Source organism: Lutra lutra, chromosome 14, assembly GCF_902655055.1.
Source record: "Lutra lutra chromosome 14, mLutLut1.2, whole genome shotgun sequence".
Classification (NCBI taxonomy): Eukaryota; Metazoa; Chordata; class Mammalia; order Carnivora; family Mustelidae; genus Lutra; species Lutra lutra.
This window is the reverse complement of record NC_062291.1, coordinates 12,757,101-12,829,189: the sequence shown is the minus strand read 5'-3', so window position 1 is coordinate 12,829,189 and position 72,089 is coordinate 12,757,101. Positions and strand designations below refer to the sequence as shown.

At 42.8% G+C, this 72,089-nt stretch overlaps 1 pseudogene; it reads left to right on the top strand.

Annotated features, from left to right (window-relative positions):
* The first annotated feature begins 12,891 nt into the window (after positions 1-12,891).
* Positions 12,892-31,360, top strand: LOC125085063 (splicing factor 3B subunit 4-like; annotated as a pseudogene).
* Positions 31,361-72,089: the final 40,729 nt, after the last annotated feature.

Below are 72,089 nucleotides of genomic sequence, written 5' to 3'. Positions count from 1 at the left end.
ATCTGAAAAAAAATATGTTGATTACATTTTAAATATTCACTTTGGTCTGTTTCTAATTGGTTAAAGGGCTATGAGATCCGGCCAAGACTTTTTCCTTAGCATCAAGGCCTCGTTCTCTGAGCAAGATCAAACCCACTACCTTGGCAGTCCCACAGTCTGGAAGGTTCACTGAGACAGCATGTGCACACTTTATTTTTAAAACAGCTTTTATTGACATATACCTTCAAAAAAGTATGTATGTCCTAAGGGAACAGCTTAAATTTAGTGGTTAAATAAGTTTTACAAACAGGTCACACCCATGTAGCCAGCACCCAAATTAAAAAGCAGAAAGACAGGGGCACCTGGGTGCCTCAGTGGGTTTAGCCTCTGGCTTCGGCTCAGGTCATGATCCCAGGGTCCTGGGATCGAGCCCCCATCGGGCTCTCTGCTCAGCAGGGAGCCTGCTTCCCCCTCTCTTTCTGCCTGCCTCTCTGCCTACTTATGATCTCTATCTCTGTCAAATAAATAAATAAATCTTTAAAAAAAAAAAAAAAAACAGAAAGACAACCGCATCTCAGAAACCCCCTGGTGCCCTCTCCCCAGCCCCGCCCATCCAAGAGTACCCCAAGAGCACAGACAAGATGTGTCCATTTTTACATGTTATACGATATCACCCATCCAGTAGGTGCTCTTTTGTGGTCTGGCTCCTTTGGCTCAACGTTATGTTTGTGAGACTGATCTATATTTTTTGCAGATACCTGCAGATCGATGCAGTAGTTCATTCTGTGGATACATCACCCTTGTTTACCTACTGTGTTGATGGATGTTTGTGTATGGGCGGGGGGGGGGTGGGAGGTTCCTTCTAGGTTTGGGGCTTTTCCAGATAAAGCTGCAATGGGCATTCTAGCGCTGGTTTTGGGGTGAGCATATGTATACCACTCTCTTGGTTATTTACCTAGAAGTGATATTTAAATATTTAAAAATAAGCATAGCTTTAGTAGATAATGCCTAAAAGCCATTCAAAGTGGTGACTTGGTATTGTCTGTCTTTTCCATATTCGTCATTCTTCTGAGTATGTATGTTGTTACGTGGAGATTCCATGTGTATTTGCAAATAAATTTATTTATCATTTAAAAAATGATATATCATCATGGCCTTGAAGAAATATAATCAGGAAAGTAATCTTGAGGCTCAAGAACAAAGCTGCCACAGAGACGAGATGCCTACATACTCTGCAAAGTTCAGGCACATCTGATCACGGCACAGCTATGAGCTACTGGTCTTAGCTAGAGTTTTTGAGACCAAGGCTCAGATGTCTTGAAGACACAATGAGCTGGTTAGCTTTCCACAAAGTAATACTCTTCCACTCCAAAAGTGGCACACCTAATATTTGCTAGTAACCTGGTAAATGGAAGTTGTCCAGGGGCTGTGGGATTGAGTGGGCAGATGGCTCATGAGGAAGACCAGAAAACTCAAATTTATGGACTTTTCCAATGGTGCCTCCATAAAATTCATCATTACATATTTGACATAATTCTTTTTCCTGTCTTAATAAAGGCTAGAGTCTGGAACCAGGCTGGCAGGATCTCCTTACTAGCTGTGTGACCTTGTTCAGGTTCCTTAACCTCTCTGTGTCTCGTAAGTAAGATGTAGATAATCACAGTACCTGCTAAAAGGTTTGTTACGAAGATTAAATGAGTTATATGAAGTGCTTAGAACAGTGCCTAGCACAAGGGATGTATTATGTAAGTATTTGCCACTATTTCATAGTATGATGGCCCAAGAGTATGCTCCATTACCTAAAATATCCCTCTAGTAGTTCTTAAATTCTGGCATCCTACATAAACAGATTCTCCTTCTAGAAAAGTTTGTGGGCAAAGAAAGAGAAGTTACCAGCCTTAGACCGGGACCAACTGAGGAGTCATGAATTACCAAGTCAGTGACGCTGTTGGGATGTGTTCTGGGACCTCTTGCATCTGTGAGATTCTCTAACTATGAGATGGGGCCAAGAAGTGGGTATTGAAATAAGAGATGTGACTTAATATCTGGGCTTGCTAACTTTTTAACCTTGGAACTTCTTGCCTATTTCAAGGATGAAGTAGACCCCTGAGCAGATAGAGAAGACTTACCCTAGGGGATCTTACCCAGAAGTCAATTAAGAAACAAATGTTGGTCTAGCTAAGCAGTCATAGATGTTAGGGTGCTTTGTTGAGAATAGTTTTGATCAAGAATTCAGATACTTGGGGGGAATTTCTATCTCTTACTCTGTAACACAATAAATGCCAGGTGGGTTAAAGAATTCAATGTATTTTATATTTTAATAAAATGTCGGTGGCTATATAAGAGAGGAGAAGAGATAGAATAGCTTATAGCCAACATTCCTGCTGAGGACAAACAGAAAAGAGATCAAATGGTCAAAACCATTTACTTGAAGGTCCTAGTGATGGTCAAGCAACCAGAACCTAAGAAGACAAAACTGCAAAGCGGCAACACGGAGTAAGATGTGAGCCACCATGCGGCATCCATTTTTCCCTCGGGGTGTTTGCAACAAAGAGAGGTGGGGGAGGCATTCAGAAGGCTCAGGCCACCCACAGGAGGCAGAGAGAACAGCAAAGCTTTTGGCTTGACTCCTCAGGTTGGACTGACAAGAATTAGAGACCTTGGAGGCCAAGGGACCCTCTGAGAGGGAAAGGCTGGAGAACTGAGTCCAGGGCTCTGCTGGCTTCCTCCTCAAGACATTGGCCAATCTTCAAGACAATCTAGACATTGTCTCAAGACAATCTGGACATGGGAAGGTTAGGAAGTAAAAGAAAAAGCCTCTGAAAAGCAGAGAAGTGTTGGGGCCATTCCCAAGTTTTGATGAAATATCTGGAATGCGGGATCCAACAGTGGGCTCTGGCCCCAGAGCCTTCCCATTAGAATGCTAGAAGACCACAGTATGGGAGCAGTGTCCCTGAGTCCTGAACGATGAGCCCGCCTGGCACTTTGATTCAGGAGCTAAGAGATTATCATAGTGTCCTGATTATTTAGGGTCTTAGTCCTAGTGACCAGTCCTAGGTCTGAGGCCTAGTCCCAGTGGCCTTAGACCACTGGCCAGTGGTCAGTCCTAGCGGCCAGTTGTGATGGTTAATTTTATTTGTCAACTTGGATAGGTTATGGTACCCGATTGTTTGGCCAAACACTTGTATAGCTGTTGCTGTGAAGGTATTTCATAGATGTGACTAATATTTATAATCAGTTGACTAAGTAAAGGGCAGCACCATCAGTAAGGGTGATGGGCCTTATCCAGTGGGTTGAAGACTCAAAGCCAAAGTCTGAGGTCTCTTGGAGAAGGGAATTCTGCCTCAAGACTGAGTTTCAATCTGAGTTTCCAGCCTGCTGCTCTAACAGAGTCAAAACTACCACCTCAACTCTTGTCTGAGTTTCCATCCGCCAGCCCTAAAAATTTCCCGAATTGCCAGTCCTCCCAGTTGCATAAGCCAATAATGAACCAATTTCTTAAAATCTCACACTCTCTCTCTCTCTCTCTCTAAACACACACCACCCACCCACCCACCTATACACACACGGTTCTGTTTCTCTGAAGAATCTTGACTGACACACCTGGTCATCCATCCTAACAGGACCCAAATATGTCTAAATTCTGAGGCTGTGCAGATAATAGGACATCACTGTGGGAAGCCCAATATGTCCTCTGCAATTTGTAAGCTCACTGGAGGTACGCTTGCCAAATGTGTTGGAAAATGCCACCATTTCAGCATGAGGCCATTCTCCACTGTGGTTAAGTAGATAAACTTTGTAAGTCTAAAATTGAGTTATTTAACCAATCCGTTTCTTCCAGCAATCAAAAGACCAGCTGTGGACTCCAGCTAACACAGTTGCTTAACAGCTGAAAGACCACAATGGTTATTTTCCGACCAGATTGCTTATGTTTTAGTATCATTTATAAACCATTTTTTAATATCCCAGTCTGTTCTAAGGGGGATGTTTGTTTTTTGGTAGTGCTGTAGCCCACAGAACATATTGCAGGAATAGACTGAAATCATGTTTAAAAAAAGTCTTTAATTACTGCATGAGCAATGCCCATAGTTGAGTGTAGAAATTAAGCTTGAATTTTAAGCCAAATTTCCATGATGATCATGAATACTATAAAAGCTGCAAATGTGTCAATATTTCTTTATTGAGCCAATATGTAAGATTTGTTTGGAAGGCTTCCATGATTTGTTTTAAGCATCCTTTCCTCCGTTTTTACAGGTGCTATGCAAGAATGTAATTCACCACAAGGCCCCCTTGGACCACTGCTCCTTCCGTCATTTCTCTCCTTTCCCATATTTTTCTCCCACCGCCTCCCCCACCAGCCTCTCATAGCCTCATATGTGGGATGGGTCCTTCTTAATAGTACTTTCCGAGACATTAAAATGAAAGCTATCCATATTTCAAACAAGATACTACATTATGAGCTGAAAGACTATGTGCAAGGAATGGACCATTAGCTAAAATATGTTCTAACTAATATTCTACTTTTCATGGTTAGGATGAGAGCTAGGGCTCTGGCTAGAATGGAAGCTCCCATAAGAAAAATGAGTTATTTCTTACTATTTAATGTATATTTGAATTTCCCCCGTCATTCATATACAACATTATCGTGAGCTGTAGTGACTGGAGAGCAAATATCTTTACATTTATCAACATTAACATGTCCTTCTAGAACATTCTATGTATTAGTCAATGCACATTCCATTCATAATATTACAATTATAATCCCTTTATGAATGAAGGAACAAAGCTACATTCATAATATTATAGTTACAGAATCCCTTTATGAATGAAGGGAAAAGCCAAATGTAAGGTTGAGCGACCTGGCACATACAGAAAGGAAACAGGGCTTGGGAAAATGGTGTGGTCTTTTAAATTGGGTAAATATTTGCAAATTCATGAAAGAGAATACAGAGCAGCCTTGAAGGGCTAATGCAAATGTGAACTATTTGAACTCATCAGAGAAGAACATAATGTGGCCGCAAGCAGTAGGCAGCTCCAAACCTGGACCGGTAAGACAAGTTTTGAGGTTGGAGGTTGAGTTTAAAGAACCAGTAGTAGAAAAGCAAAGAAGAGGAAATGAAGGAGAGAGAAGCCCAGTCTCCTGGATAGCTCTCTCTGAAAGCCTTCCTGCCCATGGCTGGCTTAACCTCAACCTCCTGATGTCAGCATGTCACCTGACAATCCAAGGGACCTCTCTCCCTTCACCCGCACCGAGCTTGTCCTGCCATGCTGTTTATGTGAGCCACAGGCTTACCACAATGTGAAATTATTATTTCCACGTCTTTTGCTTGAGTACCATCTCTGGGCTGGGAGCTTTTTGAGGGCAGCAATCTTGTTAACCTTGTTCACCCTCAGCGCAGTGCCCAGTACATTACTGTTGGACTGGTAAATGATCGATGAACGTTGGCATGATGATTCCGTGAAGGATGGGCTAATGAGTTGATTGCCCAAATGAAAAACCAAAAGTAAGAACTCATTTGCTTCATGGGCAAGGCAATAGAGACCAGTGGATGCATGTGGCGGACAGGAAGATTTGTATCCAAATTTGGGCTCCGCCACACATTCCTGTGTATGGTCAAGTGACTTAATTTCTCTGATTCTCCATTGCTTCACTCATAAATTGGGTAACATGTCCTACACTTTTCAGTGGCCACAACAATAAAGAAGATCTCTCACATGAAGTGACTAGCATGGCACCTGTATTAGTTATCTATTGCTGTGTAACAAATCACCCCTGAACGTAACAGCTGGTCACAAGGAGTATTCATTACCTCACCAGTCCTGTGGGTCAGGAGTCTGGGAGCAGCTAGGGTGGGTCTCTCACCCTCCTGCAACCAAGGCATCCACTGAGCTGCTGTCATCTCCAGGTGCCTTCCCAGGATCCGCACCCATGCACTCACAGCGGCCTCTCTGGGGCAGCCAGCTTCCGCCAGAGTGAGCAATCCAAGAGGCAGCTAAACAGAATGTTCCAAACAAGTCACAGTCTTTTTCCAGCATAATCTCAGAAGTGACCTCTATCGCTCTAACCATATTCTGTCTGTTGGAAGTGCTTATGCTCTAGAAGATGGGATTGTAGAGGAGGAGGGGCTCAGTGGGGTCATCTGCTACCACAGAATCTGAGTGTGGTAACAGTTAACAGCTAACACTGAACGCGGTTTCCTGTCTGCCAGGAAGAGTATTCCAGGTACTTTAGGGATCCAGGTCTCACACAGTACTGTGAGGGAGGTCGAATAGTCAGCCTCACTTCATGGATGAGGATGCTGAGGAGGGAGAGGTTAGGTTAGCGTGTGGAATCCTCAGCCTTCAAAACATGACCATTGGAACCCATGGTCTTAAACTCCATGCTCAACTTCCTCTGAGAGAAGAACTTCATAAGTGGTGCCTGTTGTCGTGAAATTTAGGGACAGCAAGTGGTAGAGAAGATTTGGAGGTTTGGTGGAAGAACCCAGAGGATGGGCAGCTTGATTCAAGAAACTGAGACAGGAGCTGAAGGTTCACATCCAGAAAAAAAAGCACAGCGACTTCCTGCAGGTGGAGTCCAGGGCTCAGAGCCACCAAGGGAGCATCTTGGAGGTTAAAAGGCATGAGTAAGACTCAGAAAAAGAAGACTCTTGCTAAAGCATCTGAGCCTTACAACAGAGGCTACCAGTCACAACACGGATGCCGGCGCAAGACGCGTAGAACTCTACACACATGCCCCCATCCAAAACATATGCTTTTTTTCCCCCCCTTAACATAGAGGTTTTCAAGGTAAAAGTTTTGGCCTAGAACTCCCAGACTGAGTTACTGTTTTTGGCTAGAGTGGGGAAAAAAGAGCATTTACTGAAATGATATGCAGCCTTTCATCTGTTTTCCTACATTTAAAAATATTGTTTAAAAAGAGGTCCATGACTCAAGAGGCAAGCTTGCCTCACATCCCTGGAAATGAGGTTATGCTCTGCAGGTGACACCTGGCAAGCTGTCCTACCACTCAGGGCCTTGTCATTTGTTATGACCCTAACAAAAACAAGTTGTTAAAAAATGAGGGAGAAGTCTCTCTCTCGAATAAACCAAACATACGGTCAGAACATTCAGTTAGAGGACAGGAAACAGCAGATAGAGGTAATTTCATCTGGACTCATGCTCGCTGGCTATATCCAAATAGAGAGTTAGAAAAGAAACCACAGCTGGTGTTCAGATAATCAGCCGATAGTACTGACAGAGCTATAAGTGGGTCGTTGAATTAAAGAGGGCAAAACACACACACACACACACACACACACACACACACACACAGAAACCCGATTCCTTGACCACCCTCGAACTCTGGGCCAGAACATGGAGCGTAGAAGTATGAATAACATGGAACAAGCTCTTTTACTTGCAAAGTGTGACTCACTTTAAGACATGGAGTGTGAATTTTTTAAACTGGAGAATGAATTCTTTGAAGGGTGACTATATGGTTTTTATAAGTGTTGTTCAGTTTAGGAAAGGGCTCTTGTTATGATGTCAGAGTTCCTATTCCTCAGATGTTTGCTAGGAATCACGGCCTTGTAAGGTCTGGGAGGCCAGAGTAGATCTGGGAAGGCCCTACTGGGGAACAGAACCAGGAAAAGAGATCCCCTTGCTGCTAGTGAATAAGTTTTACTTGAACATACTTCTGGTTGGTGAGAAATAAGGTGGGGACCAGGATTGGGCTGGGAGGAAAATAGAATTTCCTTCTTTCCCTAATTCATGGTTGTGGTTTGGAAGAGAGAGGAACAAGAAAATCCTATTTCGGGAGTCCTTACGGTGTATTTATTGCATTTCCCTCATTCCAGAGAAATCTGAATGAAGCTCTTTATACTTGAAGAGAATCTCAGTCAAAGCTCTTGTAAGGGGGTAGGATCTCTGAGGTGTGGGATTCTACGATTTTCTTTGAAGTCACAAGTTCACACTTCACCACCTCAGTCTGTATAACACAGCCACATACAGGTTCTTTGAGAGTCCAGTCTCCACCCTCCTCACTCTACCCAAAGGGCTCCCTGAGTTGCCATGAACATTGACCAGGAATTCCCAGCATGTCAGCAAGGAGAGCTTAGATCAGCAGGCCCGCAGCCTGGTACCTACACCCTTTACTTCCCACAACTGAGTAGATCGGACTCCAAAACAGGAGTCAGAAGTATCTACCCAAGGAAGGTGTTTTTGAAGTCCTACCTGATTCATGGAAGCATATATCCATTAATATGGAGCTCGGTCATATTACACAGTGTCCTAGGAGCCAAGGATCAAAAGAGAAACAAGACACAATACTTTCCCCACAAGAGCATTTTCTACACTGAAATCATGATTCATTTGATAAAATTTCTTGTTTGCATTTCACTTGGAGAAACACGTGTGTTGCCTACGGCAATGTACATCTAGAGCCAAACAAGCAAGCAAACCAAAAAACATTCAAAGTGTATCACTTACCTAGAGAGAGCCTGTCTCATCTTCACAAATGAAGCATAATACATATCAGTAAACAGCCATGGCACAGCCAAAGCAGTAAATATAGACACTTCTCAACAAAGGCTCTCTGACCGAAGACCAGGGTTCTAGATGGATCTTCTCACTTGCCAGGCCCATCATCTTGTGAGGATAAACAATATCTGCATACCAAGTCTCTGGCCATTACAGAGCTCTGTGCAATGCTAATCCTTAGCAACACTTCCAGTACCGTACACTGTACAAAATTAAACTGATCACCGACAAGACCACATTTCAAAGGGGCTTTGTGCTGTGGTCTTGTACATAAACTCTTGATCCTTATTAAAATGGCAGCTTCTAAGACTGCGTAGAAATGAAAGACCCGTTGCTGTTTCCCATTCCATTCCTTGGACATAGTGGTTTAAACCCTTTATGACTACTTTCGTATTGTGAACCTAGTCATGTGGGTTTCCCCAAATGGCAAGAAGCTGACATTTTGGTCACTGTTATAGCTTGTTTATGTGGGTTGTTATTTGTTTAATAAAATCACTTGGATTGTTTATGGTTGTTTGGAGTAGAATGAAGAATTAAGGAGAAAAAAAATTACCTTGCTCGTCGTGAGCTCAAAATGAGAGAAGAGGCTAACCTTGCTGTAAAGCATGGGGGGGATACCTGGAGAGCCTAGGGGTTCGAGTGAATGTGAGACTTACTGAAAAGACAAGGGTGCAAAGCAAGCAGGCCCCTTCATGAGGGTATGCAGCCTGGCTATGGGGAGGAGGCGCTGCTCCAGCCATAGGTTGAGGAATAGTCCCCTGAGCGTTCAACTAAGACAGACCAAGAGGACAAGAAGGAATTGTGAGGAAAGATCATGTAGGAAACAATCCTGTTTCATTTGGACTTCTGGTTTTTGCCCTGGGGTTAATGGTCAATTATACTATTAACTCTTTAAGCATAATGAAAAGGTTTTGATAATGCTGTCAAAATGGAGAAGGTGGAAATACTAACCTATTGAAATTAATTAGTTGCTCCTTTCTCTGTTCTTGTCTTCCTTCTTCTCTTCCTACTCCCCTCCCTCCCCTGCCCTTCTTCCCTTGCTTTTCCCCTCTCTCTTCTTCCTCCTGCCTCCTTCCTCTGAAGGAAGGAAAGGCTATTTAGTTGACTCCCACAGGGCTTACTATAACTACACACACAGTACCCGGTGTTCTCCAGAAATTAAAATTCACCAGTAACTTACATGCATCTTCCACCAAATGCCTCTGAACAGGTAACTGCAATATTTGGAAAGACTACCCCGTTCGCCAGCTCTCCCGATGCCCCACTTGACAGCCCAAACCCCAACACACACATGAAGACAACGTTCAAGTTCAAGGTTAAGCTAAGAAGTAATCCACGACTTGCGGATTATTAGGATATAACAGACCATCAGTGGTCTCAGCCCCATCGCCCCATTTTCTAACTTAATACCTATCATGAAGGAAGCAGCCAGAGGGGAAAAAAAGTCTTGGGTGAATGACGGTACATTCATAAATCCAACCTAAAAATAGAGAGTCTGCATTTAGACTTCCTACAATGTCATACTTCCAGGGAGGAGCATCAGTTTCCTGGGCAGTTTTACAACAAAAGCTAATTGGCTTTATCAAGTTTTATTTCTCACCCCGTGACCACTTTCACAACAGATCATCTATTAACAGACAAGAGTTACACATAACGATGACCAATAAGCAAAAAAGTCTGATTCATTCATTTTTTCCCTCGGCCAACATGAAGCCCGTCAAACACTGTGTTGGATGTGAACAAGATAGAATCAGCCCGTGCCTTTGACGAGCGAATTTTCTGTTGGATACTTAAGCTGTTCAGATTGTGGAATGTGCCAGACTCTAGTTTATTATTCAAAACGTTTATTACTACGTATGTGTCACAAACAGTCCCTGTCTCTGGCTGAAAACTGTAGAGGTCAAGGTCATGAATGCTGAAGTTCTACTGCATGTACGTGTCAGGTAGCACAGAAGATGGCCTGCTCTTCTTCCTAGAATCAGTGTCACTTCCTTATATTGGAGAGACGCTTTTATATGCATCGTAACTTTCTGGCCCATAAAAGAATAACTGAGAACTTATAATTTCCTCCAGTTTTCCTTACAACAACAATGAAAGAGAACCCTGAAGCTCAAATCACTGGCCTATATTCAGGAGAGTGCAAGCTATCACTTAATTTTCCCCCAAATGGATATAATCTCGTGTTGTTTGTACCCATGGGCATAGGCCCAGTTTTCTCTGGAAATAATAGCTAACATGCAAAAGTCAGATCATGGGTACAGTTCGTGGCCTTCAACGTGCTCAGGCAGCTGCCCACACAGGGCTGGAAAAGGATTGTGGTCTGGACCCACTGGGCAGTCTGCGGCTAGGCCCACCACAGGGCCTTCCCCTTGCCCAGGGAACTGCCCATGGACACAGCACACAAGGAGTGGCTTCAGGCCAGCCCTAAACAAGCAACCAAAAATCATTATTGATAGACTTGTTCATGACACTAAAAGACTTGTTCATGAAAACCAGAAGAGGATATCTGAGATCAAGAAGATGGGGGCATTGAGACCAAGAAGGAAAAATGAAGGGTTGGGGAGGGGGAGGGGATGGCTGAAAGTGGACAATCCCAAATCAGAGCTAATCCCCAATCCTGCCACAAAAAGGGAGGCTGGATGCAGAGCCAGAAGGACAAACATCCAAGAACACATTTGCGAATCCCAAGCATATTTTTAAATTCTTGTGCTCTGACACAAAATGGCAGACATTGGCAGTATATAGGAAGCATGGAAAGAGGTAGAAAACCATTTAGCTTATCTGCATGGATGACATGACTTGCACTGGGAAAATCTCTGCATTCTGTTTCCTATTCTCAGCTGATGAACCTCCAAGCTCTATCTTCTCCCCTCACTAAGGCATATGAGACCCACTGTAATCATTAAGAGAAGGCTCTTACCTGTGGCCCTTTATCTTCTTCAGTTCCTGAGTATAATCTGAAATACAGGCATACCTCAGAGATGCTGTGAGCTCGGTTCCAGACCACTTCCATCAAGGGAGTCAAAGGAATCTTCTGGTTTCCTAGTGCATATAAAACTTATGGTTACACTCTCCTGTGGTCCATGTAGTATGCAAAAATAGCATCATTGCCAAGAAAATAGTGAGATTACTTAGTGCATTTTCTGGTTTTCTGTGTAGAATCATGTAAGCATTTGAACACATTTGGTTGCAAATCTGTCAGTCGGTTGTATGGCTGCCCCAATGATTGAGTCTCTGTTCTACTTGTGGATATTTGGCTGTTTCCAGTATATTGTTATTGTAAAAGAATGCAGATATGCTCATAAATTCTTGTATGCATCTCTGGTGGGTTCCCTAATAAAGTCTTAGGAGTGAATTTCTGCCACGTTGTTTTTTTTTTACCATTCCATGGAGAGGCTATGCTTTGGGTCACTCCTTTTGATAAATGATCACCAACTCAGGTTTGCATAAAATCACATCCCAGCCAGAGCTCATGGTCCCATCGGGCCTATTTGTCTGAGAAGGGAGAAGAGATTCTTAGCAGATGCTCCTTTAGATTGCATTCATGTGTAAGTCCTTTTGTGGTCATAGGGTTGCCTATCTATTTATAAGAGCAAATTCATATCGAGAAACATTGAGAAAAAATCCTCTCTAAAACTCCTCGCCTAGTATCTAGCAAGGGGTGAACATTGCCCACTGGAGCTTTAGTGATTGCGTTCCTGATTTAAAAAAAAAAAAAAGAAGAAGAAAACATAACTAAGCATCAGGCAGTTGTGATCATTTGAAACATCTGGCATCCACAGTTTTTGTTGTTGTTTTTTTTTTTTATCTAGGTACAACTGTCAACACTCCTTTTTTTTTTTTTTTAAGATTTTGTTTATTTGACAGAGAAAGAGAGAAAGTACAAGCAGGGGGAGCAGCAGCCAGAGGGAGAGGGAAAAGCAGACCGCCGCTGAGCAGGGAGCCCATTGCAGGGCTTGATCCCGGGACCCTGGGATCATGACCTGAGCCAAAGGCAGGCGCTTTAACCAACTGAGCCACCCAGGCACCCCAACTGTCAACACTTCCTAATTCCTTGTCTATCCATAGTCAAAATCTGGGCTAAGCACTATCAGGAAATTAAGGAAACAGTAGACATGCCTTCTGACTCTTGCGCTGGGTATGATATGCATACAGGACAATGCACCTCAGATTTTCCCATTCATGGTCAGAACTGGGGTCTAGAAACAACCTACCAGGTCCAGTGAATAGGCAGGGCTCTTTCCCCACTCACGTCAGCTATCTCTTGCATCACACCTATGGCTCTGCTAGGTGCTCTGCTAGTTACGGAAAACTCGGGAATCTGACCTCTATATAGAACAGAGCAATAATTCTCATTTATGGAGCCCTTCCTTGTTTCAGAAGCTGCACTCCATGCATGCCATCACCTTCAATCCTCTCAACATCCCCAGACACCTGCGAGGTGAGTATTGTTTCCGTCGTGGTTCAAGCCAGGTACGTAGGTTAGTAGAAGGCTCTAACTGAAAACTCTACTAAGACTTGCCGTAGAGATTAAAATAGAGCTGCTGGCCGCAGATGACGGCGGGTATCACGGAAGCATAAGAAAATGAACACAATGGAAGTTCGGAGAATTAAAACAGAACTTTGGGAAACCTTTAAATGACAGGAGGAGAAAGGCAAGACCACATTCGTGCCTGCAAAGGAATGGTTAGAGGAAAATCTGAAGACAATGACAAAGGAGAAGTGATTTTTCAAAAAAAATATCCGATTCCAGAGTAATACTATAATGCCTAATATACATAGGCATTATATATGGCTCTAATACATGGCCTAATATATGGCTCAAATACAAAGGACTGTTAAGTGGTGGTGAATATTCAGCTCAGATCAGATATAAGGAATTATAGTCATGTCAGTTTGCATAGCGTGTGCGTGCACGAGTGCAAGCATGGGCATGCTTCCACAATAGGTTGTAGGAGTAGAGATGCAGGCAGTTGGATGGTGTGGAGTTTTGACCCTGGCAGGTGCTCAGGTGGAGAAAGAACACGGCGGGGTGGAAAGATTCTAACATGGGGGTCCAGGGGTAACCTGACGGGGTGCGTGGACAGCCTGCAGGCACAGAGAAGTCAAGCCGGGAGAGGGGGGAGCACATGGAGAGAAAAGGCAGTGGAAGTGGTGTCTTGAGAGCCATAGAGCTGAAGGAAGAGGAGACTGTGGTCATAGTGGCACACAAGTTTCTGCCCTGGACCTGCCTCAGTGAAATGCTGCCTCACCCATAAGCCACTCGTGTGACGCAATCTGTAGAAAGTGGAGTGGGGGCTGAGTTATGAGTGAGGAAAGCTAGTGATGCAAGCCAGGGATGCAGGGGGAGCAGCTGGCAGGGACAGCGAGGACATAGCCATGAGTCACGGGAGCTCGGCATAACAGGCCAGCAAGAGCCTGCCCTCAGCCATGGCTGGCGGAAGTTCTAAAAATGTCCAAGGAGACAGTCTACACACTGCCTTCTCTCTCCTTAAGTATTTCTGCAAATATGGGAACAAACATCTTCTCTGGATTCCAGAGGAACATTCTAAGGCTAAACTGCTTTCAAGCGGGGGGAGAAGCTGATGTCAGAGGTCCTTACACGCTCCGTTTACCGTCATTTATCCAAATCTGTGCTAGCAAATCTTCCTAAGCTTTTCCAGCTTCCTCAAGCGTAGGAGATCAAATCTCTCCCGGTCTCCACCCAGCTGCCTCAGGCAACCTCAGGGGCAGAGGGCCTGGGCTCTGTTCGGGAACCTCATGAACTGGTAATCCTGTTCTCTTAAAATCAAGCTATGGGCAGCAGTGAGCATGCAGGGGAGGGACGGCTCCCACGGTTCCATGCGATGCACAGGATGGGAACATCAGACCCAGATCTGAATTTGAATCCTGGCTCCGATTTTATTACCTTAGGAAATGAAACTCTTTGAGCCTCCGTTTCATCATCTGGCAAGTGGAAACAATCTTACTTACTTTACAGAGTTGCTAGAGAGAGATGAATCATGAGAACACGCAGAGAACATCAGGGCGTGTGCGCATAGTGATAGCAGGTGACTGTTACTGCTAATAGGGAATGCACCCACGTGTCCCCCTCCCATCACTTTTTTTTTTTTTTTTTTTTTTTTTTTTTGCTTCTATTAGTACCATGTCCTGGGGTTTCTGTCACAATATAGAACATAATGTTTCACCTTATATCCTACTATTAAATTCCTAGGAGTACCAGCAATCCACAATTTTTGTCCCATGAGCTGATTTTTCTATTCTTTCGACTGTTACCTTTTCCTAGGTGGGCTTCACCCTCCTTGCACTTTCTGGGCTTCGGTTCCTGTTGTTAGATGGTGTTTCCCACTGGCAGATAAACTCTTTGGAGTCCTAGCCTCTGGAACACTCGTAAGAATGTCAGGCCACAGTCAAGTTCACACAGTGCACACCGCAGGCTTTTAAATCATTCACTCCTTTGGAATTACCCTTCACAACATTTATAATTAACTCAATACGAACACAGATAGCTGTAAGACTGGTTCCTTAGAGCGTCTGGGTGGCTCAGTGGGTTAAGCCTCTGCCTTCAGCTCAGGTTATAATCTCAGGTTCCTGGGATCGAGCCCCGCATCGGGCTCCCTGCTTAGCAGGGAGCCTGTTTCTCCCTCTCTCTCTGCCTGCCTGTCTGCCTACTTGTGATCTCTCTCTCTCTCTCTGTCAAATAAATAAATAAAATGTTAAAAAAAAAAAAGACTGGTTCCTTAAAGTACGTACATAAACTTGTTCTTTTAGAAACCCAAGCACTGTATTTACTTTATAGTATATGTTACAAAGATCATTACTTAATGTGAGCAGTCATCCTCCAGACACTCATCAGCTGCACTGAACAGGTTCTGGAAGGGTAGTTCTCAAATTTGGCCACACTTTGGAATCACTTGGGAATCCTTAGAAAATGCAGGTTTTTCTTCATCACGCCCACACATAGTGCCTTCCCTGACACAGGGTTTCACGTGGGCATCCCCAGGTGATCCTGAGGTACAGCAAAGTTTGGGACCTGTGGTTTGAAACTAGCATCTACCCATGAACCATCATAGATAAGATAGTGACATCGGTCTATGTGTGTTTATAAGAATGTTACTCCATCTGAGTTCACGGATTCATTCAACAGATATCTGTAGAGGCAAACGTCTTTTTATTGTTCTTTGCTTTCTTGCCCTGCATGGATACTGCCTTTTCTACAAATGGAAGTTTTGCTGTAAACCTTGCGTCAAAGCGAGTCTATCCCCACCGTTTTCCCAAGACCATGTGCTCACGCCCCATCTCTGCATCACATTTTGGTAATTCACACGCTATTTCAAAGGTTTTCACTGCATTCGGTCTGTTATGGTGATCTGTGGATCAGCAGTCTTTGATGTTATTGTTGTCATTTGGGGAGACACCACAAACCACCCCTGTGTAAGATGGCAAGCTTAATCAAGGTGCGTGTTCTTTTTTGTTTTTTAATTAGGTTATGTTAGTCCCCATACAGTACATCATTAGTTTTTGACGTAGTTCCATGATTCGTTGTTTGCGTATAACACCCAGCGCTCCGTGCAATCCGTGCCCTCCTTAATACCCATCACCAAGCTCACCCATCCCCCCCACCCTCTCCCCCTAAAACCCTCAGTTTTTTCCCGGAGTCCACATCTCCCCATCTTGTTCCCCCCGACTTCATTCTTCCCTTCCTTCTCCCAATGTCAAGGTGTGTGTCCTGACAGCTTTACCGACCAGCCATTCCTATCTGCTTCCTTCTCGGGCCTCCTTACTCCCTGAGACACAACAAAATTGAAATTCACCCAATTCATACCCTTACAATGGCCCTTAAGTGTTCAAGCAAAAGGAAGGGTTATGCACCCGTCACTTTAAGTCCAAAGCTAGAAATGATTCAGCTTCATGAGAAAGGCATGCTGAAAGCTGAGATAGGCCAAAATCTAGGTCTCTTGTGCCAAACAGCCACACTGTGAATGCAAAAGATAAACTCTTGAAGGAAATTAGAAGTGCTATTCCATGAACACAGAGATGATAAAAAAGCATAACCGCCCTATTGCCAATATGGGAAAAGTGTCAGTGGTCTGCGTAGAAGGTCAAACCGGCCACCGCATTCCCTTCAGCCAAAGCCTAACCCAGAGCCAGGCCCTGACTCTCTTCGATTCTGTGGAGGCTGAGGGAGGTGAGGAGGCTGCAGGAGAAAAGCTGAAAGCCCGCAGAGGTCAGTGCAGGAGGTGTAAGGAGAGAGGCCACCTCCCTCACCTCAGAGGGCCCGGTGAGGCGGCAGGTGCTGATGGAGCAGCGGCAGCAAGTTCTCTGGGAGGTGGAGCCGAGATCATTCAGGAAGGCGCCTACACAGACCAACAGATTATCAGTGTAGACAAAGCAGCCCTCTACTGGAAGAAGATGCTATCAAGGACTTTCCCATGAACGAGTGAAATGAGAAAAGAAGTAACAGTGACCCATGCCGGGGTCTCACTCCCATAGACTCTGACTTGGCAGGTTCGGGTGGAGTCCAGATTTAGGGCATTTGTGTTTTACCTTTTTTATTGGCTGTCGTGAGCCCTTCAGATGCTCTAATGTGGAACGTGAGGTAAGTGTTGGAAGGAAAATGTAACACACTGTCAGGCAGAGATGGCTCAAGGCAGGTAAAATTTTGGCAAATAGACATGAAGGCAAGATGAATGTCGCGACTCATAGGAAGCTTTGCTTCTGTGCAGTGGAATCGAGTCAGATCAACTATCCCGGAGTTAGTGTTTGCTGTGCACCTTGGCTGCTTGGCTTTTGTTAATCCCTCCATTATGGCTGTCCGTTCAGTCTGCTGCTCAGCCCACAGCTGAGAGTTCTTGACGCCAACGGCCTCCATCTTTCTTTGCTCCTTCAGGGTCTGGCCAATCGAGTCCCACCCACAGCTGGGGCTCCCTGACTGCTCGTAGACGGAAGGCTGAAGTGAGCAAGCAAATGAAAGGCTGAGTACCAAGGCGCTTGCAGAAAGAGATGCAGCCTGGTTCCTGCTTTCATGGGCTTTGTCATCTAGCGTGAGAGTCGTGTGATATTATGTCCCAAGACAATTAGAACACGATATGGGGAACCTTCCCATGGACAACTGGAGGGGCTCAAGCACTTGCTAAAGCAACTGAGAGGAGCTACCTTGGAAAGGTTGAGAAGGGTAAGGACCAACACTGGACTACAGAGTGCAGGAAGAAGGCTTTGTGCAGGAAGTGCAACCAAAACTGGGTCTGGACTGTGGCGGAGTTTGAGGGGTGAGACATGGAGTGGCTGCTGTTATGCGAGAAATGAATGTGTGGAGAGGAAACAGATGGGTGCGATGTGGAAGCATCCTGAAGGAGGAGAGGGTTGTCCACGTGGCGGGAAGACTCACAGAGCTTTCAGGAAATCACAAGGCAATCAACTCTGCATGAGTGGGACTTGCTCACCACCCCACTCCCAGTTTCTAGAAGAGGTGGGCCTTATGTGAGGGTTTTTTTTTTTTTAAAGATTTTATTTATTTGACAAAGAGAGAGACAGTGAGAGGGAACACAATCACGGGGAGTGGGAGAGGGAGAGGGAGAGGGAGAAGCAGGCTTCCCGCTGAGCAAGGCGCCCAATGTGGGACTCGATCCCAGGACTCTGGGATCATGACCTGAGTTGAAGGCAGACGCTTAACACCTGAGCCACCCAGGTGCCCCTACAGGGGGTTATTAATGAAGATTCATGGACTATGGGACTAAATGACAAAATAGGAAGAAATTTAAAATAAAATAATCCTCGTGTCCATTGACAGATGAACGGATAACAAAGCTAGGGTACACACACACACAATGGAATATTACTCAGCCATAAGAAAACATGAAATCTTGCCATTTGCAACAACATGGATGGAGCTAGAGGGTTTATGCTAAGTGGGATGAATCAGACAGAGAAAGACAAATACCATGTAATTTCACTCAAACACGAGTTTAAGAGACAAAACAAAAGAAACAAAAGAACAGAAAAGTAAAAACAGACAAATAAGACCCCCCCAGACTCTTAAATACAGAAAACAACGGTGGCTGGAGGGCAGGTGGATGGGGGTGTGAGTAACAGACAAAGGGGATTAAGGGTCCACTTGCCGTGATGAGCGCTGAGAAAAGTACAGAATTGTTGAATTGTTAAACTGTACATCTGAAACCAATCTAACTCTGTATGTTAGTTAGTTATACTTCAATTTAAAAAATGCGTGAGATTAAAAAAAAAAAGGAAGAAAAAAGCTTCTCAAAGAGAGAGACCACCACCGGGTGGGCAGCCATGATTCCGTTTCTAAAAGTCGAACATTCCATTCAGTACCTCAATTTGGATTCATGTATTGGTACAGTTAGTTTGATATTCCGTTTCCTGGTTACAGGTCCTCCAATTCTCCAGTTCCAGGGAAAAAATGGACTAGAAAAAGTGGAACAAAACACTTTCTTAGTACTGACTTCCTCTGTACTGAGAATTTTTGATGTTGTTGTTTAATGAGAAAAATGTGAACTTTCACCTTAATTCTCAAGAATGGAACAAATGATTTTGCAACTAAATATAGATCATCAGGAGATACTTCTCAAAATTGAGGCAAGATACAAATGCAGGGACCCAAAGGGGCACCTGTACCCCAATGTTTATAGAGACAATGTCTACAATTACCAAACCATGGAAAGACCCCCAATGTCCATCAAAAGATGAAGGGATAAAGAAGATGTGAGATATATATATATATATATATATATATATATATATATATATATATATATATACTATGCAGCCATCAAAATTGAAATCTTACTGGGGCACCTGGGTGGCTCAGTGGGTTAAAGCCTCTGCCTTTGGCTCAGGTCATGATCTCAGGGTCCTGGGATCGAGCCCCGCATCGGGCTCTCTGCTCAGCGGGGAGCCTGCTTCCTCCTCTCTCTCTGCCTGCCTCTCTGCCTGCTTGTGATCTCTGTCTGTCAAATAAATAAATAAAATTTTTAAAAAAATTGAAATCTTACCATTTGCAATAACATGGATGGAACTAGAGGGTATTACACTGAGTGAAATAAGTCAGAGAAAGATGATTATCATATGATCTCACTCATCTGTGGAGTTTAAGAAATAAAACAGAGGATCATAGGGGAAGAGAGGAAAAACTAAAACAAGATGAAATGAGAGAGGGAGATAAGCCATTAGAGACTCAGTCATAGGACACAAACGGAGGGTTGCTGGAGGAGTGGGGGGTGAGGGGGTGGGATGATGGACATTAAGGAGGGCATGTGATGTAATGAGCACTGCATGTTACATAAGACTGATGAATCCCTGACCTCTACCTCTGAAACCAATACTACATCCTATGTTAATTAATTGAATTTAAATTTTTAAAGAATGAAAAAAATAAAATTAAATAAAATTTTTTAAAAATTTAATTTTAAACTTAATTAAAATTAAATTTTAATTTAATTTTATTTTATTTCTTAAAAGTAATCAAATAAAAAAGTAATTTTTATCTGATTAAAAGTCATCAAATAAAAGGAACTGGGGCCATTTATAGAAGCAGTTGCCCACACCTGGAGGCACCTTTCATCACCCACACAAAGGTGTAGACCAATCTCTACCTTTTCCCATCTGGAAAGAAGACATGGAAAATAGTACCAGCAGTACTCAACTGGTTTTTTTTATATGGATGCTTCTGATTCCCATTTGCATGTGAAACCTCTGGAGATGAATTATGGGATGATCCAAGGGGAAGGAACCAGGTTGACAGAAAATTGCCATTCAGCTTGAGAGTCCACTAATCTCATCTTCTTGCCCAGTTTAGGTATTCTAGCTTCACAGGCTTGGTGATGCCTCTATCATGACGTAGCCCAGGAAGAAAAATAACGGACCGTAAATCTAGGGCATCCTCAAGACCTAAGCTTCTGGTCTACCCATCTCTGAGAACAATTATGAATTTAAAGCTGAGAAGTACTATGGGGCTTCTGTGCCTGCAGAGACTCTGGAGGGGTTTCTTACCCAGCCTGGTATCTTGGATACATGGACAGTATCTCTTCTGCTTCCTAGACTGGACCACCACTGTTCTAACCCAGCCACAAGAGGGGCAGGTGACCCCAGCGCCCTCTAGTAGGGGCGGCGGGGGTGAGGACTGTATGTGTGGAGGACGGACATCAATTAAGGCAGAATCCATTCCCAAGTGCTGTAAAGGTAGGTTGAATTTCTTCCATCACATTTCCTCAAAGCCAAAGTCCTGCCCTGGGTCGCTGATCTTCCCATCTGAGAAGAAGCACCATTCACTGGGGGTCCTCCCACTTTAGCTCCCCTTAAGGGGCCGCACAGTCTGTCACTCCAGCCTCTGTAGCCTCTCATGATCATCTTTTTGTGGGGGACAACAAGATGGCTTCCTCCACAGGTACAACCTGCCTCAAAAACGAATCCCTTCAACAGCCAGAAGAGATGGGTTGTTTCTACCTCACAGTGTACTTTGTCACTTGTCCTTTTAAACAAAAAACAAAAAACAAAACTGTGCCCTATGTCCCCACCAAAGATGGATACACAACTCTTCCTCCCATCTCTCTGGGAGGACAAATTAAATTACATTTGGAAGCAAATTAAAAGACGTAAGGTCCAACTTACCTGAGAAAGTCCGTGACCAAAAGTATGGTGTCCATCCTGCATCTCTAGGACTATAGAGTAGGTGGGGTACTCTAGAGTTGGTGGGGTACTCTAACTCAACGAGCTGAGTCACACCCATGTGAGCTTCATATCTCGGCCTAGATTGCCATCTCCAAAACTGACTTCCCTCTTTGATGTTGTTCTCTGACATGTTTCATCTTTCGTCCCTTCTTCCTCTTGAATTATTTTTAGCCACAGTAAAATTAGTGGAAACATGGAGGGCCAAATACTCATTTGATCCTTCCAAGCCCCATGTGGGTCTGATGTCCCAAACCGCACTCCTAAGCACTTCGTAGAAGGCTTGAGAATTGTATAAAAGTCCTTCCCCTTCCCCTGGATGTGTGGCCAGCCCCTGACATACGAGTCCCAGAAACCATAAGTGCCATCCACAACCTCTGAGAAGCTACCAGATTTTCTCAAAAAGGCACAGTGTTTTTTACACCTTTACGATGATTTATAATTCTTAAAGACCCAATTCGATAAGGCGCAGGGTAATTGCCTTTGTTTTTCCATCTTTAAGGCCAGGTTCCCTAGAGTAGGTGCTATTTGGACCTGGCTCATGGCAAATGACACCTGCGGACAGTGTCCATTCAGGGCGATGGTTTCCTGCAACGTTCCACCTGGGAGCCTCCGTTCCCCTTCTATTCAGTCTGTGCTTAAGAAAGGCAGCAAGAACCGGGGAGTAAGGGCTCAGGAATGATCCTCCACTCCTGAGGAAGAAAAGAATTCTTGCCCCTCTTTGGACAATTCTGATGTGTGTTCTCTGCAGTTTCTCAAAGGCTCCCCACTGGGGATTGATCTCCAGGTCACTCCAGCAATCACTTGCTTTTAAGTTAACCTTAGATTGGCTTTTCCACCTTCCCCATCTCACTTCCCATTCTGTTGGCGTGCATCTCAGCCCAGACGCCTCCTCAGGGGGTCCCAGCTGAGGCACTGACCTCCTTGGCCCGGGGTCTTGACCAAGGCACTTTTTCCACTCTTACTCAGTACTTTCTCATTCCTGTCCCTTCCTCATTTTCCTACCTCTGAGTCCTAAAGAGGCAGGAACCCTTAGTCTGGGATCCATCAGCACCAAGATGGCTTTTCCCATCTGCAGTGCATGCTATGTCATCTGATCTCCCCACAAGGCTGTTCAATGGGAAAACATGGAAAGTGAGAGAGGGAGCTGGTGCTTCTCTTGGAGGACTCTTGCTTGTGCTGTCACAGTAGGTGATGAAAGGCTTGATCGCAACTTTCAGTTCGGCTCATTGTCTGAATTGGCCACTGTGACACCTGGAAGCTCCACACCATTCTGCCAACTGCCAACCATCATGGCAGAGTTACGCCCAACAGTTTCCCTGTCTCCATGGACGTGTCCACCTGACGGAGTTCCCAGGGATGAACTGCTGTCCTAAGAGGGAGGGCAAGCAAGAGGCTCTGTATAATATCAGTTGTGATTTCAAAAGATAATCCAGATTCCCATGTGAGACTTCTCTAGCTTTGGGTGGTCTTTGTAAAAACTTGACTCCAATCCCCAATGTCTTCATCCACGTTAACCCAGCACCCTTCTAACGTGGTCTATAAATTTTTAATCGAATTTCCTCATCACCCTTTGTCTCTGTGTTGACAAGAGGCCCAGGCACTTTTGATCTGGACACAAATTTGTCATTTTGCCATTTTCTACAGGAAATCTAATCTCACCAAGTGTATTATGATTTTTTAGTCTCACTAACGTCTGTGAAGGTCCGTGAAGGTCACATTTCCCTTGGGGAGCTTTCTGCTCTGTGTAGCCCTGGGATGTTTGCAGTCTCCTGCTCCAGAACTTTCTTTCCTGGGGAGGAGCAGTGCCTAGCCTGTTTTCTCTGGTTCCTGTAGGAAAAAAAAAAAGTGGATAAAAGTGACTCTTCCAAATCCCCTGAGGTTGACTCTCACTTCCTCCCACATCCAGTTCCCCCTCACACCACAGATCCTCCTGTTTCCCTTTCTCTAAACTCTTAGAACAACTCTTAGAACAATTTCTTCCAAATCCAAACAAGCATATGCATCTGCCCACTTCCTTGATCTGAGGGGAAGGAACAGGAAGAGACAAAACCCGTTAGTGGGTAAGTTTGAGGAGGGTGTGGTAATATTTTGGAACACTTGTAAGTTAATAATTTTTGTGCTCTCACAACTAAATGGTAACCAAATGCTGAGCAAATAAAGGATCAACTCAAAGAATAACGTTGCGGTCAGGACCACAATGTGGGTTCTTCGTATTAGCTCCATAACTTTCAATTTTGATGTGGGAAATTACTCCCTCCATCTTGGGTAAATGCGATAATGAGACTCACTTTCGTGTACTTTATGGAGAAGGTGAGTGGAATATTCATCATTTATACATGGCCTCTAATGGTCACTTAATAATGTATAACCATCATTATCTCTGGAAAAAGTTTAACTTTTAGCTGGAAATTCATTTCATGTTCTTGGCTCATGTCCATGTGACTCATATAAACACTATCTTCCCCAAGCTTACTAACAGTTCCACTCAGGCTGCCCTCCTATTCTGCTTCATTCCGTAGAACACAAGGACGCCTTGGGAATTAGGCAGGCTGACTTCCCTGGCCATGGGCCTTGGAGCTCATGGTCACCTCCATGCCAGGCCTGGAGCAACTCACCTGGTCTTTTGGTCCACAGACTTTGCTTATATGGAATCCCTCCTGCTCTCTGAAGAGATACCTTTCTTCCCAGAGCTTCTGGTCTCTTCCTTATCTCAGTATCAGGACACTGGGTTCTGTTATCTTGGCCTGGTGTTCTTATCTTGCCTGTAACACAAGAGCAGAGGGAACAGTGGGCACTGTATGATCAGAAATCTCTCTGGGCTGTTCTTGAAGCCAGCCTTCATCCCCCACCCCACAACAATACCTCAGATGATGCCACTGGATTTAGAATTAGTTTCCACCTGTCTCCCCCTGACCTCAGAGGGTCAACTCAAGAAGTTTTACCTTATTTCTTTTACTCAATGGGAAACTCAGAATAGGTGAGGTTATGGCTTGAGGACATGGGTCATCTCACATATTCCCATAATGCCAGTGTGCTGCCTGGGGCATGGTGGGGGCTCAGAAACAGTGTGGAGAAATACCAATCCAGGTAATGAGAACATTTGCTGAGGGAATGCTGAAATGGCAGGAGAAAATGTCTGGAAAGAAGAGACCAGGAATTCACCTTCTCTACCTCTTGGCTAAAGCTGGTTTTTTAAGTTCAAACTCACTTGCCAGATGCCTCTGTTCCCTTTCTGGTAACATATTTTCACAAGCAAACTGCCCTGTTTCCTAGGCACCATTCCTCCATTCTCTCTAGGAACTGGGTCTGCAAACATTGGCGTAAGCAGAAGGTAAATTCTAAGTGTCTTGGGAGCCAGAAGGAAAGAGCTCAGTCTCCAGGGCATTAGAAAGGCAAAAGGCAAGGAGTCAGAAGTGTGGGTGACAGAGTGACTGCGTCCCTCTGGGGGGTGCTTGAACCTTCGCAAAGACTAAGGAGGATCAATTTCCAGATCCTTGTGTGTTTTCACCAACTTCTAATTTTTTAAAAATTAAAAAATTAAAAATTAAAAAATTTAAAAATGCAATAATAAACTCCCATATGCATTTTACCTAGATTCAACGAATGTTTCCTGCCTTCCTAATTCCTCCCTCTCTACACATACCCAGGCACACACATGTGCGTGCATACACATTCTCACTACCTCACCTAAGTTAGTTTCATATCATCTACAACTGCATTTTTTCAAAAAGATTTTATTTATTTGAGACACAGAGAAGACAGAGAGAGAGAGAGAATGTGCACACAAGTGGGAGGGGGCTGGGGCAGAGGGAGAACCAGACTCCCCGCTGAGCAGGGAACCCCACCATGAGGGACTTGATCCCAGAACCTTGAGATCATGACCTGAGCCAGAGGCAGATGCTTAACCAGCTGCACCACCGAAGCGCCCCTCTAATATTCCCCGTTTCTTGGCCCAGAATTGCTTCCCCCCAAATTTATAACTATTGCTTTGTATTTTAAATTTAAGATTCAATCAGTGTTCATACTTCGGATTTATTATGTCTCTTCAAACTACACAGTTGCTCTAAAGCTATTCTTTTTGTGACATGGATTTTTGTTACTGTCTTTAAGATTCACATGAACTTCCTTACAGAATGTCTCCCATTCTGAATTTCTCTGGCTCTTCCTCACGATTACACTTGAGCTAGACTTTTCTGGCGGAAATATTACATATTTCCGAAGGCATGTTATGACAGATGGTTTCGCCTTTTGGAATGCCAAATTTGAACCTTCCACTTAAGGGGGGTTCCCCAGAGCTCTCCATCATAAAGGTACATTTTAAGTTTTGTAGTCAATAAATAATATTTTGGATCGTTCTTTATGATCATGGGAGCATCTGCTTCCCATCAACCTACAGAAATCCCATTTTATGAATGCTAGGTTCTCCCAGCAACCGCTAGCTTGTAATAAAATTTCTTTTCATCACCAGATGGTCACCAGCGTGTCATTGAATGACTTCAAGCCTACAGGCCTCAACTTAAATGGGAGATAATAGAAGGTGTTATCATGCAGGGATTTCATTTAGGGACAAGTAGTAACTTTAAGCAAAAGTAGGAGTGGTGTTTGGTTCTATTCTTTGAGAGGACCGGTGTGCTATTTGAGTTGGTGTAGCCTAGCACTCGAAGGCCTCAGTGTTCTGGAAAGATCCACAACTACACCCAGTTAGTCCCATAAAAGGGAGCTCCGTGTTCTTTGCTCTGGGTCTAGACCGTTCGTTCTATCGTGCTGAAGGCTGAAGAACCTACAGACAGAATCACTGTCCCTCCTTGGACCAAAGGAGACTCAACACTCCCAGGGCTCAAAACCCTTCCTTTCCCTCCACAGCGTATCTGGTATTTGGCTACAGGACAATAAATCTTGTTTTAGTTTAATAATGCCTGGTAAGTCCATATTTTTTGTGTAATGCCTACTCAGGGGAAATGAATCTGCATTGAGTTTTGATTCTGAAACTAGATGAAACTTTAATTAAGCCATGTGATTCCACCCTTCGTAAAGAATGGAGTGTGCTATAGACCAGACTGCATGGTGGACAGTCCGCTCTCGGGAATGAAAACTTACTTCCAAGCCATTACCATTCTAAGGACACCACAGGAGGTGAATGATGGGTTTTATCTAATCTGGACAGCCTGGCTGGCTTCAGGGGGAGTTTTTCATTTTCTTCACAGTCTGGAACGTCATCCCAATTTCTACCTTCGCTGTAAAATCTCTTCTTGCTTACTTCATATTTTAAGATGAATTACTGGGGGCATCCGGGTGGCTCAGTCAGTTGAGCATCAGACTCTTGGTTTTGGCTCAAGTCATGATCTCCGGGTGGTGGGATTGAGCCCCTCGTCGGGCACCTCACTGAGCATGGAGTCTGCTCCCTTCCCCCTGCTTGCATGCACTTGCTTCTCTCTTTCTTTTTTTCTCTCTCTTTCAAAAAAAAAAAGATGAATTATTGTTGGCTCAGGTCAGAACTTTACAAAAGAACAGAAAGGCAAATAGCAGCAAAATCATGACATAAATGAAAGCCAAGAACTTGGAGGCACTGGAGACAGATCGAAAAAGTCAAATGGATTCAGAAACTTCAAGTAAGAATGGAATTTCCCCCCTGGACACAGTAATGAAAGCTAAGTGTATTATTTAGGGTAGAGCTAAGCAACTTTAATGAAAGACCCAATAATAGTTCCAAGAAGGTGGACTTTATCTCTCTCACATGGAAAAACCTGGCTCAGCCCCAAAGACCAGGTTCCTACCATCTCCTAGACAGACATTACCACCATGTTCATGGTCAAGGTGCAGTTGTAATGGGTTCCTGTCAGTGGAAAGTGGAAAAGAGTGTTGAGGAGATAAAGGATAGCCTCTTAATTCCATTCCCAGTCTTTTGGCATGAATTTAATGACATGGTTACATGCATAAGCAAAGGTTAGGAAACTTATTGTTACAGGGAAGGGCTGTGTTCAGCGTCAGTCCTACACCTGGGGAAGGGGGGGAAGAATGATTACGGTGAGCAACTTTATGCTCTGTCACACTAATAGAAATCTGCTTATTGTTCTTCTTCTTTGGGTCTGGAAAATCAAAGAGAAAGCTAAGGGATCTATCCTTATATCTCACCAGCCACCACAAGGACTCCCCTTCAATAGGCTCCGTGTTTATATGGTCAGCCAGTCCCTCTGCATGGTTCCTGAGCTCAGCCAGAGCAGCAAGATAAGGATGGAGGTCGACTGTGGGGGCAGGACCGTGGTGATAATGGCGTTGAAATGTATTTATGGATCCCTCTCAACACGTGGCAGCTGGATCCAAAAATCACGAAAGTAGGTTACAGAAGTATAACCCTTATATCCTAGGCTCGGCTTGCTTATTTAAATAAATGAGAATACATTTAGATTGTCAGCCCAAATTAATATGCGCCATCCATTCCTGGTAGAGTTTGTAGGCAATCCATACCTTCACGGTCATCTTATCCCTCAATATTCAGGGTGCTTTTAAAACTGCTTATATATAAAAATATATTATATGTTTATAAAAAATAAAAAAAATTTTAAAAAAAACTGCTTATATATGTTGAACTGTCTCCAAGGTTAGTGTTCGCTGCTCTCATGATAAGCTCAGATGTACTGCTTGGTGCTTGAGGATGGAGATCTTGGGAGCCAAGAGAGCCAATAAAGTGTACGCCGTGGTAGGCTCTGCCACACGGAACGGTCATGGCTTTGTCCCATGACTATCGATGTAGTCAGACTACCCATCTCTGCCAACAGTTCTCAGCTTAGGTGCCAAGATAAAGAGAGAGGCACACAGATGGGATCAAGCTTCATGTGGATGCTGACATCACTGTAGAGCTCTGCCAGTGCCTCTAGGCAACCATGGCCTCCAGATGGCTTTTCCGTCCCCACCCCTCCCCACCTCCACCACAGTTCTCATTCCGGTGGAATCCTACAGCTATGCAGCCTGGACCCAAAGGGCTTCAGAGCTTGGCAGGAGAGATCTTTCGGTTCACATTTACACACATCCATTTTCTCCAAGACACCCTCGTGTTTCTGGGCTGGGTCCAGTCTTGGCTGTATGCGGTAGACAGACTCTAAAACCTCCTCAGTCCTTGGCCTTGACCAGCCCAGACTCTTGATTTTTTTCATGACTATTTCATATAGAAATTAGAGAGTATAAATAAAAGAGAAGAGGTGAGGGGTGAAAGGGTCACACCAACATCCCACATGCCCACGGATGTGTAGGGAGAAGGATGATGTACATCTTTTCTTATTGGCTTAAGCTCAGACCCCAAGGACCAGTTGATCTAAAAGTGTACACAAAGCCATCATCTGTGGACTTGCCAATCGTTCCTCCTTACTGTGGAAGTTAGCATTTGTCAGATTTTAACCTCCACCTAGAAATATATAACATCAGTGCATTAAAATATCAAAACAGGGGTCCTCCCGGGCCAAGTCTGGTGTCTTTTCTGCCACACCATTCTCTCTTCTCACAAGACTTAACTGGAAATTTTGTTTTGACCTTTCCCTAAGGAAGGGGACTGCTTGTGTCTAAAACAAATCATTCAATTTATGAATGTCCATAAGTTAGTAACATAAGAGCCGGGGAAAAGGAGGAAAACATGAGAGAGAACTCTGTAACAAGTACTTTAGTAAATGACTCAAAGGGCAAGACACAATGTGGTCACTAAATTCATTTTACATGCCTCCTTAAATAAGCATGCTGACCCCAATGTTTGGAGATACTTCCTTCATGTGTGACTCAAGGCACTCACAAGGCTACTTTCATTTTGAGAGAACGGAGTCAATGTTATCCGAGAATTCAATCCCATCCATACAGTTGTACCAGAGTGAAAAAAAATTACAAACATCCTCAAAGACTGAGTTTACCACTTCCATACACTTGCTAAAAGAACAACGAATGGATATATTTTGGGAAGATGGATTTGAACTCAAAATGTGGTGTATATCATATTATTTCCTGTTTATGGTTCAATGTTTCAAAGTTAAAAATGAGAAATTAAAAAATACAGTCTTATTGAAACTGAAAACAAAGCTAAAAGAAAGGCGGCCAGAATGTACAGTTATAGAATAAATAAATCTTGGGGATGGTGCATACAGCATGGCCACTATAGTTAATTACACAGTACTATATATGTGAAAGTTACTAGGACAGCTCATCCCAAGAGAAAACACTGTATCCCTGTGTAGCCTCAGGTATTAACTAGCTGTACTCTGGTGATCATTTCACAATGTAGGCGAGTATCCAGTCATTACGCTCTACACCTGAAACTGATGTAAGGTTATGTGTCAATTATGTCTGAAGTTTTAAAAACCTAAATTTAACTCTCCTCAAACAATTTAAGTATATATGCAGTCTGAGGCAACAAGAGATTGATTCTAGTATAGGTCTGCAAAAGCCTTCCATGGTAGCTGGAATCAGGAAGGAGAGTAAATTAAATTTGTAGGAGTGGGATGTGATGGACAGTCTGAGCTTAATAATCACGGTATTCCCTTCTCTGGGACCCATTTACTTATTCTCTCTCTCTCTTTTTAAGATTTTTTTAAAAAAGATTTTATTTATTTGTTTGATAGAAAGAGAGATCACAAGCAGGCAGAGAGGCAGGCAGAGAGAGAGGAAGAAGCAGGCTTCCTGCTGAGCAGAGAGCCCGATGTGGGGCTTGATCCCAGGACCCTGAGATCATGACCTGAGCTAAAGGCAGATGATTAACTGACTGACCACCCAGGTGTCCCTTTAAGATTTTATTTTTAAGTGGGGCGCCTGGGTGGCTCAGTGGGTTAAGCCGCTGCCTTCGGCTCAGGTCATGATCTCGGAGTCCTGGGATCGAGTCCCGCATCGGGCTCTCTGCTCAGCAGGGAGCCTGCTTCCTCCTGTCTCTCTGCCTGCCTCTCTGCCTGCTTGTGATCTCTCTCTGTCAAATAAATAAATAAAATCTTTAAAAAAAAAAAAAGATTTTGTTTTTAAGTAATCTCTACACCCAACATGGGGCTCAAATTCACAGTCTCAGAGATCAGGAGTCGTGTGCTCCACCATTGGAGCCAGCTAGGTTCCCCTCCTATTCTTTAAAATAGAGCCTAAAACATGTATTCACAGAACTGTTGAGAAGATGTTTATCGAGCAATTAATATAGTTTTGCTAACACTTATCTCATGAGGAAGAATGCTAATTGGAAGGAGTCACCAAAATCTTACTTTAACCTTAATCTCTTACACCTGAATCTCTAGTCCTTCTTTATTGACGGTGTTCACTTCAGTTAAAGGATCATTTCTTTCTTTCTTTTTTAAGATTTATTTATTTGAGTGTGAATGAGTGGGGGAGGGGCAAAAGGAGGATGGAGAGAGCACCTCAAGCAGAGTCCACGATGAGTGCGGAGCCCGATGCGGAGCTCTGTCTCTTGACCCTGACATCATAACCTGAGTCAAAATCCTAAGTCAGATGCTTTGTCAACTGAGCCACCTAGGCGCCCCTGTCCAAGGATCGTTTTTGGAGGCCTTCCCCAATAGGATACAAGTGCCCAGTGCCGCCTCCTGGAGCCCTTCCACCTGGGATACCCCCAGCCATGCCACCACCACCTATGCCTCCTGGGGCTGGAGGGCATGGCCCACCATCAGCAGGAACCCCAGGGGCTGGACATGCTGGACATGGACACTCATATCCTCACCCATTCCCACCGAGTGGGATGCCCCATCCAGGGATGTCTCAGATGCAGCTGGTCCACCATGGCCCTCATGGCTTAGGACACCCCCATGCTGGGCCTCCAGGCTCTGGGGGGCAGCCACCACTGTGACCACCACCTGGAATGCCTCATCCTGGACCTCCTCCAATGGGCATGCCCCCTCGAGGGCCTCCTTTTGGATCTCCCATGGGTCACCCAGGTCCTATGCCTCCACATGGGATGCGTGGACCACCTCCGCTGATGCCTCCTCATGGATACACTGGGCCTCCACGACCCCCACCCTACGGCTACCAGCGGGGGCCCCTCCCTCCACCCCGGCCCACCCCCCGTCCTTCAGTTCCCCCTCGTGGTCCACTTCGAGGCCCTCTTCGCAATAATTTTTCATTGTCTTGCCTCCTGTTCTATCTTCCCAATATCTTCTCAATTCCTTGGACCAATCAGAGTTGCTGTAGCTCCCTAGGGCTAAGGCACTAATCCCTCTCAGGACTTTTTTTTTCCTTAGGTGTAATTTTTTTTTTTTTTTAAACAGGAGGTTTTATTTTTTTTTTCTATGTTGGCCCTAAGTGTTTTGCAAATGCACAGAGAAAATAAACTCCTTGTTTATGAAAAAAAAAAAAAAAATGGACACCACACCTTTTCTGACATTGGGGAACTTGGAGTCCTTTCCCCAGAAGATTTCCCTGTCGTCATGGAGCAGTTTGCGTATATGTCTAGGATATAAATCTTTATTTGTATCTTATGAAAACAATTATCCCACTAAACTTGGGGGAAAAGTGACCCTCACACCCCCAGATTGCAAGCTTTCGTGGAGCAATGTCTATGTCTGATTCAACTTTGGGTCGTCAACCTTACACAGTGTCTGCTAAAATCATGTTTTTGTTGGTGCATCTTTTAGTTTTTCTGAATTGAAAATCATTCGTAAAATGTCCATGGCAAAGTTACTGAATGGAAGTCACTGTGGTTTTCCCAAAAGAAAAGTTTTACTTCCAATGCATACAAGCGCATTCACACAATGGACCGTGTAGGCTAGTTACTGTCGTCGAAGTATCCCAGGCAATGCCTTGCATTTGGCACGCTGAGACAGCAGGCTGTTTATCAGATGAGCACAGCACAGTCCTATTTCCCTTCTGCCTTTCCACACCTAACTGCTTGGAACAATGAGCAGCCTCACAACTACCCTTTCTTTCCTGTAAGAAAGAGTCATGCTTTGTTTTTGTCGGTTCCTTTTCTCACCATGAGCTCATCTCTATAAGGGTAGGCCATCTGCTGGTCCTGCACAAAGTGTGTCCAGTTTTTAAGCCCCCCAAGGTTTTGTAAGCCTCTGAAACTGTTAAGAAAAAATATTTCTAAGCAGAAGTGAATGAGTATCATACACAGGACAGGGAAACTGAAATTCAAAATGGAAACCGGCTCTGAGTCATGTGCCTCTGTCCAAGGAGAGAATTCTCTTTCATGTATCACATACAGTTCTAGAAAGTGAAAGAAATCTGTTGACTTCAGTGCCAATGTATTCCAATTTAAATTTAATTTTTTAATTTAATATAAGAATTCTCAAGCAGGAAGTAAGTGGAGAATACTAAAACAAGGCAGTCTTTAATGAAAGAGAGCACTTTTGCCCCCCCAAAACGTTATTTCAATGGCATAGAATGTTTACATTCCCAAAGAGGATGGCTTTTATGAAAACCTGTAGGACAAGAAAAAGGAAACTCAGATGAAGGTTTCTATAGATAGCTTGGTGCAGAGGCTGGAACATGACAGACATTCCATAAACTTCCATTCTTAACCCTTTGCCCTACCTAAAATTGACCAAGATAATGGCCAATAATAATTGCCTTTGCACACAGCACTCTTTACATAAACTATCTCATTAAATCTTCACCAAAACTCCATGAAGTTGGTACCAGATTATTTCTGCTTTACAGATGCGAGAATCGGAAGCATGGAGAAATTTGTAGTCTACCCTTGGTCACACAGCTAGTAAGGGATAGAGGAGAATTTGAACCTGAATCTGTCTAGGTCCAGAATGTGCACTTGTCATCTAGATACAGCGTCTCCCTTTCCCCAAGCTATCTTTCTAGCTTGCAGTAGCTAGGTAAGAGCTAGCTTCATGGGAGAGGAAGAGTGTGAATGTTAGAAAACTCAACCAGTAAAGCCTATTGGAAGACATTTAGCTAGCCATCAGACACTCGGGCTTTGGTTAGACCCCCCGGCCTTAGGGAAATGTCTCCATCTCCAAAATGGTGTAAAGAACTTTGGTTCATGGATCTCCAATGGACACTGACAGAGGTCCTACCTGAGAAACTAAAATAGACGTTTCAAGGGTTGAAGCGCCCTCTGCAACATGTATTATTATCTTCATAAGACGAAAAGGATGAGGATAAACTGAAACCCTCCTCCAATTCAGCCCTGCTTGTCATCTGGAAGCAGAGTGATAGGACGCAGCGCCCCAGGGCGTAGCTGGGCAATAGAACTCAGAGCTAGATATTATTTATTCAGCAAATATCTGGTCATCGCTATGCTAGACCATAACTGCATTTGGGCCGACACAGGATACAAAATAAAATTAAGTAGGGCCGTGTGTTCACCAGGAGCTTACAATCCTGAGTTTATAATAAAATGAGTGTGCCGATGACAGGAATGGACAGTATGTTAGATTCGTTGATATATGGTAAATTATCACAAAGGTGGTACAGAGAGCCTGGGAGTTCAAAGAGGGGAGAGAGAGCACCCATAATTGGGGTGATTCAGGAAGAACCAAGGTGCGCTTGAGCTGAGCACGAAGAAATAGATGATACGGGGAGAGGGGCTGTGAGAATAAAAATCCACCTGTTTTAAGGGCTAATGCAAACAAAGGCATTCTGGGAAATAAGCACTGGGACTTAACTGAACCCTAACGTGCCCATAATAAGATTTCATAGGGGCCCCTGGGTGGCTCAGTCGGTTAAGTGTCGACTCTTGGTTTCTGCTCAAGTCATGATCTCAGGGTCGTGGAATCAAGCCCTGCATTAGGCTCTGCTCGAGATTCTCTCTCTCTCCCTCCCCCACTACCCCTGACCCTGCTTGCATACACACACACACACTCTCTCTCTCAAATAAATAAATCTTTTTTTTAAATAGTCTTTATTTTTTTTTAAAGATTTTATTTATTTATTTGACAGACAGAGATCACAAGTAGTAGGCAGAGAGGCAGGCAGAGAGAGGAGGAAGCAGGCTCCCTGTGGAGCAGAGAGCCCGATGTGGGGCTTGATCCCAGGACTCTGGGATCATGACCTGAGCCAAACGCAGAGGCTTTAACCCACTGAGCCACCCAGGCGCCCCAAATAAATAAATCTTTAATAAATAAATATTTTTAAAAGATTTCATCACTTTTTTCACTAAATGTATTTCACCCGGTTTTTAGAAATCTAACAAGTAGATCTGTGCTGACTGTGTCTGAATATTTATGAAAGTTCTTCATTCAATTAACTCTTCCTCCTCTGTGTCAGGAAGTGTGCCGGAGCCCTAGAGATCAGAGGATGAAAGCCCATCTGTGAGCTCAAGGTCATTGGTTTGCTTAATGGGAAAGACAGATAAGTAAACGTATTGCTAACCCCACACAGAAGAGCATAATTGCAGAATTTAAAAGTTTCTGGACTTGGGAATAAAAGTCATGTCAAGACTAAAAGGAAATAATTTTAATGACCCCCCCCCAAAGAATGGAGAACAATGGGGGTAAAGGGCAAAGGAACGTAGATATCTGGAGTTGTGGGAAAAGGAAAATGAGTCAGAAAAAAGTATTAAGAGTCTGGGATGTATTTTGGTTTGAGAAGAGTAGCACTCAGGAATGAGAGAGAATTCCTGGGATCCAGACAAAGGCTATATCCTAAGAAAAGATTAGTGTTCAGAAAGCCGGAAACAGCCACATCAAACACAATAATTAGCAAGACTATGGGTTCCAGGCGCTGGCACGCATCATCTTATAACATGATTTCGGGGATGGAAAATTAAGCCTAAACCTACGGACTCAATATGACTGTGATCAGATATTTCTGATGAAACGGATGCATGCATGCTATGATTTGCATCCTAGAAATACATTTTCTGGCTACAGAAAAGAAATTATGCAGATTGAAAACAGAGAGACAAGCTGGGAAGCTGAGGATAAACCAGGGAAGAAGGATGGAACGGACAGAAGAAGCTGTGGGTGAGATTGAAATCGCCCAGATAGAAAATGCAGACAGATTAAAAAAAAAAAAAAATCTAGCAGAAAGCTCTGAAAAAGTAAAACTTCATAAAAGGGCAGTTAATGGTAGAAGACCTTTCTAAAAACACTTTTTTTTAAATCACAAAATGTTTTAGTCACAGAAAAGTTCAGAGATTCTCTGAAGTAGAGAGGAATAGTAAAATGAACTTTTATGTACTCATCAGCAAGATCTAAAATGTATTAACTTCCTAATGCTTTATTTTATCTAATCCTTCATCTAACTTTTTTCTTTTGCTAGAATATTTCAAATCAAACCCACTAAAAACTGTAGGATATTGATGAAAGAAAATGAAGAAGATAAAAAAAAAATGAAAAGATATTCTGTGCTCATAGATTAGAAGAATTGATATTATTAAAATGCCCATACTACCTAAAGGAATCTACAGATTCAGAGCAATTCTTATTAAAATTCCAAAGGCATTTTTAACAGAAATGGAACAATCCTAAAATTTTTAAGGAACCACAAACGACCCCTATTAGCCAAAGGCATCTTAAGAAAGAAGAACAAAAGAGCCCCTGGGAGACTCAGTGGGTTAAGCATCTGCCTTCGTCTCAGGTCATGATCTCTAGGTCCTGGGATAGAGCCCTGCGTCAGGCTCCCGGCTCAGTGGGGAGTCTGCTTCTCCCCCCACCCACTTGTGCATGGTGTCTCTTAAAAAAATAAATAAAAACTTAAAAAAGAAGAACAAAGCTGGAGGCATCACGCTTCCTGATTTCAAATTGCAAAACAAAGCTGTAGTAATCAAAACAGTATGGTGTTGGTACTAAAAACAGATGCATAGATCGATGAAACAGAATAGAGAGCCAAGAAAAAAATCACAAGCATATATGGTCAATTAATTTATGACAAAAGAGCCAAGAATATACAATGGGGAAAGGACAGTCTCTTTAATAAATGGTGTTGGGAAAACTAGACAGCCACATGCAGAAGAAAGAAACTGGACCCCTATCTTACACCATATGCAAAAATTAACTCAAAATGGAATAGAATCTTGAACATAGAACTGAACCCATAAAACTTCTGTAATAAATCATAGGCAGTTACCTCCTTGACATTAGTCTTAGTGATGATTTTTTGGATTTGAGACCAAAAGCAAAGGCAACAGAAGCAAAAATAAACACAAGGGACTTCACCAAAGTAAAAAAACTCCAGCACAGCAAAGAAAACCATCAACAAAATAAAAAGGCAACCAAAGGGGGAACATATTTGCAAATGATATTTCTGATAAGAGGTTAATATCCAAAACATATAAAGAACTCCATCACTCAACACACACACACACACACACACACACACACACACAGAGCAATCTGATTTAAAAATGGGCAGAAGATCTAAATAGACATTTTTCCAAAGAAAACATATGGATAGCCAACAGGAAAGTGAAAGGTGCTCAACATTACTAATCATCAAAACCACAGTGAGATATCACCTTACACCTATTAGAATGGCCACTGTCAAAATGGCAAGAAAAAATAAGTGTTGGCAGATGTGGAGAAAAGGGAACATTCATGTACCGTTGGTGGGAATGCAAACTGGTGAAGCCACTGTTGAAAACAGCATGGAGATTCCTCAAAAAATTAAAAATAGAGCTACTACATGATCTGGTAATTGGGCTTTTAGGTATTTATCCAAAGGAAACAAAACAAACAAACAAAAACTCAATGATATATACACTCCCACATTCACTACAACATTATTTATAATGTTATAATAATATATACATATATATATCTACACACATATATATGTATCTACAGAGTCCACTGAAGGATATTTATGTATACAAACACACACAATATATATAGTGGGTGTGTATATATATACACACAGACACACACGATGGAATATTATTCAGCAATAAAAAGGAAAAGAAATCTTGCCATTTGTGACAATGTGGATGGACGTGGAGAGCATTATGCTAAGTGAAAACAGACAGAGAAAGACAAATATCACATGATTTTACTTATATGTGGGATCTGAAAAGCAAGCAAGCAAACAGACAAAATGAACTCCTAGAGAGAAGAACGGAGCCGTGGTTGCCAGAGGTGGGGAGTGGGGGATGGGCGAAATGGGGGAAGGTGGCCAAAAGTTTCAAAATTGCAGTTATGAAATATAGAAATCGGGAAGCTGTGATGCACAGCGTCGTAACTGTAGTGAATGATGCGGCTGTCTGTGTTTGAAAGTTGCTGAGAGAGTAAATCTTAAAAGCTCATCACAGGAAAAAAAGTGCGTTAACAGTTTGTGGTGATGGATGTTCACCAGACTGATCATGGAGATCGTTCTGCAATATATACCAACATCTCGTCATTATGTCATACATCTGACACCAATGGACAGTTATGGGTCGATTTTATCTCAATTTATTTATTTTTTTTTTCTTTCTAATTTTATCTCAATTTAAAAACAACATAAAAACCAAAGACTATCCACAGTGAGTGGTCCTGTTTGGTGGTCGCTTTCTTCCAAGCAGTAAAGATTCAGGGACTCAGACTCCTTCCATTCTGTGTCCCTACCCTCTTCTATTCATGGTCTCCGAGGTTGGCTCTGGGAGGTTTTGATGGATCTATAAGCAACGCGTATTTTCACATATTTCACACTCCATGGGCTAAAACTGAGTCACATGGACACACCCAACTGTACGCAGAAACTGCCATGAGGATTGTATCTAGCAAGAAGAGAACACAGATTTGGGAAGGACTGACCCAGACACGCCCATGGAGCCCCTGAACCTCTGTTCCTTCTCAGCCTCCCACCTCCCAAGGCCCAGATGGGGTTGCCCTTAATGGACCTCAGCTAGGATCCCGGACGGCTCTGCTTGGAGAGTGATCATAAAGGAAATAAGCTTATTTCACTCCCTGCAAAGTGACTGGTTCAGATATGGACACACGACCCACGCTCGTTCAGTGAGACTCAATCTTAGAACATCACTGGAACTTTTGATAAGGAGCTGCTCTTTTCCCACAAGGGGTCCGGAACTGTGAGGCTAGGAAGCGGGGCAAGCATTTTTCCGTGAGCAACCACTTTGTCAGGATGATGAGAGAACCCACTTGAGAATGAAGCCAACGAATAAGAAAGCAGGCCTGAGAGCGAGAGATAGATACCCGTCGGCGACATCCTTTGAGTACCTCCATTCGGCACGTCTGATCAGTCTCAGCCTTCATTTTTTTTCAACTAGGACACCCAATATATCTTTCAAAAATTGTTTTCCTTGAACCCAGTTTGAAATGAGCTTCTGTCACTTCTGAGCAAGAGGCTTAATAAAAGTTCCTTGTAAGACTGTGGAATGCCCACTTTTGCCCCTTTCTTCCACCCTCAAACCTAATGACAAGGACACATTTGCTCTGCTGTCCCTGAGAGCAGGCTCCCTGCCGGTGAGTGAAGGAGATCATCTGAGTCATCCCTTCTCATCTTGTCTCCCCCTTCCCCCCACCCCCGCTTAAAAAAACAAAAACAAACAAACAAAAAACAAAAAAACCCCACTGGAATTGTTTTTAAATGAATGGCAACATCTGGAGCTTTCTAATTTTAATTAATTAAAATCTGGCTTCCCTTGTATATGCTTTGAGAAGAGGAGTGATCTAATCAAGCCAGAGCTGGAGTGTTTTGTCCCATCCTAAGAGGCAAACTTCTGCAGTCATTTCCGCTTTAAGAGGCAAAAGGATCCCAAATGGTATGAGCTGAAGTTGAGCAAAATGGCTCTGTAAATCACAGGCCGGAAGTGGTCACTGTAATAATTTCAGGGGAATCAGCAGGGAGAGTGTTGCTATTAGACTCCACTTCATTTATTTTCACTCCGTTGAAAAACAAATGCGAACATAAGACTTCAGCGCAGAGGTCAGTGCCAACTTTCTGCAAATGTTGGATTTCAAAGGACTTACTGGATTTCAAAGGACATAAACAGAGAACACAAAACACTAACACTGACTTTCATGGAAGACAGACAGGGAGAGAGAGAGAGCCCAGTTGTGCAAGTCTATTCAGAACGCCATTCCCAAAAAAGAAAGTGCTACTTACAGAAACAAAACTAGTTGCTATTTTGCAACACTCAACCAGACAAGGATCACCAGTCAGTTTGGGGGAGAGAACAGGCTGATGCAATCAATTCAGGCAGAACAGAGAACAAATATTTTTGGTAGCTCAGTCTGTAACAGAATTGGGGCAGGACTTTGGACTTCCATGTTCTCAAGCAACACCATGGCCATGTTGGGTTTTAGGTCTGTCATTAGCCAGAAACTCCCAGCTTGAGTGAACACTCACTCAGAATAAGAGGCAAAAATCTAAGTTCTCTAGAAACCATTCACTGAGTCTCATGGCCGGTACATTTAGAAAGTACAGGACTTTGTTTTCTAATGCTGGAAATTGTAACAGTGTAGTGAGATCCCAGGTTCAATAAGGAGCTCCTTACCAAAGCCTGACAGCTCAGTACTTAAGGCAACAAGTGCTTTTTGGGTTTAATTATTTTTCTAGCTCTTTAGCAAAGGAGTTGCAAGAGGAAAATAAGACATGTGTCTTATGACTCTCATATACATTTTGTTATCAAATATCAAAGGACTGTAAGGCTGGAAGGTCTAGCAGAATTTGATTATGTGGATATGTGGACAGAAGGAAATGAACTGTTCTGGAATGGTGTGTGTGTGTGTTCACATATTGAGTTCTGGGGGTTTTAGAGGGACAGAAGTGGCACCAATTTGACTAGAAGAAATCAACAGTGCTCAGGTCCTTACAGAGATGGAAGTTCCGATGACAAGGTCCCTGGAAACAAGACAGAGGGGTAAGGACTTGACAGGTCAGGCCACTCAGATAAAATTATAATTATAAGTCATTATTATTCACTGGGGAGGACAAAGTTGTGGTATTTTACTTTCCTGAGGCAGCTGTAACAAATGACCACCAACCTGGTGACTTAAAAACCCAAATATTTATTATCTTATAGCTCTAGAAATGTGTAATTCCAAATGAGTCATAGTGAGCTAACATCAAAGTTTGGGCAGGGCCATGTCCTTTCTGAATGTTGTAGGAAGGAGTCTATCTCTTTGCCTTTTCCAGCTTGTTGGAGCTACCTACACTCCTTGGCCTCTGCCCTTTCTTCTGTCTTTAAAACCAGCAATCACATCACTCCAACCTCTACTTCCATCCTTTCATCTTCTTCTCTGAACCTCCCATTTCTCTGTTCTCTCATTTAAAGATGTCCGTGATTACACCTGGATAATCCAGAATTCTCTCCCTATGTTAAGATCCTTTCTTAACTTTATCACAACTGGGAGTCCCTCTCTCCATGAAAGGTAACCTACTTATAGGTTCTGGGAATAGGATGTAGGCACTTTTTGGAGGACAATTATTCTCCCCACGCCCTGTGGTACTATGATGTAATCCTCGCCCCTGAAACAGTAAATCACTGTTGTTGTTTTTTTTAAACTGATGGAGTGTATAACAGGCCTCATTCCTGATAAAGACTGCTCTTGGTATGTTTCTTGTGTTTCTTTTTCTTTCTTTCTTTCTTTTTTTTTTTTTTTTAAAGATTTTATTTATTTATTTGACAGAGAGAAATCACAAGTAAGCAGAGAGGCAGGCAGAGAGAGAGGAGGAAGCAGGCTCCCTGCTGAGCAGAAAGCCTGATGTGGGGCTCGAACCCAGGACCTGGGATCATGACCTGAGCTGAAAGCAGCGGCTTAACCCACTGAGCCACCCAGGCGCCCCTCTTTTTTTTTTTTTTTAAGACTTTATTTGAGAGAGAGAGCATGAGCAGGGGGAGAGGGAGAAGACTTCCCACTGAGTGTGGTGCTTGATTGGGATTCAAACCCAGGACCCTGAGATCAGGACCTAACCTAAGTCAGACACTTAACCAACTGATCCACCCAGATGCCCCACATATCTTCAGTTTCTGTTGCACAGATCCACTACAAGGACGAGCAGAGAAAAGAAGACTGTGGCTCCACCACATAGACCTTCTCCTCCACCCCTCACCACAAGGCGATTCATAGTGGTCTAGTGGTTGGGAATTCTGCAGGCTTGGAAAGGACAGGATCTCCAGTGAATGGAAAATGGAAACACACTGAGACTTTAGAAAGTGGTAGAGACATTTCTAAAGTGAATGACCACAGGAAGGCATTGGGTCATGCTACCAAATCCACTGAGTGCTTAATTTCACTTCTCTTTTCACATTCCTTTTTTTTTTTTCCTTTAATTTCCTTCTGAAGTTATCAATGTAAGTTGTTACTTTGGTCACATGGATGGAGAAAATGTCCAGTGATTTATTCCATGGCAGTGAGAAGTAATGATGCTTCTAAATGCTCTCATAGTAGTAACTGTTGCTGACTCAATCCTTCTTTTAACAAATATATAACATAAGCCACCTTAGTGCCAGGCACGAAGGACAGCAAAATAACATTTAGTCCATAACATCAAGGATTCCATGGGCTCTCAAGATGCCCATGGCATTTTCAGAGGCAGTGAGACAATGAGTTTAGAAGGAAACAACGTTATGCAAATACAGAATGTACCCTAAAGGAGCCTAACCCCAAGCGCGTTAATTCCTTCCTTCTCTATGTTCTCACAACACTTTCCCCCATACCACTATTGTGGCATTTATCAACTCTGCATCATAATTATTAGTTTGTGATATCCTGTTGACTATTAAATCTGTGGCATGGGCTCAGAGTAAGAGAGCAAGAAATTACGGATGGATGGGAGGGAGGGAGGGAGGGAGGAAGGAAGGAAGAAAGGGGAACCTCTTGCATCCATTGTGAACTCTACCATAAGGTTTGTGTCTTACTCATCCCTGTAGCTCCAGCTCTGAGCTAACACATATAGGTTTTCATAAATATTCATAAAAATGATGTATTCAGTCAAACTCCTGCTCATTCTTCAAGGGTCCCCATCCTACGATTCCATCTTCTTCCTTTAGAAGTCTTTCCTCAACACTGGCATTTAAATGTGGAACACACCCATGACACCAGGCACCTCTCCTCTCTGCACAAGAGTGTGCCTGAGCCCATCATACCAGATCCCCAGGGCCCATTATAAAATGTTCAGGAATTTTTCAGTCAGCTGTTATACTTAGTAAAGCAAATTATGTAAACTTAAATTTAATACATTATTTTGAAAATAAAATAATAAATACTTAAGACCCATCACTTCCTGATTATTTTGCCATATTTTACTATTATCCATGCCCTTGAGATTCTTTATGTTAATTTCAACAGTCTAGTATCAAGAATATATCATCGTGTGCTACTCTGTATCTGTTTCCAACTTCACCATTCACCTGTGTCCTGTTGTTAACTTGAAATTAGCCATGGAATATTTACAGTTTGGAAATGGGCAAACGCTACATAACAGCGTTTAATTTGTTGTGTTGTTGATTGTCTAGACCAGAGGTCAGTAAACTTTTTCTATAAAGAGCATATCATAAATAGCTAAGACTTCAAGCCATCCCTATAACAACAGCCCAGCTCTCACTCTTGCGGGAAAGTAGCCACATACAACATGGAAATAAATGTATGCTATACTCCAATAAACCATTTTGTTTTTGTATAAAACCAAAGTGTGTTGGAGCAGTGGGATAGATTTGGTTGTAATCTGGCAACTCTTGTCCTAGACTTAAGGAAAACAATAGGGAAGTGTAAACATGCAGATTAAGCTTAAAAGTGTGTCACAATGGTTGTGAGTAATACCACAACTCAAATATTATCTTTCTAATATTCTAAAACCATTAGCCAATTCAGCAGTGTCACCCATGTGACCGGTAACTGGTGAGGTTTCAAAACATCTTTGTTGTTGTGCTTTCGACTTACTCATTAATGTATATGAAAATGTCAGCAAGCATTCCTGTGGGAACCACATTCCTTTGTCATTGTAACTGCAGATTGAATAGCGACACAAGAGGCAGGCTGAAATCAGTGAAGGCGTTCTTGGAGAATCAGTAAGTTACGTGGAATTTGCAGTAAAGAGTACTACATATTTCGTTGGGTACTTTTTTCCCTTTTTGTGTGACTTGAGTGCTGCGCATCTTTTATACAAATAAGATTCATAATACAGGTGTTATTTTGTCTTTTCTTGTCCTTTGTCCTCAGCTGTAATTCAATCTCCATTACTTATTAAGATTTAGTTGCAGCTGAGGCCTCTGGCCAAGCGACAACTCTGGGACCCTGATCTCAAATCAGTATCAAAAAGATGAGTTTTCTGAAACCAAACTCATGCCCAATACAGGTACCCTGGGGAGAATTAAGCTACATTCTGCGGATAATTAAATATTGTCTCTGGGGGGCGCCTGGGTGGCTCAGTGGGTTAAGCCTCTGCCTTCGGCTCAGGTCATGATCTCAGGGTCCTGGGATGGAGCCCCAACATCTGGCTCTCTGCTCAGCAGGGAGCCTGCTTCCCCCTCCCCCTCTGCCTGCCTCTCTGCCTACTTGTGATCTCTCTCTCTCTCTCTCTCTCTCTCTGTTAAATAAATAAATAAATAAATAAATAAATAAAATCTTTAAAAAAATAAAATAAAATTGTCTCTGGAGAGCCTGGGTGGCTCAGTCCATTAAGCGTCCAGCTCTTGATCTCCGCTCAGGTCTTGATCTCAGGGTGGTGAGTTCAAGCCCTAAAATGTCTCTGCCACACCTCAAGTCTTTAAATAAAAGTCCTGTCTAGACATGTTGTATTACTATTTGGTCTCTCTACACTTAACCTGGTCAACTTTTATTTTGTGGAAGCAGAGCTGGCTTGATTCAACTCTACTCCTAGAGTGGGCAAAAAACCAAACGGCAACATCTGGAATAAAACAGCCTCACAAGAAGTGGCCTTTGACCATGCACCCCATTCCTCTACTTGAAAGTCATCATCCCTACCAGGAAAACCATTTCTGGTTTGCTGAAAGCATCTAATGAAAAGATTCAAAGCACAAAGAGTTTGAATCACTCTGCCATGCCTCTGAAGCTAATAGAAGAGTGTGCGGTGACTGGGCTCCAACTTGCAAACACAATATAAAAACAAGATGACAGGATGAAAGTGTGGTTTGCACAGTCATATGCTTCTGAAGGAAATGCAGTGACTGGGGAAAAAATCTCCGCCACCAGACACAGGGAATAAGAAAGAAGATCATATTGTCTGCAGCTCAGCTCTGGTCCTCAGATGAGCCTTCAACTCAGTGTGAGTGATCAGATGGGTGTCCACCACCTCCCAGCAGGTTTCCCTAGGAAACTTCCCTGATGCTCCCAAGGGAGCTCGGGCCACTTTCCTTCAGCTCTGAGACATCAGAAATGAGACTCCCTGTCTGGCAGATACCAGCTTGTATTGCCGCTGTCTTCCTATCTACTGTTCCATCTGTAAGCAACATGGCAGTAAGGCGGGGGGGGGGGGGATTCCATTTACCTTGGCATCCCAGTTCCTAAAACAGTGGCTGAAGCAAAGCTGATGTTCCATAAACATGCACCATCTGGGTTTGTGAAATTATACTAGAGAGCTCCTGCAGAGGTCAGCCGTCCTGGTACCAGTGTATGTCTTGTTATAATTTAAAAGTCTTAAATAAAAATTTTTTTTAATGTTTTTTCTTACGAAAAACTGACACACGAGGAGGTTATGTGTTTGTCCAAAAATCACAAAGAATGAACTCCCGAGCTGGACACAAAATGGAGAATCCTGGAAACCAATAAGAATGAAGACACATCAGTCCAAAACCTATGGCAAAGGCGGTCCTAAGGGGGAAATACACAGCCATCCAAGCCTCACTCAAAAAACCTGAAAAATCCAGACTATATCAGCTCTCTTTACACATTAAAGAACTGGAAAATCAACAACAAATTAAGCCAACCCCATGCACAAGAAGGGAAATAATTAAGATTAGAGCAGAGATCAATGAGATAGAAACTAGAGACACAGGAGAAAACATCAACGAAACTAAAAGCTGGTGTTTTGAAAGAATCAATAAGATCGATAAACCACTGGCCAAACTAATCCAAAGGAAAAGAGAAGAGGACCCAAATTAATAAAATTACGAATGAAAAAGGAAGAGTTCACGACTAACACCAAGGAAATAGAAACAATCATCAGAAATTATTATCGACAGTTATATGCCAATAAGTTAAGCAACCTAGAAGAAATGGATGCATTCCTGGAAACCTATAAACTTCCAAAACTGAATCAGGAAGAAATTGACAACCTGAATAGACCAATATCTAGTAATGAGATTGAAGCAGTGATCAAAAACGTCCCAAAAAACAAGAGCCCAGGACCTGACAGATTCCCTGGGGAATTCCACCAAACATTGAAAGAAGAAACAATACCTGTTCTCCTGAAGCTGTTTCAAAAAATAGAAACAGAAGGAAAAATTCCAGACTCTTTCTATGAAGCCAGCATTACCATGATCCCCAAACCAGGCAAAAACCCCACCAAAAATGGAGGATCCTAACCATGACATGGACTCAGGATATTTAGGAAGGAAAATAGGACATCATTTTAGTATTCAATGGGATTACAGAAGTTGCCGGTGTAAGAGGGTTGGTTTTAAAAAAAAATAATTAACTTTCTGCGGCTCCTGGGTGGCTCAGTCAATTAAGCCTCCATCTCTTGATTTCAGCTCAGGTCTTGATCTCAGGGTTGTGGGACTGAGCCCCGGGTGGGGCTGTGCACTCAGCCGGGAGTCTGCTTGAGATTCCCCCTCTGCCACTCCTGCTCTCATGCTCTCTCTCTAAAATAAATAAATAAATCTTTAAAACAAGAATTAATTCTTCAATTTTGAACAAAATAATAAGGAGTCTTGGTTTGTCTTGGTTGCTTTTAGATGCCTAAAATTCTGATAATTAATATTATTCCATACAGACCATATTAAGAAACAGGTTCCCTTTGCTCTCCTTAAGGAAAATGATTATTTCATCTTATTAACAAGGTTTGATTATATGGTGACCACAACCCACTCTGGTTAGCCATGGAATGTAGGCCACGCCTTCACAGCAAAAGGCTAGAAAGTCGTGCTCTGCCTGGGGAGGTAGCTCTCAACCCCAGCCATACATCCAATCCCCTAAGGGATTTTTTTAATAACACAGATGCTCCAGCCACAAGTCAGCCTATTTCTGTCAGTCTTTGGGCGTGCCTCCCAGGCATCAGTATTTCTGAAAGTTCTTTGAGTGAGTCTAACCTGCAAAGTTGAAAACCACTTTATTAGTGGGTCTTAACGTTAATTTAGTGAGTCACAAAAGCATTTTATAAAAGGGATGGAATGGAAAAGAAAATATAAGAGGGTATTCTGTGTAATAAAGGCAGGATTTGTTTTTGTAAAGCCTTTGTTTCAGTTTTGTGTGTGTATGTCCATGCTTGACTGTGTTACTATGTAAAATCCGCTTCCTATGTGTTGTGGTCCAAAACGTTTCATAAATACTGATGTGGGTGGATGAGACTGTGGCCAAAAATCCTAGCAGGCAGAACCAGCAGGGGGAAAATGTAGCCGGAGCAGTGTTCTCGTTCCCTTCTCCATTTTAGGTACCCTGATTTGTGAATCAGTCATGCTTCAGAAATTTAGAATCTCGGAGCGCCTGAGTGGCTCAGTCATGAAGCATCTGCCTTCAGCTCAGGTCATGATCTCAGGGTCTTGAGATCAAGCCCCACATTGGGCTCCCAGCTCAGCAGGAAGCCTGCTTCTCCCTCTCGCTCCACTGCCCCCGCCCCCCCGCTTGTGCTCTCTCTCTCACTGTCTCTCTCTATCACATAAATAAATAAAATTTTTAAAGACAACAAAACAAAAAAACTTAGAATCTCAGAGCTGGAAGAAGCTAACCTTTTTGGTAAATTACACTCATTTCCTGGATTGACAAACTGTCCCAAGACAAGGGATCTGTCTCAGGCTTGGTGGTGCAGGAAAAATTCATGCTTCAGTGGACAACTATGCATTGCCTATAGCCCCCCTTTCCAGAGCATCTTACTAGAATTCACTGGAAGCTCTTTTCCAACTCTGGAAATTTTAGGGAACTGAGAGAAAGGAATGCTCCATCTATGGGCATGCAAATTCTGTCCTATCCAGAGGATTTCTCTCCCTTACTTGGAAGAGGCTCTAGATGTCTCAAGATGACTCACATTGATTTCTACATTCCTTTATTTCATATAAATTGGTACTTTTGTGATCTCACCTTTGAACCAGTTATAATGTCGGTGTGGTCGCCTTACTATGAGTTAAATAACATATTTAATACATGCTCACTTCTCCATCTTTACAAGAGTCATGGCTCTATAGTATTTTTGAGCAGTAACTTTTAACAGTGAGAAATCTCCCCTTAGAACAGCATGGGAGGTCTTCATTCTTTATGCCTTTCCTCTGTGGGCTCAACGGCCACCACTTCCTGACCCGACACCACCCTTGCAACCTGCCTCAGATCGGCCACAAACAGGATCTGAACTCACCACGGAGGTTGGCCTTGGATCAGATCCAGGAAAATCATGCCCATGGCTAAGATTGAGTAATACCACAATAGGTTTGTGGTTTCATGTAGAGCAAAATACATACAAATGAGATCTTGAAATCAAATTTTGTAGAAAACCAGCGAACTGCCGAACTTACTAATTCAGCTCTTTTGTTTTCCCAACAGACTCAACTTTCAGTATACTTCCCCAGCCACGTGATTTACTTATTTCAACAAGAATTTATAGGCGACTTCCGTTTCTGACATCATGATAGAAAAGATAATTGAAAAATCCCTATAAAATATCTAGAAATTACAGAATAAACTAAATGGGCTTTTCAATACACAGTTCAATTTAGAATAGGCCAGATGGTGCTAGAACAACTTGATATTCATGTACCAAAAAAAAGTGAATTGAATCTAACAAAGACCTTATACCCGTCACAAAAATTAACACAGAATGAACCATATACATAAATGCAAAATGCCAAACAATAAAACTCCTAGAAAGATAACACAGGAGAAAATCCAGGTGACCTTGGGTATGGCAATGACTTTTATTTATTTATTTTTTAAGATCTTATTTATTTATCTCTACCTTAACCAAAAAATCAATAAAAATGCTAGCAGATTTCAGTAAAAATCGACAAGCTGATTCTAAAATGTATATGGCAATTCAAGAGGCCAGGAAGAGCCAAACCAGATTAGAACAAGGGACAAGGTGGGAAGACTCAGACTCCCCCTCATTAAAAACTTTCCTATAAGGCTACAGTCAAAAAGACAGGGTCCTGGTGTGAGGATAAACAAACAGACCACTGGAAAAAAGAATAAAAAGTTCAGAAATAGACCTCCACATATATACAGTGAATTGGCTATAGGCAAGTTGGAAAATGGGGAAATGCAGAAAGGAGAGTCTTTTCCACAAGGGGCTACAAATACTGAATATCTGTGTGGGAAACAATGAACTTCAACCCTTACCTCACACCACACAAGAGAGTCAACTCAAAGCTTCTAAAGACATAAAGCTTCTAGAATAAAAATAGTAGAACATTTTTGCAAATTTGGGTTAGGTTTTCTTAGATAGGTTCTCCAATCACCATAAACCATAAAAGAGAACATTGACCAAATGGACTTCATCGAAATGCAAACCTTCTGCTTCATGAAAGACCATTAACAAAATAAAAAGGCAAGTTACAGATAAGTAGAAAATATTTATTATACAAAGTGTACAGTGTACAAAGACATTGCAAACTAATGATAAAAAGACCAAAAAATATTTAAGCATACCAAAAAAAAAAAAAAAAAGTCAAATAAACCCTTCACAAAAGAACACCTAGGGAATGTCCTAAGACACAAAGAGATTCTCAACATAATTTTTTTTTAAGATTTTATTTATTTAGTTGACAGAGAGAGATCACAAGTAGGCAGGAAGGCAGCAGAGAAGGGGGCGGGAAGCAGGCTCCCTGCTGAGGCTCGATCCCAGGACCCCAGGATCATGACCCACGCCAAAGGCAGAGGCTTTAACCCACTGATTCACCCAGGCACCCTTCAACATAATTATTCTTGAAAAAGGTTTATTCTGAAAGCACTGTGAGATAATACCACATGCTCGTGAATAGCTAGGATTAAAAAGACTGATAATTACAAGTTTTAGTGAGGATATGGAGTAGCGGGAACTCTCATACATTGTGGATATGCAAAGTGATACAAGTATTTTGGAAAGGAGTTAAGACATATTAAGAAAATAAACATACACACACTTTGATCAGCTCCATGTTCTTGACAATATATGTATATTTTCTAAAAAGTATATGTGATATTAACGTGCTTCCTGATTGGGATTATAGTGATGAAATGTATTTTAAAAATACACTTACCAGTGCTTGCTTCGGCAGCACATATACTAAAAATACACTTACCATATAACTCAGTAATTCAACTCCTAAGTAATTACCCAAGAGAAATAAAAACATATGTTCACAAAAAGAACCGTATATGAATGTTCACAGTAGCTTTATTCAGAATAGCCTCAGACTGGAAATAACCCAATTGTTTATCAATTGGTTAAAGAATAAAAATAGTTCTGATATTTCCATACAATGGAATTCTTCTCAGCAATTGAAAAGAATAACCATTGACATAAGCAACATAGATAAATATCAATAACATGATATTCTGCGAAAGAAGGTAGGAGTTCCGGTCCAAGATGGTAATGTTTCTTCAAAAAATTAAAAATGGAAATACTATTTAATCTAATAATTCCACTGCTGGGTATTTATCCAAATAAATGAAAACACTAATTTGAAAAGATGTATGTGCCCCTATGTTTATAGCAGCATTATTTACAAAAGCCTAGATACGGACACAATTAAAGTGTCGTAGATGAATGGATAAGGAAGGTATGTACACACACACAGACACACACAGACACACACACACACCCCACAGAGGAATATTACCTAGCCATAAAAATAGATGAGATAGTGCCATTTGAGACAACATGGATGGAACTAGAAGATACTAAGCTCAGTGAAATGAGTCAGACTGAGAAAGAAAAACACGGTATGATTTCACTCATATGTGCTATCTGAACATAAAACAAATGATTAAGCAAACAGAAAGCAGAATCAGACGGATAAAGACAGAGAACAAACTGATGATTGCCAGGAGGGAAGGGGCACAGAGTCGGTGAACGGGTGTGGGAGACACAGACTCCGGGTTATGGAAGGAATAAGTTGCGAGAAGAAAAGGCACAGCATAAGGACTATAGTTGATGTAATTGTTTCCTGTGATTCTTTTTATTCTCCAGTTATGCCTCTGTGTAAATGAATGTAAATGAATGTAAATGACCTGATACTTGGAGGGCTTCTCTCTCTCCCTCTCCCTTCTCTCTCTCTCTCTCTCTATTGAATTTTCCACTAACAAACTTCATCAATTAACTCCAGAGTTGCTGGCTTACTTAGTCCGTCAGGGGGAAAGGGAAACAAAGATGGCTGGAGAGCTTCCCCCAAGTAAGCTGTTGTGCACTTTTTTTTTTTTTAAGATTTAGTTATTTATTTGAGAGAGAGAAACTGAGGCAGGGAGGGGCAGAGGGAGAGGGAGAAAGATTTCAGCAGACTCCGCTCAGTGTGGAGCCCGACATGGGGCTCGATCTCATGACCCTGAGATCACTACCTGTGCTGAAGAGTTGACGCTTCACTGTCTGCGCCACCCAGAGCCCCTGTACTGTGACTTTCACATCTGTATCTCAGTCAGTCCTCACAAAAACCCTGTAATGTATCATTTGTAAGAATAATAAGGGCCAGCATTTATTGACCTCTATGTAGACTACCTCATTTGATTTTTCACACCAACCATATGAAGTAGGCATACAATTCTCTCCATTTTCCAAATGAGAAACACTGAGGTCCAGAGGAGTTTGGAACACAAATAGGAAATCATGACATTAAGATGTGAACTCACTAATCTTTCTTTTAACCAGGATGCAGTACTATCTCGTTGCAAATTGGAGAGCATTTTCTCCATTTTGGAGATATGGTCCTGGGTCCAAAACGTGCTCAGATCACACATTAAATAAGGATCAGAGCCAGCCATCGGTGAGACCCAACAGTACGCAATCCCCAAATCCGGAAGCTTCATCTTGTACCTCACGTCCTGGAGGCCAAGGGCAAGTTTTCAGATTGACCCCGAGATGTCCGCGATTTTTCCATCCAGGGTCTCCAGGTGGGACTAACTGGGACCTGCTGTAGCACAGACACAGGGGCCAACCGGAGGCCGATTGAGAAGGAGATGCACCTGCTCCCTTAGCCGCACACAGCGCTTGGGTCCCATAATCTCAAGAGTGCACAGAGCAGAGGGGACACTGCATCATGACTAGACCAGCACGGCCTGCGTGAACGCCCTGAGCAGGCTCAGTGGGAGAATCCTGACTTTCAGAGGGGCTGGTAAGAAGCACACTTTGGGCTACACCTTCATCTCGGCTCACCTTCCCTGGATTTCTCGCCAGAGAGCAGAGGAGATGGTTGCTCTCTGTCCCCTACTGCTCCTTGGATTTCTCTTTCATGCAGATGTTTTAATCAGGGGCCCAACCGAGAACATGGGAGGACATGCCAGGAATTCGGTGCCATCCTCGAGATCTGTTTCAGACTTTCCTTACATGACTCTGGTGGTAGGGTGAGCATCCCTTGGGGCAGGTCAGAAGCCAGACTCTCAAGACCCAGCCCAGACCTGCGGAATTAAAATCTGCATCTTCACAAGATCCTCGGGTGACTTGCCTGGGCCCTGAAGTGTGAGCATCCATGCTCCACAGCCCCGTAAGGACCACGCCACACCCCGGTTTCCTCGTTTGCAAATGGGAAAGCACAGGAAGGAATTTTGGCGGGGGGTGGATGCCTGACACAAAGAGCCTAAGACAGAACCTGACCCCCAGGCGGTATTTAACAGAAAAAAATCAATTACAGTCTCATTGCTGTCGTTCTTACTAGCATCCTGGTTCTCATCCTTTGGAAACCTCACCTGCTTTTCACAGTCCAAGGATGTACCTGCAGCATATGTTGGGGTTCAGTGTACACATATGTTTGGAATTTTTTTCCCCATCATCGGAACAACAAATAAAGAAACCTCCTCTTGTCATCACCATACTCGCATGTGTTTTCTTCCCCATACAGCAAAACATCTTGAAACTGTTATCTGGACACAATCCCCTTCTTCCTTCCTTTCCTTTTTCTCTGGCACCCACTCCAAGTAGGTCTTTGTCTCCCAGAACATACGTCCTGCGGGACACCCGTGACGGCTATCCCCCTAAGTCCAGGGTTTATTTCCCAGACCATATCCTGTATCAAAGACATCCCTTCTGACCTGAGACACCAGGACACCCCACGCATCTCGTTGGTCCCCTACATTTCCTGCTATTTCTTCTCAGTCTCTGCTGTCGGGACTTTCTCTTTCGTATTTGCCCCTACTGACGTGTGTTAAGGCTCGCGTGTGGAAATTTGTGGTGCGCTCCTTCGATCTGATGGCTTTAATCTTAATATCATCTATGAAGTGATGACATTTAAGTTGTATCTCTAGCCTGGAACTTTCCTCCTAAAGAATGAACCCACGCGTGCAAGCACCACCCCGCCACCCACAGCAGTCTGCGGAGCTCCCTCCCTCGCTTCCTTCATCCTTTATTCAGAAAACCACGTGCTAGAGAGATCTGCCCTAGGCATCCTGAAATTCCAACGCCTCCACCAAATGATTCATATCTTTTCTTGCTGGTTTTACCTCTTCTCCTTTGCCCTAATATATTACCTGCTTTTATTTATCTGTCTTATTTATTATTTCTCTCCCCTGCCTGGAATACAAGCTCCATGAAGCAAAGGCTTCTGTTTCCGTTGTGCTCCGCTCTACCCTCTGTGCTGAGAAGAAAGCATGGCGTATGGTTGTAGCTCGGTCATCACTCAATGAATGTCTGATTCCATCTTGTCGTGGGAGGAACACACAGTCAGGATGGGCACTCCTGGGTTCGCAGAGCTAAGAAATTGCAAAGCTGTGAATTTAATGTTCTTCGGTCTGACACCAAATTTCTTTTTTTTTTTTAAAGATTTTATTTATTTGATATATATATATAGAGAGAGAGAGAGAGAACACGAGCATGGGAAGTGGCAGGCAGAGGCAGAGGGAGAAGCAGATTCCCCGCTGAGCAAGGAGCTAGACTCGGGGCTCGATCCCATCACCCTGAAATCATTACCTGAGCCAAAGGCAGATGCTTCACAGACTGAGGCTCCCAGGTTCCCCACCAAATTTCTTACTATTAATCACTCACTATCAGGGACAGGTGAGTGGCTCAGTTGGGGAAGCGGCTGCCTTCGGCTCAGGTCATGATCCCAGGATCCCAAGATCGAGCCCCGCGTTGGGGTCCCTGGTCTGAGGGGAGCCTGCTTCTCCCTCTGCCTCTGCCTGTTGCTCCCCCTGCTTGTGCGCTCTCTCTCTTCCTCTCAATCTGACAAATAAATAAATAAATAAAATCCTTTTTAAGGAAAATCACTCTCATAGTCTGCTCCATATGAGTTTCCAGCCATCGCCTTAATTCTTCAGCTTTCCTGCACTGTGTCTGGGGGGGGAAGGGGGGCAGGTCTCTAGAGCAGCCCCTTGTTCTCCATCAGGACAAGTTCAAACAAGGTCAAGCAGTAAGGAAGTGGCAGGTTCACATCCTGAGGCATCGTGTTCCCAAATGGTCCTGTTTCAGGGAACTTGAATCAGAGCAAAAAGGGAAACATGTAAAGCTCCTTCTTCATTCCCCCCTGTCACGCCCTCCTCCCTCTGCTTCCACAGCAGTTCTAGAAGATTCTTTCCACCAGACGAGCTGGCCAGCAGCGGGAATCTACGGTTCCCATAAAAATAAGGCCTTGTTTGGAATATTGAGAAACACCGTTGCTTCTTTTCTCTGACTGGACAGTGAGGAGGACAAGTCCTTGCCTCCTCCTGCCACTGTGGCTGGAGGACAGGGACGTGGGGACAAGGAGTACCGCTCCACAAGTGGACTGTCCCGGGTCTTCTGCTTCCCGCTGCCCCACCGCCCCAGGACACTGGGCATTTCACTTTGCTGATCTCTGAAGGGAAATGAAATGATAGCACCGCTTTGGAGAGTGAGCACAGGCACGGACGATGATGTACACAGCACTCAGGGCACAGCTTACAGGCTGTTGGGAAGCCCACTTGCTTCTGATTGCACTAACACCAGATCTCAGGCTTCGTAGCTGCTCACTCATCCCAGTGGCAAAGCAGGTGGATCAGCTTCCTTGGGGAGAAAGAAAAGGGCTTCCCGGAGCCTTGAAAGCTCTTGGGCCACGTCACCGTGTAAGCCCTTTGCACACATCACCTCTAGTTCTCACGCTCCGAACTAAGTGGAGCTAAGCTCTAACTCGGAGAAGAGGACATTCAAGTTCCGAGATGATGAAGAACGGATGAGAAAGTGGCAGGATGAGGATCCCAACTCGGCTTAACTCCCAGGAGCCCGTGATCGGTATCAGAAGAGCACCCGTCTGGTCCCGCTGGCCCCCAAGCCGCTCCCCACCCACACACAGCCTTCCTCGTGGATGCTTATGGCATGCCAACCTCGAACTTAACCTGAGCGTGCCTAGGTAGTCTTTGAATTCTGTTCTTACCGTGTTCCTGTGTAGGGGGCGAGAACAAAAAGAGAATGGACCAGAGAACATTGCAAAAGGAGGAGTCAAAACACTTGACCTTGCTTCTTCTGAATTTTCACCTCGATCTCTGCTCTGGTCCCGCCTGCCCCTCAGGGGACACAGCAGAACCGTTAAGGACATGGATTTGGCATCACCCTTGGAGGGGACCCAGCCTCCCTGACTAGCTGCTGGGGCCTTAGGATTTGTTGAACTGAACCTCAGGGTGCTCATGGAGAGAGTTGAAGTAGTAACACCGACCAGGTAACGACACGATGGATACAAACATCTTGCCACTGTTCCTCTTGTCTGGGACGCTTACACCACATGTTTATTTGGCGGAACAACTCATCCAGATCTGTGCTCTGCTTTGACGCTGACGCCACGGGAGATTTAGAAGGAAGAGCTCTCCCTCCCCGTTCTGGTCCCAGCACTTAGGTCTTTTTGACAATTTCTCACCAGTTCTTCCCACTCACTCCTAGACTCCTCTTTCTTCTGAGAAGAAGATTAAGCAATCATCTATTTGAACTTTTCCAATCCAGATGTTCAGACTCAGATGCTTGCCTCACAGAGAATTTGCTCACATTTCCTAACAGGTTTCACAAAGCTTGTGGCTGACTCTGTGTTGAGTTGAAAGTAGTTGAAGCAAGAGTCTCATGAGTCACTATTAACTACTGACCATGGCTACTGAATGAAGGGTGGTTTTAGTCATTCTTGTGGAGCAATAATTGTCAACCCTTTTTTCACGGTCACATCCATATCACCTAGGAAATACGATGGAAAGCAGGAATTCCATGAGGGTACACGAATGAACAGACAGATGGGCTTCTGGACAATGTGTCTATGTGGGTAAAAAGATTTGAGCAAACACCCCTAAAACCCATGTACATTTCTATATTTAGTTATTATATCTGTATACTAGTTTATTGTTGTATATTATGCACACTAGAAAACATACGCCCAAACAGAAACTAAAAAGCATGAGATTAAGAAGAAAGGAAGAAAATAAGCTCTAATGTTGTTTTCTGATGTTCCAACAGCTCTTTCCTGGGACTTTGAGGGAAGCAGAGGCCAGGGCAAGAGAAGTAGTGGTGGGGAGCCCAACTGACTGTTCAGCTCTCCATCAGTCCATGGCCAGAAGTTCAGGCTTACAGTCTACACTCCTTTCCCTCTGTTCCCACCTCCCTCCAGTAAGGACCCCACAGCCTTTTGCAGAAGGAGGCAGATCCTTCCCTCCTAGGAAACACACAGTATTTCTTCTTTGGGAAATCAAGGACAATTACATACAGTCAATACAATACATACATACATACATACATACATACAGAGAATACACATAGAATTCTATCTTATTGTTTGTTTCCTCCAAAGTGCTAAGAAAATGGTCAAAAAGTGTATAACACACACTTTATTTTCAGGGACTAAAAGTTAAGAAATGATGACCGCTTCACACACCTCAGGTCCTTCTGGTAACACAGCAATTTCCAGGAGAGAGGAAGGAGCCATCTTTCTCCTTGCTCCCTACAGGTAGGGACACCAGTCTTTCTCTCTTCCTGAGAATCTCCTAAATCGGGGTTGCTTAGCTTAAAAGTCTGAGATGACCATGTAACAGGAGAGGGCGAACAAATTTTAGGGAAAAAAAAAATACATGAAAGAGAGAGAGATGAAACACAAGGAGGTCAAGAACCAGGTAGTGCTAGGTTTGGAGGGAGTTTTTACGGAAGTAAAATTGAGAGGTGAAGAGGGAATCTTCACGGCATCGGTGGGTTGAGAGAGATCCTGAGAGCCAGAAAAATGGGAAACAAGAAATGGGAAATGAGAGTTTGACCACGGGATACAGACTGGGTTCTCACAGATGTTTCAGGAGAGTCTAATAGACATGTGAAATGCTCGAAGTTGCTTTCATTTGACAGACCATTTCTTCAGATGAGATTTTGTGCTAGACTACGTGAAGCCTCAGCGTTTACTCACCTTACAAGAGTGGTAGAGAGGTCCAAAGCTTTTTTTAATCCCTCAGAGAGCCTAATGAAATGACACAGCAGCCTTCAGAAAGGGTCTGAGATGAAGTCAAATATTACATGTCCTCACTTTGCACTCAACTTGTAGTAAATTAGTGCAACCACACTTGCACACGTCTTCTCATTAGAATGATCGACATATTTCTTCACCTGTGATAAATACCTGTAAATTCAAATGGATCAGTCAATATACGCTACCTGGCAGCCAAAAGAAATCCTTCAGATTCTGAGGTGTTTATGGTAAGGACCAGTACAAAGGGTGGTGGAGGGATTTGGGTGATAGAAACTTGTGGAGTCGTGCGGTTCAGTCTTTTCAACACTGTGGCACAATGGAACAGATTAAGAAATTAAGATGCAGAGAATCCAGCTGTTGGGATTCTGTTTCTGTGTTTACCATAAAAAGGATGGCCCACCCACAAGCTCAAGGAGAACGTCCCAAAGACCAAACAGCAGGGGAAGCTCACAGAACCGTAAGACCCTCCAAGCCAGACCCCAGAATGTCGAACTCAGGTAGGACAACAAAAGGCAAGGAGAGATAGAAAGTGTCACTCATTTCACCAGTATTACCTCCAGTGTACACCTCACATTCAGATGGACAAATCCTTTTTAAAGAGTGGACTCAAAATTAACCACACTGTCAGCCCATGGTATGGACTGATTTCATTGGGTAATAAGAACCAGTTTATTTCTAATATGTTTCTTTACATAAACCTTTGTTTTAGAAAGTGAACATTGAATATTCTCATATAAACAAAGAGACATGTGCAAGTATTATAATATTTATAACAATAAGAGAGAAAGGGGAATGAAAAAAGTCAATTAAATGATCCATACAAAAGAATTTTACCGGCCATCAAAAGAGAAGTGGGTAGGGTTGCAGTGATGGACCTGAAAGATTTGAAGGATGTATTACTTTGTGAAAAAAAATGATAATAAAATAGGAATAATATGATCTTGTTTGTGTTTTTAGAATCCATAAAATGGCACTCCACGCTTCCACATATGTGTGTGTGTACTTGTGTGTGTAGAGAGAGAGGAGCTTAAGTTATATGAAAGTGCTGATATTTGATCACTTGTGACCTACAAAACCAACAATTTTATATGATCCAATCTAATAATTGTAGAGGAAAAGACATGGAAGGATATATATTAATTAGTAACAGTGGTTGTCTCTGGGAAAGCAAATGGGACAGAGGTCAGTTTTTCAGGGGACGTATTGATTATCTGAGTCATTTGAATTTTCATATGTGAATTACGTATGCATTACTGATGTAATAAAAAGGAAGGCGAAACTGACATTTCCCCACAGTGAAGGAAGGAAAGAAGACTGGTAGGCAGACAGGCAGGAAGGAAACCGTGCTTCGTGCCTACTGGAGGTCTGGAAAGATTGGGGAGCGATGGGAAAGAGGAAATGGGGAGTCGTGAAGACAGACATTCAGGGCAAGAAGGGTATCAAGACAATTTGAAAAAAACATCGCTTGATGTTTGATCCTATGTGTGCTCCAAACACACCTCAGATTTTCTTTCTCTTTTCTTTTTTTATTTTTTAGAGATTTTATTTATTTGACAGAGAGAAAGATAGCAAGAGAGGGAACACAAGCAGGAGGAGTGGGAGAGGGAGAAGCAGGTTTCACACCCAGGAGGGAGCCCAATGCAGGACTCGATTCCAGGACCCTGGGATCATGACCTGAGCCAAGGGCAAACGCTTAAGGACTGAGCCACCCAGGCTACCCACCTCAGGTTTTCTTGCAAGTCTAAGCAAGGATTTCAATTGATGGCATTCAATTGATTGGAAAACAATAAAGAAACAAAGGAAACAAAGACATCCAATGGCATTAGGCAAGAGGGAGTAGGGCTAGACAAGAAAGAAGCTTTGTGAGGTCAGTGCCTTGGGTGAATTTCAGATACTTTGCTTACCTGAGTCATTTATAAAATGCTAATTATCCCACCCCCCAGGGGAGGATTAATTCTCCTGGCAAGAATGAGATAAGAACCAGTCACACACTTTATCCAATCATCCAAAAATGATTTGGAAATGGGGCGGGGGGGGGGGGGGGGGGGCATTCCCTCTATGAGGCAAGACTGTTAATCCCAAACATCCTAGTCCTGGAGGCCAACCTCCATCCTCCCCCCGCCCTGCCCTGGCTCCCAGGCCATGTGGGACACACGGAGGGTGTTCCATCAGTCATGGGGAAATCCATTTCATTGAAGGGCACTTAGGTTTTGAATTTAGTGTGGCTTCTTTGGGGATAAAATGACTTTGAAGTTCTGAAAGGTGACAGAGTTAATAATCGCATCCCTTGTATTAAGGGCACCCTGTGAGCCCCAGAACACCGGGACTGGCACATCACATGTATGATCTCACCCAACTCGCCCAATGATGCCACCAGAAAGAGCTTCATGTGGTTCTAGGTGATGGGCATGAGGTTTAGCGATATCAAGGAATCTGTCCCAAGTCACACAGCAAATAAGCCTCGTGGGTGGGAACCGAATACAGATCTGACCAATGCAAAGCCTGGGCTCTGCTTCAGAAGGAAATTAAGTTCACAACTGCTCTTTTCATTCCTCCAGTCCATGGACCATCAAGGGAACTTCTGACCGTGCCCCCACCTCCCCCACCTCCCACTCAAGGCCCCACCCCCTGCCCACGGAGTCGACCCTCTATATCTGTGGTGGACAATTTAGGGACCCTTCCAACCCATGTATGCTTTGGAGAGGGAAATACTAAAGATATATGCTTACAATGTAATAAATACACCCATTCATCAACACGTACTTATGTGTTCAGATATACATAAATGCTATTACATATGATGTCTCTATTGGTTTATGATAGAAACTAAAGGTAACTGTGTACACACACAAGTTCAGACCCTTGAACGTGTCCACCCTACACGTACTAACATTTCAGACTCTGACTCCATAACCCGATGTGCTGTCCTAAAGCCTCACTTGGGGAATGGTACAAGTTCAGACCAGTGACGCTGCTTTGCACCCCTGTGCACCTCAGGAAATCCTGAAATAAAGGAAGTTGTAGGCTGATGGTGCCTCAATCTGTTCGCGCTTTTAAATCTGATCCTATTGGGTTATCAGATGGGGTTTGCTGAGTGACACCTCTCTGCCCAGCCCAAGGGAAGGAAAGAACTAATAAATAATTATTCCCCGGAAAGTCAGTGTTAGGCTTATTGTCCAGGGACTCGCTGGTTGAACTTAGATTTGGTGTTGCAGCAGAGAGGGTCCTAGGCTGAGTGCTCACTCCCCTTGCCTCATCCCTGTTTGGCCATGAGAATTAACCAACCCACTTTCTTCTTTGGAACCCTTTCCCTCAAATATAAAGTGAAGGATCTCAGTTGGATCTATGGCTTTGAGTTCAGGCTGATGGCACATATGTTCAAGCTAAATCACTGTGGGGTACAATGGTATATGTTCTGGGAGAGATCATATACCATAGGTACATGATTGTGTGATAAAAGAAAGTGAGCTCCAGAGTCGTTATCCCATAATAATATATTCATGACTGTGCTTATCACACATTTTAGTGGGGCTCACCTGACATTTATAATAAAAGATACAATCACTTGAGAGTGGTTGCTGATTCATTCAATTATCTCTCCAAGATTTCCTGTCATTCCTCATTCCAAGTGCTGGCATCTTAGGAGGAAAGTTTTATATATATATATATATATATATATATATATATATATATATATATATATTTTATCACCATTTCACAGGTGAGGAAATTGAGTCACAAGGAGCTTAAATTATCACCAAGAATCCACACCTGAAATGGGATCAGTGAAGCCCTTGGCATTGTGCCTTCTCTGTTAGAGGGGAAAGGACCATTCAGTCCCTGGGCACCCAAAGAGGGCTAAGAGTTACCATTGAAGAGGGAATGAGGGACTGAAGAACGATTTCCTACCTCCTTTTCCACTTTGCATAAAATCACACATGAGGGAAAAAAGTGGGAGAAAGGCTGGAGGTAGAAGAGAAAAGTGGAGATGGGGTGCGTTGTCCACCTGGCTGGACCTGGTACACAGACGAGAAGGAGAAGGACATGGGACTGCCCAGGACAGCATGGGATGACCAGGGAACCTGGGGGTGGACAATCCTTTAAAAGATAAGGAAAGAAGAAGGAAAAAGGCACAAACCCACTCCCTTTTGCCTGATCATTTTTCCTGGGGGGAGGGGAAAGGGTTAAAACTGGGCAAAACAATCTCTTAATACTGAACACGTTGTCGTCCCTCAGTGGATGCCAGAAACCTTGCAATAGAGGGCTAGGGCTCTATTGAACAACAGGAACAAAAAATGTAGAAGTTGTATTTAACAAGCAAGTTTTAGCACAAGGCTCTAGGAAGGCATGAAGAGACATTTTTCCAAAGAAAACAAGCAGATGGCCAACAGACACATGAAAAAATGTTCGAGATTACTGATCATCGTGGAAATATAAATCAAAACTACAGAGAGATATCACGTCACAGCTCTCAGAATGGCTAAACTCAACAATGCAAGAAACAACAGGTGTCGGCAAAGATGTGGAGAAAGGAGAATCTTCTTACCCTGTTGGTAGGAATGCAAGCTGGTGTAGCCACTCTGGAAACCAGTAGGGAGGTTCCCCAAAGAGTTAAAAATAGAGCTACCCCACCACCCAGCAATTGTACCATGGATATTTACCCAAAGGATACAAAAATACTACTTTGAAGGGACACATGCACTAGAGTGTTTATAACAACATTATCTACAGTAGCCAAATTATGGAAAGAGCCCAAATATCCACTGACTGATGAATGGATAAAGAAGATGTGGTGTGTATACACACACACACACACACACACACACACATACACACCATGGAATATTACTCAGTCATAAAAAAAAAGAATGAAATCTTGCCATTTGCAACGACTAACAACAGTTAGTATTATGCTAACCGAAATAAGTCAGTGAGAGAAAGACAAATATCATACTCATATGTGGAATTTTTTTAAAGATTTTTTTTTGTTTGGGGGGGGCCCTGAGTGGCTCAGCTGTTAAGCGTCTGCCTTTGGCTCAGTTCATGATCCTAGGGTCCTGGGATCGAGCCCCACATTGGGCTCCCTGCTCTGTAGAAAGCTTGCTTCTCCCTCTCCCACTCTCCCGCTGTTATTCCCTTTCTTGTTCTCTCTCTCTCTGTCAAATAAATAAAAATCTGAAAAAAATAAAATAAAATGAAGATTCTTTTTTTGTCTTAGAGAGAAAGAGAGCACAAGTGGGAGGGACAGAGGGAGAGAGAATCTCAGGCAGACTCCGTGCTCAGCACAGAGCCTGATGTGAGGCTTACTCTCACAACCCTGAGATCATGACCTGAGCCAAAACCAAGACTCAGACTCTTAATCCGCTGCACCACCCAGGCGGCCCTCATAAGTGGAATTTAAGAAACAAAACAGATGGGGGTGCCTGGGCGGCTCAGTGGGTTAAAGCCTTTGCCTTCGGCTTGGGTCATGATCTCAGGGTCCTGGGATTGAGCCCTCCATCGGGCTCTCTGCTCAGTGGGGAGTCTGCTTCCCCCTCTCTCTCTGCCTACTATGATCTCTGTCTATAAGATAAATAAATAAAATCTTAAAAAAAAAAAAAGAAAAAATAAAATCTTTTTAAAAAAGAAAAAGAAAGAGAAAGAAAGAAAATCTTAAAAAAAAAAAGAAAGAAAAATCTTAAAAAAAAAAAGAAAGAAAAGAAAAAGAGAGATGGAAGTAAAGCATAAGAGCCTCTTAAGGATAGAGAACAAACTGAGGGTTTCAAGAAGGGAGGTGGGGAGGGGGAGGGGGGAAACAGATGATGGGCATTAAGGAGGGCACTTGTGACGATAAGTCCTGGGTGACGTGTGGAAGGGTTGAATCACTAAATTGTACACCTGAAACTAATATTACACTGTATGTTAACTAACTGGAATTTAAATAAAAACTTTTAAAAATACAAGGCTCTAGGCAAGGTTTGGGGAATAAATACACAGTCCATACCTCCTAAATTCTTCACCAGTTTTTTTTAATAAAATTAAATCTTATCAATAAAAGCAACAGGTTCCATGTAAACCATTTTTAAGTTGTTGCAAGCTATTTCACAAAATAAATTCCCAATTTTGAGATAACATTTTTGTTGTACATGAGAATAATCATTAAAATTCTGACTGTGACACTTACCAGTCCTGAGGCTCTAGGTAAATATCTTACCTTTCTGAGCCACCATTTTCTCACCGTTTAAACAAGGATAATACAGTATTTCCTGCCTCTCACATGGAGTTCGTTTAAGGATCAAAGTAAAAATAAGGTAATGTGTGTGAAAACGTGTTCTAACGGATGGATGACACAAAGAAATCTGTGTAAAGATCAGGCTTTACAGTCTGACAGATCCCATCCACGACCCTAGGCAGCCTACCTCATCTTCCTAAATTTCAATTTCTTCACCTATAATATGGGAATAAGGACAGAAGCTTGCTGAAAAGATTAAATGAGATTAAATATAGTATACTACCAGTCCTATAGCAAGCACTCAAGAATTGGTAGCTATCATTTACTTATTCACTACTCAGTATTTATTTATTAAGCATCTGTTACAGGATGAAGAATATAGCATTCAACAAAATAGAACCTCTGAATCCATGGAATTTATATTATAATGGGAGGAGACAGGCAATAAACAGAAACAAATATATAATATCTCAAGACATGGTAAGTATAATGAAGAGTATCGAAGAAGGAAAGGGGGTGACAGGGAGAACAGAGGGGCCAGTGTGTATCAGGTAATCAGGGAAGGCCTTTCTGTTGAGACACCGTCTGAACAAAGACATGAAGGAAATGAGAGAAAGAGCCATGGGAACATCCAGAGGAAAATGTTTCCCACTGGTGAAAAGCTTTGAGGCAGGAGCGTATCCTTTGGTCTTTTCTAGGAATGGCAAAAATACCACCATGACTAGAGGACAGTGTACAAGGGGAGTTGTAGAAAATGGTTTAGAGAGGAACAAGTAACAGGGTGGTGTAGAGGCTGTATGGTGTGGAAAGGACTAGAATCTTACTATGAATGAAACGAAAAGGTATTGAGGTATTTTCATTTCAGACATAGTGGGAAGGAAGGGGAAGGGTTAGGAGATACTTGCTAAAAGCCCATGTGGGTAATAAAATTAAGCTAGACTAAGGTGGTGGCAGGGGAGGAGTCAGATTCTGTGTGTATGTGGAAGGAATGCTGATAGAGCATACTGATGGATGAGATATGGTATGAATGAAAAAGAGTCAATGATTCATTTTCTAAAACTGAGTGAAAGGAAAAATAGAGCTGTCATGTGCTGAGATGGGAATAACCATGGAGAGGAGTGGACTTGAGTGGGAAAAAGGTATGGGAGAGTTCAGTGTGGGGTGTGCCATGGTGGGAAATGCCTATTGGACATCACTGTAAAGATGCCAGTTAGGGATGTGGGTATACAAGCAAAAGTCAGATGGGAGGTCCAGGTTGGAGATAGGAAATTAGGAGTTATCTGCCATGGGATTGGATGCATTTCCCTAAAGAGCCAGTGTTGAAGGAGAAGTGAAGAGATTTAAGGATGGAACTCTGAGGCCCTTCAGTGTTTAGAGTCCAGGAGGATGAGGAACTCAGAAGAGAAGAAGAAAGAGGGCATGTTATGGAAGCCAAGGGATGGGTGTGTTTCCAGAAAAAGGAAATCATCTGCTACTTCCAGTATGTAGGATAAGGCGCAGCCCGAGAACTGACAGTTGAATGTGGTCATGTAGAGATTTTTAGTTGACCTTGAAAAACACTGTTTTGGCAAAGGCGTAGAGATAAAAGCTTTATGGAATGTCATACTCAAGGGAGAAAGAAGGAAAACTATTGAAGACAACAAGTTTGACAACATAGTCAAGGAATTCTGCTGCCAGATAAAGAAGAGAAATATGGGAACTTATGGAGAAATGGGGGACCGGGAGAAGGGAATCAGGGAACTGCTCTGCTTTTATAAAGATGGAAGTTATTAGCACATGTTTGGAGACTGATTGGAATGATCCAGTAAGGGAGGGTGGGGGAAAAGGGATACTGAAGAAAGAGGAGACAATTAAAAGAGGCATGTCTTCAAGTGGGAGACAGAAGATGGGATCCAGGAGAGAAGAGGGGTAGACCTCAGTCGAAAATGTGGACTGCTCATCCTCAGAAGGAGGGAAAGCAAAATACAAGGCAGGCAGGGGGAGAGGTGTGCTGGTGGAAATGAGGGAAACTCAGCTCATCTTGCTTCTTTGGTCTCCGTGAAACTAGAGAAAAGGTCCCCAGATGAGAGTGAGAAGTAGAGAAGGTGCTGAAGACTGTAGACAGAGGAGTCATGGCAGGCGGGCATAATGCCTGGACTGGAGGGAGGAAAGGCTACTGGTCAGCCCTGACTACCCTTTTGGAGTGAGATTCGAAATGCTTATATGGAGGGAAAACATGGGCCAGTGACGTACGAACATTTTGTCATTAAGCCGGTGACATTTCATGGACTTTTTCAAACTAATTAATTTAAAATTCAACTTTAAGAAGTTTTTCTCAAAGAGTATCCAATTCTACATTTGCATACGGGATGTATAAATTGAGAATTCTCAAGAAGGTGATGGTAGTATGTCCAAAAATATGTCTTTATTTCATGGATCTTTGGTCCATTTTAGGATTTGATAATGTAGGTGCAAACATTCTGTGCTCATTGTGTTCTATGTTCATTTTTCTATTCTGCCTTTTTCTTTTCCACAGTTTAAACTCTGATCCTCTCAGATTATCTCTGTCTCTGTGTCTCTGTCTCTCTCTGTGATAAGTACTCCTATAAGATAAAAAGACTATAGAGACAATCTCTATGTCCTGTGAAAGTAACCTTAACCTCTAAAGAAGCTTTTTGATTGATCGTCTTATTAGTGATATTATGCCCTGATCATAATATTTAAATTAGTATCTCTGCTCCTCGGAAAGAATAAATACTTGGAGTTTCCTTTGTTAAGTGAGACCCTTATTTGGAAATTCCTTTCCCTCTCACACTGCTGGAAGTTAAAAATAAAATCAAATCTATGACTGTTGTATTTCTTCTTTAAGCAAAGAGTTTAAAACTATAAGTTTATTTAAATTAACAATGATCACCTCAATATTAATAAAGGAATATTTTCAGAGTAAAAGACCTATGTTTAAAAACTTTTCTTTTCCCTCACAGAGATTGGGATCAAGCAATACCAGAATCCAAACCATTTTTTTTTATATAAAGATTTTATTTATTTGACAGACAGAGATCACAAGTAGGCAGAGAGGCAGGCAGAGAGAGAGGAAGGGAAGCAGGCTCCCTGCTGAGCAGAGAGCCCGATGCGGGACTCGATCCCAGGACCCTGAGATCATGACCTGAGCCGAAGGCAGCGGCTTAACCCACTGAGCCACCCAGGCGCCCCCAAACCATTTTTATGGTCTTGTTTTTCTAAGACAGTTCTGAGAATTAGTCTAACAGATAGTAGGGATCCATGTGTTTCTAATCTTAGAGAAAATCCTGTTGATACTAGCTTAATGAAGACATTGCTAAAAGCCTATGTGGATAATAAAATTGTGCTAGACACTCTAGGAAGAAGGACTTTTTACTTTTATATATTTTAATATTTTATTCATTTTTGTTTTATGATCAGCGTATATACTGACATAACTAAGTTCATTCATCCTTTAGTATTCCCCTGTTTTACTGGCTGCATCAACATTCAACCTTTTTGCCATGCTCTTAGGGAAATGGGTCTCTTTAGTGGAAATAAGTTGATTTTATTTGGGGGGCAAGAACAGAAGAAAGTGGAAAGGCTGATTCCTGAGCCTGAAAGGCAGGAAACAGAGCATGTGAATTTCATTGCCTTCCCCCAAACCACACATGTTCTGCGGGGAAATGAACCAGGCAGAAAGTGACCTGACTCCAGCATGTCAGCAAGACCGATTTTTTCTAATTCCAGCAGGAATGAGCCCAATTACATGCAGATTTTGGAGTCACAATGGCTCTGAAGAAAACAAATCATTAGGCCTGAGGGCACCACTGGAATGAGAAAGACCCAATTCTACTGATCAGCCAGAAAACACTGACCTTAATAAGGACATTTTTATACAATTTGCACAAGTAGGATTTCAGAGAAGTATAGAAGAGGATGTCAAAATAATATGGTTCCTCCCCAACAGACCTGAATACATCATGGTATCATCACGGCCATTTTCCATAGATGAACTAAGACGTGTGGATGTACATGCGAATTGTGACGTGTTCAACAAAAGGAAGGGAGGGAAGGAAGGAAGAAAGAAGGAAAGAAAGGGGGAAAAGGAAGGACCGCTAGAAACCAGACAGAAGAAAGATGATTTTAGGAAGAGGTGGGAATGAACTGTATGGGGATCTCAATCTTCCGTGGCCTATAACCCACCAATCGTGCCATCAAAGTAATTAGACCCGAAGGTAACCAGCGAATTTTAATAAAACACTGAAAGTTGCTGTGTACCAGGTACTCTAAATTATCTAGTCATCACTATTCCCTGAGGAGCTTTTAGAATTAAATTCATCTCGAAGTTGAAGAAAAAGCCAAAGAGAAGGTAAATAACTTCTTAAGTCGCCCAGCCAATGAGTGGCAGAACAGAGGTTTGAGCTACGCCCCACGATGCCGAGGTCTTCCTTTCCTAATTCCTATAGGAATGGGACCATTGGCTACTTCTAATCCACCGCCTTCAGCCTGTGGGCGCCCCAGCATGCTGTAGACACTTTAACACTTACTAAATGATCCCCGCATTCCTCCTGGATGACTTGGGTTCCTTAAATCACAATACAGCAATTTAGACCCAAAGTCCCAAAGGCTACTTACTATGGTTCTGAGAACAGAAACAATCTGCAAATATCATCAATATGTTTTTTCTTCTCGTAAAAGGAATCATATGGCTAGTTAAAACCACAGAGCTCTTAAAAATTCCTAGGCCTTGGCTTCACCCAGACCAACTGAATTGGACTTTTGGGAAAGCTTTTAAGTGGTTCAAATATATGTGTAAGTTGAAAACACACACGTCTCATAGCCATGCTTGAATTAAGGCAGCCCAAGATGGCATCAACTGTATTGGTAGCCCCATCACACTTCTCAAGCATTTTGGTCGTACTGCTTTGTCACGGACACTCTTTTGAAACCACACATTCCTACAATCTGGAATTCCATTAGATGTCTTTTTGGATTCCAGAACAGATCTCATTTGGAGCAAATGTCAGGCGGGAGATTTTTCAGGACTGTTTCCACCAAAGAGCTTGATCCTCTTCCCAGTTTCATGTCCTACGTAAACTTGATCATCATAACTCATATGGGCTTTTCTAAGTTATTGTCTAATATAAAAGAGGGTTGAACCCCTGGAACCTGGTGGCGTAGCACACATTAGAGACCTCTCTCTGACTGGGCAGTGATCTACTTACTAACCCTCTCCCTTTGCCATTCAAGCCATCCAAATGCACCAGCTTCTCCTTCTACTTTTAACACCTTGACTGTAATGATGAGATTTTCTCTCTCTCTCTCTCTTTTTTTAAGATTTTATTTATTTGTTTGACAGAGAGATCACAAGTAGGCAGAGAGGCAGGCAGAGAGGGGGGAAGCAGACTCCCCGCTGAGCAGAGAGCCTGATTCGGGGACAGATCCCAGGACCCCGAGATCATGACCCAAGCCAAAGGCAGAGGCCCAACCCCTGAGCCACCCAGGCACCCCGATGAAATATTTTTAAGTCATCCATTTAGGGATTTTCTGGCTGCTCCTGTGGCCAGTGTGAATGACAGCACCTCAGTGTCAGAATCTCATGTCCCAGCTGATGTTGGGTTGGATATTTATCCAACCCAAAGTCAATCATATTCTGTTGTCTTTGAATGAGCAACACGATCTACTTCAAAGGGCACAACTCTCCTGTCCCAGGCTGGGCAGCTGACGATCGAGAGCTGCTAACAAGAACAGGGATTATCTTTGGGAACTAATGAAGAAGGGTTAGAGACGAGGTCATCTGTGCAGTCAGCAGCCTCATCACCAGGGACGGTCGACAGCGCTTACAGAGTGAGCAAAGCTCCTAGTTCCAGACACACCTCTCCAGGCCAATGCATGGGGATGGAATTAGATAAAATAGTAGTCTTTTTTTTTTTTAGGGGAAAAAATCCAGATAGAACTTCTGAAACCCTTAGAAAGAATAAGAAAGCAATCTTGAGAGATTTCCCAGAGTAGCTACAGCAGAATGAAAATGACCATCCAACCATCCATACCATAAAAGCGTATTTTGGTCAATTGAATCTTAAATAAGTAACTTCTTTTTTAATTTTAGGAAACAATGGAATGTTTCATTTTTGGCTTGTCTCTAAAATTTATGGAGAAATACGTGTGTGTGTGTGTGTGTGTGTGTGTGTGTGTGTGTGTGTGTGTTTTGAAAATTTAAGCAATACAAATGTAGATACTAAGGCCTCCTTACTCTTTCCAGTCCCTAGAGGTAATTATTAGTATTTAAGTACTAATGTTTCAAGGCTTTTTTCCTGTGTATACAGAAGTATGGTTTTATAATACAAATAAAACAGTACAGTTCAACCGTGTGCTTTTTCTACTTTATAATAAATCATACCCTTCTTATCAGAACATAAGAGTCAACGCCCTTTTTTTAATAACTGCAAAGTCCATCACATGATAATACCTGCATTCTTCCTGGAGAACCTGTTTCTACTAAATTACATGTACAGTTGTGAATTTTTCTGTTTTTCCCTATTTTGTAAAATAGAATATCGAATCTTTATAAATGAATTTTTGCACAGGTGTGGAAATACTTGTTAGGAGACATTCCAGAACTAAAGAGAGCAACAAATGAGATACTGAAAATTATAATAGCTATTTTAATATTTGACAATTTTGTTAGTGTTTACGTGTGTTTGATATTTGACATTAACGTTTTCTACGTTTGAAAATACATTTCAGGGGCGCCTGGGTGGCTCAGTCATTAAACATCTGCCTTCGGCTCAGGTCATGACAGGGTCCTGGGAGAGAGTCCTGCATCAGGCTCCCTGCCCGGCATGAAGACTGCTTCTCCCTCTCTCACTCCCCCTGCTTGTGTTCCCTCTCATGCTATCTCTCACTCTCTGTCAAATAAATACATAAAAGCTTCAAAAAAGAAAAAAAGAAAAAATCTGAGGTGTGTTTGGAACATACATATGATCTTCCTCTCTCACTCCTCCTGCTTATGTTCCCTCCCTCGCTGTCTCTCTCTGTGTCAAATAAAAAAATAAAATCTTAAAAAAGAGAAAGAAAATATATTTCAGAAATAATAATTATAGTTTTGATTTGTTATTTGTCAGTAAAGCTAACCATGACAGTTAAACTCATATTATTAACCTATTTTTCCATTTGTTTATTTGTTTTCCTTATTGGTTTATTTACATGTCGTAGATCTTAACTCTTTGTGATCTAGATTGCAATTTTTTTCTCCGTTTTCATTTCCCTTTTATTTTGTTTACGGTTTCCTTTGCCCCAAAAGCATTTTAAATAATTCCTACTGGTCAATCACTTTCTTTTGTAATTTATGAGCTACATGCCATACTTAGGAAGAGCTTCTCCACCCCTAATCATATAAAAATATTTCTCCTGCAGTCTATCTTTTCGTATAGTCTTGCATTTTATATTTAGACATTTTACCCACCTGGAATTTATTCACAGATTATCTGAGAATTTAATTCTTTCTAAAATTGGTTCTCAAACAATCTTATTTTTAGAGAAACGCTTTGTTGTGTGCTAGTTGATAGCACTGAGGCTCTCGGTCACAGAGATTTTTACTGGAAAACCAACTCTGTCCTGTTTGTGTCGTGTGACCCTTGGCAGGCTCTCCCATCTGGAGAGTGTGGATATCGTGCCATGTATCCAGAAGAGTAGTGAAGAACCAACGGGAACATCCAGGAAAGAACTTGGCACAGGACGGGGACATGAAAAGAACTCAATAAGTACCAGCTAATCTCATTATTAGATTTGGAAGTAAGTGTCACTATAATCATTTTCACTTACTGTCTAATTCTTTTATGTTTGTATGTTGGTTGACTTGCGGTTAATGAGCTGGCTTGCTTTGCTTGGCTTGGATTGGACTGATTTCCATTCTCTTTTTGAGAAGATTAAGGCCAAATAACTCTTTCAACTTTTCAACATATATAAGACCCATCCTTGTAATGGCTCCAATTTTCTGCCAAGAAGTGAATGCCAAGATGTTTTGTTACTTGCCTCACATTAAAAACTTCTGATTTCCAGTGCGCCGTGCTCAGCAGTAAGGGGTGGCGGGAGCTAACAGAGTGCCCTGGTTACTTTCTTAATTTTTATTCTAATTATGATGTTACTTATAAGATTATCTGTAAAATTTTCGTATCCTCCACTCAATAAACTATAAGCATTTTAGGGGCAGAAACTGCATCCTGAGCACAGGGTCTGGCTCACTCAAGATGCTCAATAAATATTCTATGAGTAATGAGCGGAACGGGTGTCGTACATCTCACGTACGCGTTGGAATGATTTAACTGGCAGAACACTCTTGCAAACTAGATAGCATCATGCCCATTTTGCAGATGAAGAAATTGAGCCCACATTCAATGAGTTGAAGACTGAAGATGCATGACCTAAGTCAGAGCCTTAGTGTCCTTATTGCTGGTGACAGAGGCATGATCAGCCCTGGGTGGGCTGTAGCAAGTACAAGTCTCAGCCTGGTAGTTCTCAAGGACAGCTGCCCACAGGCTTTCTAGCAAGTCCAAGCTCAGGGGTTCCCTCTATGAAGGTAGAACAGGGTCCTGTACCAGAGTACTTAGCAAGACAACAAGCTTTATGCACGTCCCTGAGAAGCCAAATGAGACACTCCTCATCCCTAGTCCAAATGATCAAGCCCTACCCTTTGCAAATTGGGTCAAATTCCAATTTGGTGGTCAACTCACCAATGACACATAGGTTATAACCCAGTTTCAGAAGCAGCGAGTGGGTGTCTGAAAGAGCATCCCTTACAAGATGAGTGATTCTTCCCTGGATTCGCAGGCTTCCTGCCTGTCCTTGCTCCCTGTTGTACAATTGTACCAGGTGAGCTGCTAAACCAGACCTGTCAGGAAACTGAAAGTCGCCTCCAAGCAGAAGAGGCTGCTTGCCAGAAAGCGTGTCTCAGCATTGCTCTGTCGGCATCACGACTCATGTCCTTGCCCGCTCGTGAGACAAACTCTGATCTGAATTGGTAACAACGTTGAACTTTGACCTTACACCATCTAGTATCGAGTTCTTGATTGGAATGTCTAACTTGTGGTTCTCCTAGTAACTGGGGTACGAAGAGCATTTTCATTTCACTGGGAATAATGCAGTCGGCAAATCCTATGTTATAGAGAGTTTGAGGGAAAACGTAACTTT